This window comes from Arachis ipaensis, chromosome B1 (assembly GCF_059453495.1).
Source record: "Arachis ipaensis isolate K30076 ecotype BB chromosome B1, ASM5945349v1, whole genome shotgun sequence".
In the NCBI taxonomy this organism is placed as follows: Eukaryota; Viridiplantae; Streptophyta; class Magnoliopsida; order Fabales; family Fabaceae; genus Arachis; species Arachis ipaensis.
Window position 1 is genome coordinate 6,015,867 of NC_142436.1, and position 58,901 is coordinate 6,074,767.

General features: G+C 32.8%; 5 protein-coding genes and 1 long non-coding RNA gene across 6 annotated transcripts; 4 read left to right on the forward strand and 2 right to left on the reverse strand.

The window, feature by feature from the left end:
* The first annotated feature begins 5,960 nt into the window (after nt 1–5,960).
* LOC107616304 (uncharacterized) lies at nt 5,961–8,959 on the forward strand. Its single transcript, XM_016318282.3, has 3 exons — nt 5,961–6,479; nt 7,161–7,764; nt 8,424–8,959. The coding sequence occupies exons 1-3, from the start codon at nt 6,352–6,354 to the stop codon at nt 8,871–8,873; spliced, it is 1,182 nt and encodes a 393-aa protein (XP_016173768.2). The 5' UTR covers nt 5,961–6,351; the 3' UTR covers nt 8,874–8,959.
* A 789-nt stretch (nt 8,960–9,748) lies between these two features.
* Nucleotides 9,749–11,628, forward strand: LOC110269102 (uncharacterized). Its single transcript, XM_088500926.1, has 3 exons — nt 9,749–9,959; nt 10,220–10,321; nt 11,203–11,628. The coding sequence occupies exons 1-3, from the start codon at nt 9,777–9,779 to the stop codon at nt 11,347–11,349; spliced, it is 432 nt and encodes a 143-aa protein (XP_088357052.1). The 5' UTR covers nt 9,749–9,776; the 3' UTR covers nt 11,350–11,628.
* Nucleotides 11,629–26,966: 15,338 nt separating this feature from the next.
* On the forward strand, nt 26,967–27,938 carry LOC107645018 (uncharacterized). The gene is made up of 2 exons (XM_021122799.2): nt 26,967–27,095; nt 27,489–27,938. Exons 1-2 carry the CDS (start codon nt 26,982–26,984, stop codon nt 27,936–27,938), a joined length of 564 nt encoding a protein of 187 aa, XP_020978458.2. The 5' UTR covers nt 26,967–26,981.
* Nucleotides 27,939–31,157: 3,219 nt separating this feature from the next.
* On the forward strand, nt 31,158–33,453 carry LOC107633111 (serine/threonine-protein phosphatase 7 long form homolog). Its single transcript, XM_088502449.1, has 5 exons — nt 31,158–31,220; nt 31,336–32,048; nt 32,162–32,252; nt 32,345–33,374; nt 33,428–33,453. Exons 1-5 carry the CDS (start codon nt 31,158–31,160, stop codon nt 33,451–33,453), a joined length of 1,923 nt encoding a protein of 640 aa, XP_088358575.1.
* Nucleotides 33,454–37,614: 4,161 nt separating this feature from the next.
* On the reverse strand, nt 37,615–39,048 carry LOC110269107 (uncharacterized). The gene is made up of 2 exons (XR_002358201.2): nt 38,686–39,048; nt 37,615–38,198 (listed from the first exon to the last, which is right to left on the reverse strand). It is a non-coding gene; the product is annotated as an uncharacterized LOC110269107 (long non-coding RNA).
* A 1,766-nt stretch (nt 39,049–40,814) lies between these two features.
* Nucleotides 40,815–43,027, reverse strand: LOC107610137 (serpin-ZX-like). Its single transcript, XM_016312250.3, has 2 exons — nt 42,494–43,027; nt 40,815–41,921 (listed from the first exon to the last, which is right to left on the reverse strand). The coding sequence occupies exons 1-2, from the start codon at nt 42,881–42,883 to the stop codon at nt 41,139–41,141; spliced, it is 1,173 nt and encodes a 390-aa protein (XP_016167736.1). The 5' UTR covers nt 42,884–43,027; the 3' UTR covers nt 40,815–41,138.
* Between the last annotated feature and the right edge of the window lie 15,874 nt (nt 43,028–58,901).

The window sequence follows — 58,901 nt, forward strand, 5'->3', positions numbered from 1 at the left end:
ATCTGAGCAAGGTAACATATTATTCTTGAATGCTGTGGAAGCATCAAGTTTGCTATGGAGATGGCTTCATGCACTTAATGGTGGGTTTCGAACCCCTATCCTCAATGAAAAAGGTGCCATTCAGGCTATCATACTTCTTATTAATTTATTTGCAAATTATAATATATATATAGATATCTTTCATCAAATAATTTACTTCTATTTAATTTATTTTAATTTTAGTTATAAACTCACTTATTTTTAAATTAATTATATTTTTATTTAATAATAATTATAAACTCACTTATTTTTTTTATAATTATATAATATCTATTAATATTATTTTTTAATAAATATTTGTAGTATATAATAGTATAATAGATATAAATTAATTAATAAATTATTAAAATTTGAAAATAATAGTTATTTTAATATAAAAATAAAATAAAATATTTATGATAGAGTAAAATTAGCAAAATACTTATTGTTCCTGTTCCATATTATTTTAGAATAGCTAGATATTCTTAAAATGAATTTTAAATTTTTTACTATTTTTTATTTACATAGGACTGGGTTAACCGGTTCAACTGTGACCCACCAGTTGAACCAGTGACCCAGTAACCCAGTAGCCTGATCGGTTCGATCACCGGTTTAGTTCTGACAACTATGATCATGATTGAGCTATTGGTTAGTATATGGCTTTCATCGGCAATGAGTATACACATTAAGTAGGAAATATATAATTATACGATTTTTAGTTGAATCTAATCACTTTTTAATTGTTCACTATTTAGTTATTTTAGCATTTTTTTCTAGTTTATAGTCATGGATGCACTTAGGACAAATTACTATTATATATATTGTCTTTTGCATATATATTTTTGTTCTGCTTTTTTTAGTTTGATTGGTTGTTCTTTATTTTATTAAATTAAAGCAACACACTTGATGACAATGTAAAAGGAACTAAAGAATTGATGATGTATTAAAAATTTTGGCTTAAAAAAAACTGCAATGCGTCATTTGGCGGTGGTTACGAACCGCTGTTATAATAGAAATGTATTAGCTTGGCCATTGAGATTTTGTGACGGTTAATAACCACCACAAACAACAAGTAGGTCTGGTTTCGTTTTTGGCAGCGGTTAAAACTGACGTAAAATCAATTCGCGGCAAAATATTAATTAGCAATGGTTATTTCAGCGGTTACTAAAAACCGTCACTAATAGTTTTGCCGCTTCCTATTTTAAAGCGAATTGAAAACCGCTGCTATCCATTTTACGACGGTTAAAAACCATCGCTATCCAATTCTAAAACCGCTACTACCTGCTAGAAGTGGTGTAGTGGCATGGTTATATATGAAATCAATCAAGTTTGAATATCATAAATAATATAGGTGTTTATTTACTTGACACCAATAAAATTCAAGAACAAATAAGAAAATATTTCTATATATTTCCATGTCTGTGGATATATCTATTATGTATATATGTCGAAAACAATGTGCTACTATAGTCTATATATGTTAAAAGTCAACGATGTATCTCTTCACAAATACTTATTTTATTTCTTTATTTTGTAGATCCTTTAATATATTTTCATTTTCTTAATTTTGAAATTTATATATTTAAAATTTGTATTAATTGATTATTGAGTAATTTTATTCTTTCCCCTGATTTACCATTTCTCAAAAATCAAATTTGTGCAAGAACTAACGTGCTTCCAACAACTATCAATATTGACTTGATGAAATTCCTTGATTTCCTTAATTAGTATAGGAGTGTAAGGCGGAACAACATTTTTTCTCATTGTTTTATTATCTTTTATAGATTTCGTAAGTATAATATCAAAGAGAAATATTAAGTGATCAATATTTTAATTTTCTCTTGATTTGACTTGCATTTGAATGAGTACTTACCCATCCAACTCTCCAATTTTCATTCTAACTAGGGAATTGACTTTTGGTTGTGAGTTGTGAAGACGTTATTATTGAAGAATGAAGTTTTGAAAGAGGTCATGTTTATGAAGGGGCAGATAGGTAGGAAGAAAGGTGGAGGAAAAACAATAAGAGAGTGTAATATTGATTGAAAGAGAGGTGGTTGAGGAGGTTTTTTTTTTTTTAATTTATATAAAATCAACTTTTATACGGGCTATTTAGTCCATTTTTTAATTATAAAATGATTTTTTTAACCCTCACTCTTTGTAGGGTTTAAAGTTTAGTATGTGAGATTTAGGTTGACAATGAGAGGTGAAGTTGTGGTGTTGAGAGAAAAAAAATAAAAAGAAAAAGTGTGAACATAAAAATAAAAAGATACATTTAAAAAAAAATTGACAGAAATTAACAAAGTTAAATCTTTATACTACAGGAAATGTAATTAATACTGTTGAATTTATCGTTGGATTTAGCGATGGATATTACCGCCAATTTTTCTAACGGTTACGAGCTAAAATTTGTCCCTCAATTAAGTTATCGTCGGATTTAAAATTCCATAGCTAAATCCAACGGTAATAGAAGCATGAAAATTAATTTTATTAGCGTCAGATTTTTTGTCGAAATTTTTTAACGGTAACACGATTTAGTGAAATGCGACGTTTAGGCAACAATAGATACCTTACCGTCAGATTTTTCCACTTGTAAATCCAACGGTAAATTTGGAGTAAATTTCAAATGAAAAACCCTTCTCACGTCGTCGTCACTGCTGTTGGAGTCTTCGTTGAAAGCCTCTGCCGTCACTGTTGGTGTCCCCGTCGGAAGTCGTCATCGTGTCGCCGTCACTGCAACTGAGGTCCACCACGCCAAATGTAAGGTTGTTGTCTATTTTTCTTTTTAGTTGTTTATTATATTACTAAATCCTAACTCCACCACCATAAGTTTTATTGCAGCCTTCAATCACCACCACGCTTCCACCATTCTGCAGCTATCATTAAAGGTAATTTTTCTATAATTTTTGTATTTTTATAGATTTTTTTATTTGTTTAGGATTTTATTAAATTCTTGATTAAATTTTTTAATGAAGTGTGTGATTAGGGTTTATTTGTTGCATTAATTTAGTGTAATTAAAAATTAAATAATGTTAGGTTAGGTAAGGTGTAATTTAGGATTAGTTCTCGGTTGATGATTTTTTGGTTGATTGTTAATTTTTTGAGTTTATTGTTGTGTGAGTTAATTAGTGTTGATTGTTGTTAATTTTTTGAATTAATTTTAACTTGTTAATTTTTTGAAATAATTATTGACTTATTATTGATTGTTTTTAATTTTGTTATTTTATTGTTATTTGAGTTAATTATTTTCTGAGTTAATTAGTGTTGATTGTTGTTAATTCTTTAAGTTAATCTTAGTTTGTTAATTTTCTAAATTAATTATTGACTTATTGTTGATTGTTGTTAGTTTTCTAAGTTTATTATTTTCTAAGTTAATTAGTGTTGATTGTTATTAATTCCTTAAGTTAATCTTAGCTTATTAACTTTTTGAATAAATATCAACTTATTGTTGTTAATTTTTTAAGTTTATTGTTGTCTGAGTTAATTATTTTTAAAATTAATTTTTAAGTTAATTAGTGTTTATTGTTATTAATTTTTTGAGTTAAGTAGTGTTAATTGTTGTTAACTCTCTCGATTAATCTTAACTTGTTAATTTTCTAAATTAATTATTGAGTATTAATTTTCTAAGTTATTATTATCTGAGTTATATTTTTAGTTAATTAATGTTGATTATTGTTAATTTTTTGAATTAATCTTAGTTTATTAATTTTTTTGAGTTAATTATTGACTTATTATTAATTGTTGTTAATTATTAAATTTTGATTTTTTTTACACGAGTGATTTTTTTTTTCTTTGGTCATCATAAACTTTAATATTTGAATTTGATTGTGAACTTTTAACGAAAAATTATAAAAAAATTATTATAAAAAATTGTAAAATTTTAGTTTTTTTAGTTTAAAAATTATTAAATTTAAATATTTAAAATTATATATTAAATTTTTAAAATATTATTTTTAAAAAATTTATTATTAGATTTATTGTCGGCTAAATTTGTCAATAATTATTAAATTAATTATTAATAAATAATATATTATTGTCAGATTTATCGAAAAATGAATTCGATAATAATAAATTCTAAAATTTTGCTAACTAAAATTTTATATCTAACGCTAAATTTAACGACAAATAGATTATTATCAGCAGATTTTTTAGTAAATCTACTAATAAATTCGATGATTTTTTTTATAGTGTTCGTTAGAGTCTTTTGACAAAATTTTGTCTTAATTTTATGGTATTAGTTATACATATAAATACAGAAAAAAAAAAGAGATTATACATATAAATTCGCGCGTGAGGAAAAAATAGACTGCCGATAGTTATTATTATCTTTTATATATATATATATATATATATATATATAATGTTTTGTTTAGAATGGAAAAAAGAGAGGAACTCAAGTCAATTAATTTTCTCAACATTAAAATAAATAAAGAGATAGGATAGAATAGAATGGCTCATGAATCTATCATGATCGTATGAGTTCAATAAACTCACATAGGAATAGGATCATAGGAAAAGAAAAAATTAAGAAATAAATAAGGACTGAGAGTTTAGAGAGAAAAAGAAAAGATGGAAAAGAAATTAGGTGAATTGTATAAGAATTTTTTGTCTAAAATAAATTCTTAGCTTGTCCACTTATCTTTCAATTGTTTGCAGAAAAATAAATGAATAACAAAAAAGTAGTGCAAGAAAAATCCAAATAACATAAATATTTTAATTATTAAATCATTGATGTGAGGGTATAGTACAGCACGATCTTTATGTAGGAAAAAAAATCTAAACAAATAAAAAAAGAGATAAAAAGAATAGAGCTTTTTGGATGATTTGTCCTAGTTGGTAGAGTTAATATTAAAGAAAGGTTGAGTAGACTAGGAATTATTTTTAATAGTGATAATATATGTGTACTGTGTAAAAAGGAGGTAGAATTTGTACAACATTTATTTCTGGTTTGTGAGTATACATGGCAGGTCTGGTGTGCTTGGTTGAGGGCTTTGAATAGAGTTTGGACTATTCCTAGAACCATTAAAGAACTATTTGAGAGTTGGACTGGTATGCACAATCGAAAAGAAGAGCAGAAGACATGGCTGACAGGATTCTTTGCAGTGATTTGGAACATTTGGTTAGAACACAATGCCAGAATTTTCAATAATAAAGAAACAGGTGTTGATAACATATAGGGAAGGACGTTTTTGAGTTACAAAGAATGGACTGGTAGTGATCCTTTTGGTTGTTGATAGCAATGTCGGAGATGACAGAGGTTCATAACTTTTGTATGCAGGTTTAGTTCATGTCTGTGTGTATACGCTCCACTCTAATGTGTTGAGTTTTCTTTGCTTCAAAAAAAAAAAAAAAGGGTTAAATTCAAAGTCAAAATATTAGCCACCGGAATGAGTAGTCGAAGATTTATTTGAGAGTCCATTGTGTTGAGGCAAACATGATCCATTTAAATTACATGTGCCAGTTTCTTGAAAATTTGTTTCCTTAATATTGTTATTCATCTTATTTGCCAGATTCAGCTTCATGCATGGCGACACCTAAATTCAGCACAGACTTTGTTTTATGTTTATTCTTGTTATGTGTTCATGCAACATTAGTCTTTGCTTCAACCTCAAATGTATTATACTTTTCCCTATCTCTCTCCCATACTCTTTTTTCTTTTTTTTTTTTAATAAACTATTTTTATAACCCATTTTCTCTTTCAAGTTTAGTTTTATTTTAAAAGTTGTTGAAATAGAGTTTTTATTTTACAAATTGAAAAAGTATAGGAACCAATTTTTAAGTAGTTAATAATAGTAATTTTTTTAATTATTTTTTTAATTTTTATTTTTGGAGAATTTGTAGTTTAGTATTAGAATTTAGAGTATATAATTTAAGATTTAGGATTTAAAGGTTTAAAATTAAAAAAATAATTGGTATTGGTCGAAAAATATTGACTTCTTGACTCTTACAAATTAGAAAATAAAATTTCACATTAATTTTTCTTGATTTCAGTGGCAAAATTCACAAGATTGGTTGAACCATGGTGGAGATTTGTTCAACAGAAGATATGGCTACAAAGAGTTTAAGATCAGTCCCAAAACAGCACCAAAGCTAAGTTTGAAGTGGAAATTCTATGCAGGCAAAGACATAACTGCAACACCAGCAATATATGAGGATACCCTTTATTTTCCAAGTTGGAATGGTAACATATATGCAGTGAATGAAACAAATGGATCCCTTATTTGGAAGCAGAACTTGCAAGAATTAACAGGTCTAAATGCACCTAGATTAACAACCAATGTGAATTGGACAGTGTCAAGATCAACTCCTACAATAGTTGGTGATCACGATTCATTGATGGTTGGAATTTATGGCCCTGCTGTAGTTATTGCTCTAAACAGAACAAATGGTAAGCTTTTGTGGTTAACCTATTTGGATCATCATCCTCTAGCACTTATCACCATGTCTGGAACATACTACAAAGGGTTAGTACATGAATAATATATGTTTGCTGCTATTGTATTTTTGGATTCCATCAATGATATTGTTTTAATAAGATTTTGTTTAATTATTCTTGAAGTTTTATAATTTTCCCCAATTTTCAATCAAGACCTTTATAATTTAAACATCTCTAATTTAATTCTTATACTGAATAAAGAGTTCTCAATAAGGTCCTTTTTATTGTGATTAAGTCCCCATCTTTGTACAATTTATTGTCTAATATAGAAATTTAATTACAAAAATTTTAAATTAAAAGTCTTGTTGAAATAAAATTGTTTATATCCTATAAGAATTATATTAGAAATATTTTAATTACAATAACCTAATTAAAAAAATTCTATTATAACATAAAAACCTAATCATAAAGTAAAGAGACATTAGAAATTGAACAAAACTACAAAGACATCAATAATAATTTGGCCTAAATTTTTTCTCCAAAGCCAACTTGTTCAGTTGTTGATAATATATATTGCATCAAGAGGTATACTCTATGATTGTTCAAAGAATATGATGAGCTACAAGCTTGGTCTAAGTTTAAAACTCAACATTATGCAAGTTCTTACCCAATCTAAGTTGCAAACCAGAATTGAACAAATGTGGCAATATTTTTATCTTACACTTTCAATTGAATTCTGAATTACTTATGGTGCATTGGTATCCATTAGAGGTTACTATGTTGGAACATCATCACTAGAAGAAGCTGAAACCATTGAACGATGCTGCATATTTCGAGGCAGCATGGCGAAACTTGATGCCTTATCCGGCGCCATCATATGGCAAACCTACACGTTACCGGATAACAATGGCACGGTTGGAGGGTATGCAGGAGCAGCCATATGGGGTAGCAGCCCCTCCATTGATGCTCAAAGAAACCATGTCTACATTGCCACTGGGAACCTCTACTCTGCGCCGCGACGAATACTTGAGTGTCAAGAAAGGCAGAGCAACAGAACAGTGCCTACTGAACCTGATGACTGTGTTGAGCCTGAAAACCACTCCAATTCAATCTTGGCCCTTGATTTGGACACCGGAAAGATTGAATGGTACCGGCAACTAGGAGGGTATGATGTTTGGTTTTATCAATGCAACAATGCTTCAATTCCCGGTTGTCCTCCTTCTGGTCCTACCCCTGATGCTGATTTTGGTGAGGCACCAATGATGTTGAGTGTATATGTCAATGGAACTAAGAAAGATATTGTTGCTGCTGTTCAGAAAAGTGGCTATGCATGGGCTTTGGATCGCAACAATGGCAACATTACTTGGTTCACGGTAAGACCTGAAAACGTTTTGAATCAAAGACTGGCTGAAGCTGAACTCAAGTGCGAGTCACACTAAAATGTTTTATGTCATAGATAAAGCAATTAGAATCATAAATGAAATCAATTATAACAGTAACTCATTACCTAATGAAGTCATAAATGAAAACCTCAATCACATTTCAAGATTACACAAAGTCAAATCCTATCATAAAAAATTTATTTATCATGTATCAATAACTGTGTTGTATCATAACAAATTCATGCTTTTCATAATTCTAACCGTAGATAAAAAATGTTAGGAAAAGTCTAGGGGACCAGCAATTTTTGTGTTTTCTGGCCAGCACTTAACCATCAAAACAAAAGTGAGTGATCTCCTACCATTAGATGTAATCTCAGACCATTAAAAACACTATTGATGGCCAATTGATGGTTACAAAACACCAAAATTACTGACCCCCTAGCATTCCTCAAAATGTTATATGCACACAAAAAATCAGTCACTGAATCAATCATTATATATTTGTATATAAAATATATTTAACTTGTTTTCAATATACACTGATGTGATGACTGATTTTTTGTTAGGTGGTATGGTTGAAGCTTACATGTAGAGCAGTAACTAATCAATGAATAAAACATTCACACTTTTGAGCTTTGCCCCTTTTGCAGGAAGCTGGACCAGGCGGAATAGTAGGAGGAGGAACATGGGGTGCGGCGACGGACGAAAGGAGAGTTTACACAAACATTGTAAATTCCGGGGCCAAAAACTTCACTCTTGCACCATCAAACAGAACCACAACTAGTGGTGGTTGGGTGGCAATGGATGCAAGTAATGGGAAAATTGTATGGTCCACTGCTAATCCTAGTAACAGCACTTCTAATGGACCTGTTAGTGTTGCAAATGATGTTGTCTTTGCTGGATCAATAGACCTATTGGGGTCAATATATGCAATGAATGCAAAAAATGGGAAGATTTTGTGGTCCTACAAAACTGGAGCAAGTGTCTATGGAGGCATGTCAATTAGCAACGGTTGCATATATGTTGGCAGTGGTTATAATGTTAGTTTGGGGTTTCCTGACTTGTCGGGTGGAACCTCGTTATCTGCATTTTGTGTCTAAGAACTTTACATCATATATTGTTAAGTACTCCACTCACTGTGAGTAATGTAAACTTTTTTCAATAAAATTATCAAGAAAAGTAAATTATACCATAGAATGTGAAGCTATATTGAATGATATTATCTTTAGAAATTTGTTCTATCAATTTTAATGGTGTTGGTTTTATCTAGCCGATGTCATCACTGTTAGAATTTGATGCATGGATTCAATAGTTTCTGGCTAAACAGTAAACACTTAATCCAAGAAATTGGATATTATCCATATCGGTTGAAACTCTGAATGCTTAAACAACTTGGGCTGATCTAATGATTAGTTCACTAGTTCGCTTAAGCAAGTATCAGAGTTCAAATCCCACATTGTAGATGTAGTAACCTATTTTCGATTTGCGACAGATTAGTCCTAGGCTTGCCGGACGGAGGGATATCGTGAATGCTTAACTTGGATCTATTCTTGTTATTGATCCTATTTTTCCCCCATTCACTCTGTTGTTGGTCTGCTGTTGCTTACTAATTGAACAACCTGCATTATTCTATGAGTAAGCATCTTTATGAATGTTTGTTGTATGTTGAAAGGAACTACTCATTGAAATTTTATGTTCACTTTATAGTATGCTGCATTTGATCATTTGTTATATGATAATAAATTAAAAGGAATATAGCTGAAGTTATTGACCTTCTGTTATATGTCACTTTCTGATAATAGATTACTTAAACAAGCCCCTGCATCTAGTTTGGCAACTCTATGTTTCCAGTACTATTTATAGGAGCCAGGAATTGAAGTCTTCTTTGTAGGCGTCTATTCTTTTTCCTTTGTTTATCTGTAATTATATAGAAGAAAATTAGAATACATTATTTCCTAATAAGTTTGTAGGCGAGCTTCCACTTTGAGGAGGATAGTGAAGGCATGATCAAGCAGATGATTCTAAAGAGAATAGGCAAAATTTGGAAGGATACAAGAGGAAAGTTGTTTCACCAATTTTATGATGGAACAAAGACTTTGGAACAGAATATTGCCCAATGCCCAGAAGGAATAGATCCAAGTAATTGGAAATGGTCCCTTGAATACCGCATGAGGGCTGATACACAGGTAAAAGTTATTGAATTGGTATCTAAGTAGATTTATCTATGGCATATTGAGTTGGATTAAATTGTTTTCTTAGTATACTTATATATGATGGCACAATTGGAGAAGTGCAGAAAAAATGCACTCACACAGGCGGTTCAAAAAGCTTAGCAAGGTGAAGAGAAGAAGAAGAGATAATCAGTCTCAAAGTTGTTTTAGGCTATTTCATTGTTTTCTTATTTTTCATTTGTTGGGTTTATAATTGTCTCAATGTCAATATACAGGAACGATTACAGGGGAGACGCATTAGTCGAGGAGAGATTTGGAATAAGGTGCATAAGAGAAAGGATGTCTCTTATATCCATAATAATGTGCAAACCACGCGTGTAAGTATTTTGTTAAAGCTATGTTTTCCTTTAGAATTTAAAATTTGCTACTGCTATATATTCTGCTTCTGCTGTAGAGAGAGTAACTACTAGTTGTTTCTTTAAAGACCAAGAAATTGCACCAGAACCAAGATGAAATACAAATTCTGAAGTACTTTTTTTTGTTTCTATATCTCCAGCCCAATCACTGTCAGTGTAACCGATAAGGTTTACTTCATTAGTATTTTCATAATAAATACCATCATTTAAAGTATCTTTGATATATCGAAGAATCCTTTTTGCCGCTTGCAAATGGTTGGTACAAGGTTCCTCCATGAATCTGCTAAACAAACCAACTCCAAACACAATATCTGGTCTAGTCACAGTCAAGTACCTTAGACTTCCAATCAAGCTTTTGTAATATGTAGGATTTACTGCTCTTCCTTTATCTTTTAGTAACTTGAACTTCTCTTCGACTGGAGTAGGAACTGGCTTTGAATGTTTCATTTGAAATTTCTTCAAAATATCATTTGCATATTTCTTTTGAGAAATGAAAATACCATCATCTCTTTAAACCACTTCAATGCCAAGAAAGTAAGACATCAAGCACATATATGTCATTTCAAAGTGCTTTATCATAGCCTCCCCGAATTCTGCAATTATCTTCAAATTGTTCCCAGTAAAGATCAAATTATCAACATAAAAACACACGATCAAGATATCTCTAGGTTCAACGAACTTGATATAAAGCTGATGAGCGGATATTTTATACGCTTTTTGGGGATAATTTCATATAGTTTTGAGTATGTTTTAGTTAGTTTTTAGTCTATTTCTATTAGTTTTTAGGAAAAATTCATATTTCTAGACTTTACTATGAGTTGTGTGTTTTTCTATAATTTCAGGTATTTTTCTGGCTGAAATTGAAGGAGCTGAACAAAAATCTGATTCAGGCTGAAAAAGGACTGCTGATGTTGTTGGATTCTGACCTCCCTGCACTCAAAGTGGATTTTCGGGAGCTACAGAACTCGAAATGGCGTGCTTCCAATTGAGTTGGAAAGTAGACATCCAGGGATTTCCAGCAATATATAATAGTCCATACTTTGCACAAGAATAGATGACGTAAACTGGCGTTCAACGCCAGTCCTCTGCCCAATTCTGGCGTCCAGCGCCAGAAAAGGATCAAAAACTGGAGTTGAACGCCCAAACTGGCACAAAAACTGGCGTTCAACTCCACAAATGGCCTCTGCACGTGGATTGCTTAAGTCTCAGCCCCAGCACACACCAAGTGGGCCCCAGCACACAGAAGTGGGCCCCAGAAGTGAATTTCTGCATCATCCATCATAGTTTATCCAATTTCTGTAAACTTAGGCTACTAGTTTAGTATTTAAACAACTTTTAGAGACTTATTTTGTATCTCATGACATTTCAGATCTAAACTTTGTATTCTCTGACGGCATGAGTCTCTAAACCCCATTGTTGGGGGTGAGGAGCTCTGCTGTGTCTCGATGAATTAATGCAAGTATTTCTGTTTTCCATTCAAACACGCTTGTTCCTATCTAAGATGTTCATTCGCGCTTAACTGTGATGAAGGTGATGATCCGTGACATTCATCACCTTCCTCAAACCATGAACGTGTGCCTGACAACCACCTCTGTTCTATATTCGATTGAATGAGTATCTCCGAGATCTCTTAATCAGAATCTCTGTGGTATAAGCTAGAACTGATGGCGGCATTCATGAGAATCCGGAAAGCCTAAACCTTGTCTGTGGTATTCCGAGTAGGATTCAAGGATTGAATGACTGTGACGAGCTTCAAACTCCTGAAGGCTGGGCGTTAGTGACAGATGCAAAAGGATAGTAAATCCTATTCCAACCGGATCGAGAACCAACCGGTGATTAGCCGTGCTGTGACAGAGCGCGTGAGCGTAGTTTTCACTGGAAGGATGGATGGTAGCCATTGACAACGGTGATCCACCAACACACAGCTTGCCATAGGAGGACGTGCGTGCGTGAACAAGAAGACAGAGGAAAGCAGAGATTCAGAAGACAAAGCATCTCCAAAACTCCAACATATTCTCCATTACTGCACAACAAGTAACCTTTAATTTATGCTCTCTTGGTTATTCACAATTCAACTGATAAACATAATTGATTTCCTGACTAAGATTTACAAGATAACCATAGATTGCTTCAAACCAACAATCTCCGTGGGATTCGACCCTTACTCACGTGAGGTATTACTTGGACGACCCAGTGCACTTGCTGGTCAGTAGTACGAGTTGTGAGAAGTGTGATTCACAATTCGTGCACCAAAAGCGTATATTCAAATGGACATCTTTTGAAACCATTCTGAGTAAAATAAGAATCAATCTTCTTGTACCATGCTCTTGGTGCTTGTTTTAACCCGTACAAGGCTTTCTTCAACTTGTAAACTTTATCTTCTTTTCCAAGAACTTCATATCTTGCAGGTTGCTCAACACACACTTCTTCTAAAGTGCCATTTAGAAATACAGACTTAACATCCATTTAATGTATCTTCCACTTATTTTGAGCCGAGAGTGAAATAATCATACGAATAGTGTCTAATCTTGCAACAGGAGAAAATACTTCAAAATAATCGATACCTGGCTTTTGTTTGTATCCCTTAGCAACTAATCTTGCTTTGAAACGATCAACTTCACCACTGGGTTTGTACTTAGTCTTGTAAACCCACTTTACTCCAATCGGCTTCTTATCTGCTGGTAAATCTGTCAGCTCCCATGTGTCATTCTTTTCAATGGCATGAATCTCCTCGTCCATTGCTTTCTTACAATTGTTGTTTTTAGAGGCTTCTTTAAAGTTCAATAGCTCACAATCTGAAAATAGAGCAAAGTTTATGATTTCTTCATCGGACGGATCGTTGTCATTGCCAATTTCATAATCTGCTAATCTAGCAGGTAGTCTCCGCTCTCTTTGTGATCTTCTAGATGATTCTGATTGTTTGGTTGTGTCTGGTTGCCTTTCTTCTACCTCATCACATGTATTTGGAATTATAGTCAGCTGCTTTTCTGTCTTTGTGTTCCAGTCCCACATGTCTTTCTAGTCGAACGTCACGTCTCTGCTGATGATTACTTTCTTTGTTTCTGGATTGTACAACTTGTATTCTTTTGAGTCTGTGCTATAGCCAATAAAGATACACTTCTCACCTTTGTCATCTAACTTCTTCCTTAATTGATCTAGTACGTGGGCATAAGCAATACACCCAAAGACTCTGAAATGATGGATGGAAGCCACTTTCCACTCCAAGCTTCCCCTGGAATTTTATCACGAACACTCTTTGTTGGACACCTATTTAAAATATGAACTGCTGTTGCGACTCCTTCTGCCCAAAACTCTTTAGGCATTTGTTTTTACTTGAGCATGCATCTGACCATATCCATGATGGTTCTGTTCTTTCTTTCAGCAACTCCATTTTGTTGAGGAGTATATCTAGTTGTTAGTTGGTGTTGAATTTCGTGTTGCTTCAAGTATTCTGAACACGCAAGATATTCTGTTCCTCTGTCTGTTCTGAGAATTTTGATTTTATAGCCACTTTGTTTTTCGACAAACGCCTTGAATGTCTTAAAGACATCACATGCTTCTGATTTATGCTTCAGAAAGTATACCCATATATATCTACTAAAATCATCAATAAAAGTGATAAAGTAACTGCTACCACCATTACTTGGAACTTCTACAGAACAGAGATCTGAATGCACAATTTCAAGTAATCTTCTAGCTCTCCATGACTTTCCTATAGGGAATGGATCTCTGTGTTTCTTTCCCAGTTGACAAATCTCACAAACACAATTGGGAATATGAATACATGGTAGACCAGAAACAAGTCCTTTTCTTGACAGGTAGTTTAGGCCAGAAAAATGAAAATGCCCAAACCGCATGTGCCACAACCAGTTATCATCAAGTATCACAGAACTCATGCAAGAGGGATTAACATGTTGAATTTTAACGGAAACATTATGTTTGAAGTCATCTTTGCTTTATCTATGAACCTTCCGTTGTTGTTAAACACAGTACAATATCTACGATAAGTTATCATCTTATATTCCTTCTCATATAATTGCCCCATACTCAGTAAATTGTAATCAAGTTCAGGAGCATAGAAAACATCAGAAATATAACTCAGAGAACCATCCTTCAATCTAATTGGTATGTGTCCTTTTCCTTCAATAGGGATCTTTGTATTATTACCAAACTTCAATAATAATTTAACTGAATCATCTAGAGAAGAAAATAACTCCTTTCTACCAGACATATGATTATTACAGGCATTATCCAAGTACCATATATTTTCATCTTCAGCACATGAATTACTTGTAAAAAATAAAGTTTGAGTACCCGAATTATCATCAATATTTTGATGCTGATTTTCTGCAATGTGTGCTTGGTTGTTATTCATAATTTTGAATCTGTAATCTGCTACTTTGTGTCCATACTTTTCACAATGAAAGCAGTTGAAATTGGTTCTTTCTTGATGAAAATTGCCTCGACCTCTTCCTCGGTTGACAGGCCTAAAATTCGTTCCACCTCTTCCTTGGTTCGGTGGTGTAAAGTTATTGTAACTTCCTTGGTTGTAATTGCCACGACCTCTTCCTCTAAAACTTTCTCTACCTCTACTTTGAAAATTAAAACCACGACCTCGTCCTTCTTGTGTACGGCTTGATTATGCAATATTGTTTAAATTCACTCGGCTTTTTAGAGCTTCCTCGGTTGATTTTTCTGACTTTTCTAGTATTCTACTGATGTGGCTTTCCATGGTTCCTTGCAACTCTGCAATCGTCATAGTATTCATATCGTGGGAGTCTAGTATCGTAGTCACCACATGGTCATACTTCATTGGCATGGTGCGAAGAATTTTCTCCACCACTTTGCTATCGGGCATATCTTCTCCATAGATTCTCATCTTATTGACAAGATCTGTAACACGAGTAAAATATTGCTCAACAGTTTCTGAGCTAGACATCTCGTATCTTTCATATTCTCTTCTCAAAGACTGTAGCTTTGCTTTCTAAGCTTTATCTACGCCTTTGTATGATAGCTTCAACGTGTTTCATGCTTCTTTTGTACTTTTGGCATTTGCTATTTTGCCAAACACAGTATAATCTACATCTTGATGAATTTGAGATAGCGCTAATTGATCTCTCCTCTGTTGAGCAGCATCTGCTCCTCCTTGCAAACCCGATTCAATGAAATTCCATAGGTTCTGCACCTTCAAATAGGTAGACATGAAAGTCTCCCAATAACTATAATCGAGTTTTCCATCTAACTTGGGACCGGACCACACAATATTAAAAGTGTTTGCCATACTAACTCTATGAATAAACAACTATGTGAGAACTCTCTCACACCTCACAAACTCTCAAACACCAGGCGCTGGATTAACCAGCTCTGATACCAAATATAAGTATAATACCCACACTTAATTGGCCCTAGGATCACTCACTCATATAAATGACGCTATCATATTTTTCATCTCTCAAACTCACTAACATTCATAATAATAAGGAGAAAATTTTTTGAAACAAACACTAAGTATTTTGGTTCATGGAGAGATGGATAACAACATACATATGAAGCCTTTATATAGGAAAACCTTCATAATAAAATAATTCTTATAACTAAGCACTAGTTGTAATAATTCATGAAACATGTAGAAATTTTGACTAATCAATTCCTTATTCAATTTTGCTTCAAATTCTTAATCATCAATCTTGCAACTTCCAATTCATGATTCTTCATTCTTCTAATATGATGATGTATTCAATTTCAATTCAATTTGATTTTGAACTTCTTCAATATTTTAGTATATTGTAGTTGTACTACTTTCTTGAATATTTTTTATTTAATTTTTTAACAAAAAGTGCTACAATTGAACTCTTATATGTGACAGGAAACGATTATGAATATTGCGTGTTTAGATGATTCTTCTAGGGAACTACCACAAAATGATCCAATTATTCAAGCTCTTAAAAAAAAGAACACCCAGGTCAAGTTCATGGTGTGGGTTTCGAGCCATGTTCTACTCAACGCTCTGCTGGTCAAACTGCACAACAGTTGAGTCATGGAGCTCAAATAGAGCTGAATTAGAGTGTACTTGTTGAACTACAGGCAACGATGGCAGCAGAGAAGTTGAAACGGCAGGCCATGGAAAATATTTTGATAGCTGAGAGCTGTTAAATGATTTGAATGATTTGACTAAATTTTTATCTAACTACTCTCAGATATCAACTTCACGTAAAATTGACTATACCTAAGTTTTCACCGTTTTGAGATACCTTATTCAAGCAAGGAGATGAATTACCATTTGTTGTTGCCGCATGGTTGAAGTCCTTGGTATGCATCCTGAGTTTAAGAAATGTGCTTAGATTTCGTCTACAATTAATTTATTAATGTGTTGAATCAAATAGATATATGATTTATCATCAAAGCATGAATATATCTGTATCTATTTTTCAGACATCGGACAAGCGGAATGCACCGATTTCGTCACCTGTAAAGCCATCTTCTTCTGGTAGTTAAAGGAGTAGCGACAATTTTAGAATTGCTGCAATGAAACAAGACATACAATTCAAATTTGCAGCGGCTAAAGGAAAGTCACAAGTATGTGGCTATTGAAAGCGCCACTAAAGATATGCGTTGCAAGTGCCAATAAAGTGACCCTTGCTAATTGTTTGTCAAGTTAATTTACACGTAATTTTAATTTAACTTAATTTAGGCACATGCCCACAAAACGTGGTTGAAATTAGTTTCTGAAACTCTATATTTTTACATATTTTATTACTTATTTAATTGTATAATTTATTAATTTTATAGAATTGATCTTTATTTTTATGGGTTAATACTCAAAATCGTCCCTGAAAGATCACGCATTCTTCATTTTCGTCCCCGAATAATTTTTTTAATCAAATTAATCCTTGAAAGATTTAAAATCAATCGCGTTTGTCCTTCCGTCAATTAGTTAACGGTTTCCGTTAACGTTTTCCACATGTATCGTTAAATGACAAATCAACAATGATAAAACGACGTTGTCTTTTGGTATTAGAGCATATTGTGTCAAAACGGCGCCGTTTCTCTTTTCCTCTCTCTCAAAACGCATGAAACATCACAATAGTTAGAGAGAATGCAATGGAGCTCGGATCATTGGAAGGGATGAGGAAGCCATAATCGGTGATGCTATGCAGAATGTGACTGGGCTCATTCTTCGCAGTTTAGGATACCAATGCTAAGCCATAGTTGGAGTTGTGACCACTAAGGCACTAACCAATGACATTAACGACATGGCAAAATGGAGCAACAGTGACGCCAATTAGACAGAGAGACACAGAGACTCACTCAGTGATGCGACACAGAAACCCGACAGCCCAACCACATCACCAATCCATCAGCGACACCCACAAACAGCATGCCACACAAACAAACGGCAGTAATTTTGGTCGAATTTCAGAGTTCAGAGGTAGAGAAAAGTGAGATTAAGAGAAGTGAAAATGGAGTCATGGAGCTTGGAGATGGAGGTAACGTTGTGGATTGTAAATCGTAAAAGTGAGAAAGATTGAGAGGTTGGTGATTTATTGCTAGGGTTTTCATATATTCAACTCAAATTGGGCTTTGATTAGATCAAAATGCATTCTAGGTTAAGAAGATAACTTTTAAATTGGGTTCTTTCTAAAATGCAACCTCGCACCACAGACGCCATTTCGGCAATTTAGCGACTTTCTCCGGCAATTCTACTCAAAGCAGCTTCCTCCAACTCGAAGTGTAGAACCGCAACAGAAAGGAGAGGTAGAATTGTAAAATCATACCTTTTGATTAAAGCACTGTGTTCTTCTCTTTGATTAGCACTCTGTCGTCTTTTCTCTCTCTGTGTGTTTGATATTTTGTGTTTTGTGTGAAGAAGGAAGGAAGAGCGTCTGGATAATGACTGGAGAAAGCTTCAAATGGGGAGAGATGAGAGAAACGGTGTCGTTTTGATATGTGCTGTGTCACTTAACAATTTATGCAGAAAACGTTAACGGAAACTGTTAACTAATTGACGGAAGGACAAACGCGATTAATTTTAAATCTTTTAAGGACTAATTTGATTAAAAAAATCATTCGGGACGAAAATGAAGAATGCGTGATCTTTCAGGGACGATTTTGAGTATTAACCCTTATTTTTATATTGTATATACTTGTGTCCGTAAACTTCATTCATATAACAAAATGTTTTCGTCTTGTCTTATAAAAAAAAGCAGCTTAATGTGCAAGGCTCCCTTTGGTTGGGTCTGGGAAATGTACATATCTTGGGAAGTTCTGTGGTGCTTACACAAAAAGAATGCATGCGATGCTGTGCTTGGGTGTCGTAATGAGATGAAGACGCGTGTATGGGCCGAAGTAGTGGATTTGAACTCAACCAAAAAAGGGAGGGAGGAAATTGCATCGGACAAAATGAAAGCTAACCCAAAAGAAAAAAGAAAAGTGGTTCAAAAAATTGAGAGGAATAACAAGGACTTAAATCTCAATTTGGCCCTGAAATTTAGCCCGATACTTAGAATGACCCCCACAATTTCGTTGGCTCCAATTAGAATTTCTAAATTTGTAATTGTGGTTCTAACTTGCCTCTGCGATCATCTCCGTCACCAGAATGTTGATTTGATGCAATTGCATGACACGATGGACATTACTTAAACGACGGCGCATTAGTTTCGCGCCCAAACCCTTTGGAAACCACGTCGTTTCAGTTTTTTGTGGGTTAAAACTCTCTTTCTTTTTACTACGATAATCATAAATTGCCAAACAACAAGAAAACCCTTACACTATGTGGTTTCCAAATGGTTTGCGCGCGAAACCAATTCATCGTCATTTAAGTAGTGTCCATCATGTCATGCAATTGCGCTAGATCAGCATTTCGGTGACGGAAATGATAGGGGCAAATTGGAGCCACAATTATAAATTTAGGGATTCTAATTGGGGCCAACAAAATTGTGAGGGTCATTTTAAGTATCAGGTCAAATTTCAGGAGCCAAATTGAGATTTAACTCGAATAAAAGTTACAAGCTCCATCTCCTCTCTCAAAAAATCTTGAATATTCATGTTTGTGTTTTATTTCAAACAATTTTTAAAATAATATCCATTACCAAACTAGTTCAAAATTAGGGTCTAAAATCAATACATGTTTCGCCCTCAGATATCAAAATATAGATATAGAGAAAGATTTTTGAATTTACTTTAGAATATATATGTTCCGTACCAAAAATTCACTACTATAATTCGAACCACATGAGTACATGAATGTTTTAATTGAATAGTTTTAAAATATTTTATTTTCGTATAAAATTTGTTGTTGATTTTAAATTTAAATTATATCTTCTTATTTTAAATTATTTTTTACTTTTTGTTAAATATTTTTAATGATTGTATTATTATAATCTTAATGTTAACAAAAAATATAATAATATTTTATTTAAATTAATATAATTATTTTGTTAATTAAATTAAAATAATAATTAAATAATTCTTTAAAAAAATTAGAATTTAGAACATTCATTAGTATGTGTTTATAAATGCTACTCAAAATTATTCATAAATTACAACACAATTTAATCCCACCTATGATAATAAATTAAGGTATAAATGGAACTCAAATTGTTCATAATCTACACAATCATTCTTTGTTTTTTATCGGGACAATCATTCTATTTTAGTATTTTTTGTTGATCCAAGATAGATGTATCATAACGTGAAACTCATGCCAACAACAGCTCCATGCCTGTCAAAAATTTTTATTGACGGACTCAGCACCATAAACTTGATTCTTTGCGTATCTTATTCGCCCAAAAACAAGTCCAACCTCTCTTGCCCCACTTGAATACTATTCTTATCAGTCCAACCACCTCCAATAGGGGTGGCAAGCGGGGAAGCCCGCCCCGCCCCGCCCCGCCCCGCCAGAAGCCCGCCATTTGGCGGGCTGGCCCGCCATTTGGCGGGCTGGCCCGCCATTTGGCGGGCTGGCCCGCCCCGCCCCGCCTAGTGAGGCGGTCCCAGAATCCTAGCCCGCCCCGCCTAACGGCGGGCTGGCGGGCTAAGCCCGCCAAATATCCTCTTTTTTTTTTTTTACTTTTAACTATTAAATAATATATATAAAGATATAAAAAAATCTCTTTTGTTTTTTACTTTTAACTATTATAATTTCTAAAAGTATAAACAAATTATAATTTTTGTATTCACAAACATTAAAGTCTTTGTAATTATAAATATTGTTTCCAAAGCAAAATAAACATAATCCAAAACATAATTAACAATATTGTCTCTAAAACAAAACAAACATAATTTAAAACACCCAATTTTCATCTTCATTCTCTTGTAAGTTGGGTTGGGGATGTTGGGTTTTGGTAAAAAAATTATAAAAATAACCCTTGCTAAAAAAAGACTAAGCCCGGCGGGGAAGCCCGCCCCGCCCCGCCAAAGCCCGCCAAAACCAGCGGTTTAAGCGGTGCGGGTTAAGCGGGCTTTTGCTATTTGGCGGTCCCAATTTTCCAGCCCGGCCCGCCTTTTTGGCGGGTTACGCGGGCCGGTCCGGCGGGTTTAGGCCCGTTTGCCACCCCTAACCTCCAAACATGCCCCATAAAGTTATTCTTAATAGTTAATAGAAATGTGAGAAATGTTGATCCAATAAAATATTACAAAATAGAACAAAATAATACATGCCTCTTTTAAATTAAACTCTTTTTCCACAAATTTTTTTTGGGTTAGTGGATTGGACAACCTTCAATTTTAAGTACTCCAATAGATTGGACAACTCTCAATTTTAGGTACACAACACACTCATACAGTGAATTGGATAACCCCCAATCTTAGGTACTCCAATAGATTGAACAACCCCCAATCTTAGGTACACAACACACCTACACACTCTTCACACATTTATCATATTTTTTCCCTCAAATGCATCCTCTAGAGTTTGAACTCTAGACCTTAGTGGTGGGGAGAGGGTGCCACATTAGCTAAGGCTCTTTTTCCACAACTTTAAATGAACATTGAATTTGCATGGGACAAACAACAACCACCACAACAATAATAATAAGGAGAATGCTAGGTAAATAATGACCATTTTGAACAATATGAACAACCACCAATTAAATAAAAATACACTATATTTCCAAATTAACTATCTAAATCTTAATATTAAAATAACTATCTGTACTGGATGCCTCCGGTACGGGTTGAGAGATGAATCGGAAACTTGCGGGTCGGGCGGATGTCGAATTGTTTGACTGGAGCAATGGGGACGCTCAAGTCAGAATGGATCTGAGATGTATAAGGTGTGAGGAGTGAATGACATACCTGAGGGGGCCAGGGGCTCCCCTTTATATATGTGATGGTGATTATCTTATCTTATCTTATTCGGTTAAGATAAGGGAAGTATTTGAATTTGATTGTCGGTTAGAAGTTCTAGTGGGCCGGTTGTGGACTTTCCAAAAGGGTGAAGCAGGTCGGACCTGGGTAACCGAGTTCGGAGACCGTTTCATGTGTGAGATCCGTGGGCCGGATCCGTAACACCATCCGTACACCTAGTGAAATGAATATCTGATATATTTATTGTTCACATTATTTAATATTTTCATTGTCTACCTATATTTTTTCTAATAATAAACTTGGAAACCGATAATAATTCTTTTATAATTTGCTTTAATGGCGTAGGAGAAGCCAGAAGGTCAAATTAAAATATATAAAATACTAAATGCCCCAATTCACTAATTAATATAATTTATTAAACAAAATTACTCTATTTTGAGTATTTTCACTCACCAATTAATTTACCCCACTAATTTCACTAATTAATCGAAAATAAGATAAAATTATATTAATAATATTGTTAGTACTTTCAATTAATAAATTATTTCAAAACCTAAAAATATACCTATTATAAAGAGAATTGTGTGGGTTAAAAAATTATTATTTGGCCATTCTAAAAAATGACTTTAGGAATTAGATTTTAATATAATTTTTTGCAAGTATTATTGGTAAAATAAGATCCTTTTGTCTTTAAAATTTAGTAATTTTATATCAATTGATTTATTTTAAAAAAAAAATTATTAAATGACTAATTTTTTAAAAACAAAAACAAAAAAAAATCTAGATATCAAATTTTGTTTCAATTTTTTTATATTTTTTAAATATTTATTTAAATATAATTACAAAATTCAAATTAAATAAATAATTTATGTGCTAAATATAAATTTTTTTGTTATATTTTCAAACCATTCTAAAACTATTTTGTCGAGTACTAAATTGACATTTAATTCTTTATCAAATTTTTTAATGCTTCTAACCCTATATTCATGTCACTTTGCATCACAATAGAAAAAAAAAGCAATCATGGATCCAAATCCACTATAATCAAAGGGTATTTTAGTCTTTTAAATATTAAATTAAAATTTTATTTTTTAATATATTTAAACAACATTAATCACAAAATTAGTATTGTCCATGAGCTGTAACTCATGGTATTTGTCTTTCTTCTTGGTATAGAGGCCTTAAATTTAAACTTCTTCTAGTATAACAAAAAGAAAAAGTGACAAAAGGATATTTTTGTTTTTTTAATTAATATTTAAATGAATATTATAGAATTTAGAAGTAGCCTTCTAAAAAGGTAATTTTTTGTATTTTTTAAAATTAAATTCAAAATTTTTAATATTTAAAACAATTAAATAGCTCTAATTTTAAAAGGATATTTTTATCTTTTAAAATTAGTTGAAAAAATATTTTAGTTCTTTTAAAATTAAACTAAATTTTTAATTCAAACTAAATACCCTTAATCTTAAAAGGTATTTTAGTCTTTTATTTATATGATTACTTCTAATTTTAAAAGAGTTATCTAATGAGATATTTCATATTATTTTTAGTAAATAATTACACAAGTATAAAAGTATGTATTGAAATTTCTTAAATAAATATTTATTTTAGATCAAATTAAATTTAAAAGGGACATTAATTTTTTTTAAAACTATATTTCACTTTATAAGTTTATTTTTATCAAAAGTGGGAATGACCCAATTATAATTTGTCTTTTAAATTTGGTCTATATTATCTCTTCACATTTAATATTTTATAGAATTTATATACAAACTAATTATTTTACTAAAAAATTATTGGAATATCAAATGCTCCAAACTAGTCATAGAACATTTTAGATGTGTCCATAAAATAATTCATCCCTTAGGTTAATTTGAATAGTTTAAACATACAATTTTCAATTAGAATACCAATTCCATATTTTCTAACAACAGTGAACACGTGCAGTAGTTATTTGCAACATGCCCCAAGAAACTAAAAAGTACAAACCCTATTTAATTAACTTGTGTTCCAAGCAACTATACAAAACATAAACCCTTCGCTTCAGTTCATAGGGTTTTTCCCTTCTTAATCAACAATCCTCCGCTATGATTGCATTCTATTAACTACCATATTTTTTGTTCCAAAGTCTTTAACTTTTGTTCCTGCGAATTCTTATTCTACAATGCCCACTAAATCTTCAGATACTGCCAGCAAAAGGGTACCCCAAAAAAGAGTTTTTTCCTCTTCAACATTATTCAGCCATGTTCATCTATTCAACAACAACAGCAACAACGGTAACAGCAATGTTCTTGTTTCTCGTGCCAACAAGAGAGCTAAGGTAGAAAAGAGTGAAGAAGGTTCAAGGATGAAGAAGGCTGCAAAAATAATTGATTTTGAGGAGAAGAAACGAAGTTCTTCTGGTATGGATCGATTCAAGAAGATGCAATGTTCAGTAACGCTGAGAAGGTTATTGGTTCATCCAGATGGAGTGTATTTCAAGAAAGGAAAGGCTTCGCGGATTTGTGATGATTCAAAGCCTTCGATGGATTTGGAGAGTATTCAATCGAAGCTACGGAACGATTTGTACAAGAAAACTGATCAATTTGCTTCTGATATCAGAACGGTGTTTCGCAATGCCATGTCCTGGTACCCTTCGAGGCATGAAGTTCATCGAACCGCCGCGAAGTTAAGCGATCTTTTCGAGACAAAGTGGAAGGATTTGAAGGGAAGATGGCTAGCTGAGAAGGAAAACAAGTTAGAGAATGAAGAAAAAAAGCCAAATTCAAAGCCTTTAAAATTGAATGCAGGGGAGAAAAGGAAACAACTTTCTGATTCAGATTTGTCAACTGCTGTTGCCGAAGCTAAATTAATATTGGAGAAGAAGAAAACCGATGAAGCTACACAACAAAACAGAGTTTTTTTGCAAAGGAAGAAACAGAGGGAGATGATGCAGAAAATGGAGAGAACAGTTTTCTTTGATGATGCTTTCAAGTCCTTTCAGGATTTGGAAAACTTGTGTGGCCATTCACTGACACATTATTGCACAAAGGAAAATCCACTGTTGAAGAACCTCACAGGTTTGGTTCTTAAGGAAAAAGATCTTTAAGAGAACAACTTTCTTAGTGAGGATTTGGAAGAAAGACAAGTTTTTTGATATTGTTCAATTTCGAGTAGAATTTGATTGTAGTTAATTTTGAAGTAACTTGAAACAATTGTAAGTATTATGTTAGCATCAATGACATTGTTTATATGTTTATATTCATTAATGTTTTTTTGGTATTGTTATATTCATTAATCTTACTCTTATCAGTGCTGATTTCATAGGTCAAAAATTTGTTCATTTATGTCCAATTCTATATGCTAGTTGGGCATGTTCAATATTTTTGCATGTGTTGGACTCACCAAAAATAAAACCTGTCACATATAATCATTATAGAGCAGGTCCATAAAAAGAAAAAGAAAAAGAAATCATTATATTATAGAGATAATATTTACATGAATCAACATTTCAGTTGTGCAGAGTCTATTACAGGATTGCTATATTGTAGTATTGCATGATATTTAGGGTGTTGTTACCATTAGTATTAAGTTACATTAACTTATGGTTCTGTCAAAATTATATAGCATGTACTCCACATAAAAAAAAAAAACCATATTGCTTGTTAATTAGATGTTTTGATTCTGTTTTATTAGGTAAATTAGTTATAGTTTTGTTACTATCAGAAAAAACGCATCTTAGTAATGGAAAGATACCCACAGTCTCAGGTGATAAGAATCGGATTGGACCAGTCAATTCAACCAAAAAATCAGTGAATTGGACCCTCAATCGGTCCGGTCCAATAATATGACCGTTTAAGGATTAGAACTGTTGAGAACTGGTCAAAACCAGTAGAAAACCGATTCAATTATTTGGAAGCAGAACTTGCAAGAATTAACAGGTCTAAATGCACCTAGATTAGCAACCAATGTGAATTGGACAGTGTCAAGATCAACTCCTACAATAGTTGGTGATCACGATTCATTGATGGTTGGAATTTATGGCCCTGCTGTAGTTATTGGTCTAAACAGAACAAATGGTAAGCTTTTGTGGTTAACCTATTTGGATCATCATCCTCTAGCACTTATCACCATGTCTGGAACATACTACAAAGGGTTAGTACATGAATAATATATGTTTGCTGCTATCGTATTTTTGGATTCCATCAATGATATTGTTTTAATAAGATTTTGTTTAATTATTCTTGAAGTTTTATAATTTTCCCCAATTTTCAATCAAGACCTTTATAATTTAAACATCTCTGGTTTAATTTTTATACTGAATAAAGAGTTTTCAACAAGGTCCTTTTTATTGTGATTAAGTCCCCATCTTTGTACAATTTATTGTCTAATATAGGAATTTAATTACAAAAATTTTAAATTAAAAGTCTAGTTGAAATAAAATTTTTATATCCTATAAGAATTAGATTAAAAATATTTTAATTACAATAACCTAATTAAAAAAATTTTATTATAACATAAAAACCTAATCATAACATTTTAAAGTAAAGAGACATTAGAAATTGAACAAAACTACAGAGACATCTATAATAATTTAGCCTAAACTTTTTCTCCAAAGCCAACTTGTTCAGTTGTTGATAATATATATTGCATCAAGAGTTATACTCCATGATTGTTCAAAGAATTAGATGAACTACAAGTTTGGTCTAAGTTTAAAACTCAATATTATGCAAGTTCTTAATCTAAGTTGGAAATCAGAAATGAACAAATGTGAGAACTATTTTTATCTTACACTTTCAAATGAATTCTGAATTACTTATGGTGCGTTCATATCCATTAGAGGTTACTATGTTGGAACAGCATCAGAAGAAGAACGTGAAACCATTGAAAGATGCTGCATATTTCGAGGTAGCATGGCGAAACTTGATGCTGTATCCGGCGCCATCATATGGCAAACCTACATGTTACCAGATAACAACGGCATGGTAGGAGGGTATGCAGGAGCAGCCATATGGGGTAGCAGCCCCTCCATTGATGCTCAAAGAAAACATGTCTACATTGCCACCGGGAACCTCTACTCTGCGCCGCGACGAATACTTGAGTGTCAAGAAAGGCAGAGCAACAGAACAGTGCCTACTGAACCTGATGAGTGTGTTGAGCCTGAAAACCACTCCGATTCAATCTTGGCCCTTGATTTGGACACTGGAAAGATCGAATGGTACCGGCAACTAGGAGGGGAGGGTATGATGTGTGGTTTTATCAATGCAACAATGCTTCAATTCCTGGTTGTCCTCCTTCTGGTCCTACTCCTGATGCTGATTTTGGTGAAGCACCAATGATGTTGAGTGTATGTGTCAATGGAACTAAGAAAGATCTTGTTGCTGCTGTTCAGAAAAGTGGCTATGCATGGGCTTTGGATCGCAACAATGGCAACATTACTTGGTTTACGGTAAGACCTGAAAACGTTTTGAATCAAACACTGGCTGAAACTAAAATGTTTATGACATAGATAAAGCAATTAGAATCATAAATGAAATCAATTATAACAGTAACTCATTACCTAAAATGTTCATGCTTTTCATAATTCTAACCGTAGATAAAAAATGTTATATAAACAAAATAATCAGTCACTAAATCAATCATTATATATTTGTGTATAAAATACATTTAACTTGTTTTCAATGTACATTTTATATTTCAAACTTATATTTTATACAGACACTGATGTGATGACTGATCTTTTGTTTATACGCAGTATAGTTGAAGCTTACGTATAGAACAGTAACTAATCAATGCATAAAACATTCACACTTTTGAGTTTTGAGCTTTGCCCCTTTTGCAGGAAGCTGGACCAGGGGGAGTAGCAGGAGGAGGAACATGGGGTGCGGCGACGGACGAAAGGAGAGTTTACACAAACATTGCAAATTCCGGGGCCAAAAACTTCACTCTTGCACCATCAAACAGAACCACAACTAGTGGTGGTTGGGTGGCAATGGATGCAAGTAATGGGAAAATTGTATGGTCCACTGCTAATCCTAGCAACAGCACTTCTAATGGACCTGTTAGTGTTGCAAATGATGTTGTCTTTGCTGGATCAGTAGACCTATTGGGATCAATATATGCAATGAATGCAAAAAATGGGAAGATTTTGTGGTCCTACGAAACTGGAGCAAGTGTCTATGGAGGCATGTCAATTAGCAACGGTTGCATATATGTTGGCAGTGGTTATAATGTTAGTTTGTACTTGCCTAGCCTCTCGGGTGGAACCTCGCTATTTGCATTCTGCGTCTAAGAACTTTGCATCATATATTATTAGATAGATATTAAAGACTAAAAAGTCATCAGATTAGTAATTAATATTTAGAAGTGTAGACTAAATATATTATTGAATTACTAGAATAAAAGCCTAAGTTGGTAGTTAAAATTGTTGGCCAAAAATAATAAATTCTGTTTGTTCTTAAACTTTTTTTCATATTATTATGTAATTCATTCACCGTGAGTAATGTAAAGCTCTATTAATAAATTTATCAAGAAAAATAAATTATACCATAGAATGTGAAGCTATATTGAATAATATTATCTTTTGAAATTTGTTCTATCAATTTTAATTGTGTTGGTTTTATTTGGACAATGTCACTTAATCCAAGAAGTTGGATATTATTCATATCAATAGAACTTCTGAATCCTTAACTTGGCAGGGCTAGAACCTTTATCAGAAGTAGGGGAGAATGGATCCTCTTAATTGTTGAAAAAAATTGAAGAAGTAAAGTGTGGGATTTTTTATTTCATTATTGATGGAGAGAGTGAGATTTACGAGAATATTAGAGAAAATGGTGTTTAACAAGGGTCTGGGGGCGCGTTATTTGGGAAACACAATACGCAAAGTGCGTATTCCCCTACAATACGCAAAACCCGTATTGCGTGTATGGTCGACACGCGTCAAAGAACTGCAAGCCCGTGAATAAGGTGATGTTTGACTGTCTCTCTCTCGTCAATGTACACAAGCTTCCCCAATTCGCAAACATTTTAAGAGACAACCACAGTTTCAAACGTTCCTTTCCTTCTACTCTTTAATACTTCTTCAGCTCTATCTGTCCATGCTTCCTCCTGCAGAGATTTGGTCTTCATTTGCCAAATTTATTGTTTCTTCAAGTTTTAACAAGTAAGTTATTTAAATATTATTAATATAATTAGTAGATTAACTGTGTGTTTTTTTTATTTGAAATAGAGATAATGTGATAATAATATATATAGTTATTATTTAAATTAAATAGTATTTATTTATTAGTAGTTAAAAAAATATATAAATAAAAATTATACCTTTATTATATATTTAGATGAATGATGATGATGTTAATTAGTAATTAATACTAATTAAATATATTTTAAATTTAAATATAATATTTTAGTTAGTCTATTTAAATCAAAAAATAAAATATAATTGTGAATTTAATTTATATGTTAGAAAGTTTAAATTTAAATAAATATTTAAATATGTTTCAGTTTTAATTTTATATTAATATTTGAATTTAAATATATTTTGAATTTATGTATATAAGTAAATCTGACGTTACTATATTTTAGCTTTGTTTATAAAATTAAATTTAAATTTAAACATATGTAAATATATATTTATAATTTAAATTTAAATATATTTTAAATTTAAATATGTATTTAAATTTGACTTTAAGTTTACGTTGGTTTTGATTATAAATTTAAATTTGAATTTGAATATATTTAAAATTTAAATCTATATTTAAATCTACCTTAAAATCTGACTTTAAATATATTTTGGTTTTAATTAAATATTTAAATTTAAATTTGAATAAAATTTAAAAGTATGAAAATACATATTTATAATTTAAAATTATATATTTTTTGAAATAAAATACAGTCCAAAAAATGTCGTTAATTACATTTTGGTTGGTTTTCGGCATTTATTTAAAATTGAGTAAATATATATTAATAATTTAAATTTAGATATAAATTAAACATGTTTCGAATTTAACTATATATCTAACTTTGAATTTGAATATATTTATAGTCATAATATATATTTAAAATTAAAAATATTTTTAATTGTTAATTTAATATGTATTTAAATATATATTTAAGTTTGATTTAAAATATTTTTTAATTTAAATATATTTTAAATATGTTACAGATATTTGATATTTTTTATAAGAGGTAACTACCAAATCGGTACCCGAAAGATTCTGACGCTGACAAAATGGTACCTGACTTTTACTATTGACAAAATAGTCCCTAAAAAATTTTAAAATTTGACAAGCGTGTCCTCGAACTCGCCGGAGCAAATCTCCGGCAAGCACAATGCTAATGTGGCCGCCGTGACTTGGCAAACCACCCCAAACCCTAATCCCTCCTCCCCATTGCAGCCCCCTTCCGTCTCCCTCCTCAATGCACACTTCCCCCTCCCTCTCCATCGCAACCCCTTACCCAATGCATACTCCCTCCCCATCGCAGCCCCCTTCCCTCTCCCTCCCATTACAGCTCCCCTCTCCAACGCACACTACCTTCTTCCCTCTCCCTCCCCAATTGCAGCAGCAGAAGCCTCAATAACAGCAGAAACACACCATCAGAACCCAAAACAGAACCAATAGAAGAACCTGCACATTCAAAACCTAACCTTGCTTGTTCCTCCTTCTCTCTTTTCCCTCATTCCTTCCTTCTCTTATCGGAGAACCATAACAATAACAATATCCATTCACACACACAGACATTTACACAAACACATAACCTACATATATAAATATAAAGAGAGAAAGAGAGAAAGAGAGAAAGGCTGAGGGGTTGAGGAGATGCAGCTATTCCAGGCCTTGTTGTCGCTCCGATGGTGGTGGCAATGGTCCTTGATAGTGCTCTTGCCGTTGAAGTTGTTATTGCTATTGAGGTTGTTGCTGCGATAGGAAGGAGAGAAAAGTGTGCGTTGGGGTTGCTGCTGTTGTTGTTGCTTGTTGTTGTTGTTGCTGTTGATGTTGAGGTGGTTGTTGCTGCGAGTGGTAGTGGAGGGAGGGAGGGGGGAATGTGCATTGGGGAGGGGGTGCGATGGGGAGGGAGAGGGAAGGGGGCTGCGATGGGAAGGAGTGTGCATTGGGTAGGGGGAGGGTTGCGATGGAGAGGGAGAGGGAGGGGGAGTGTGCGTTGGGGAGGGAGAGGGGAGGGGGGTTGCGATGGGGAGGGAGAGGGAGGAATTAGAGTTTGGGGGTGGTTTGCCAGGTTACGGTGGCCACTTTAGCATTGTGCTTGACGGAGATTTGTTCCGGCGAGCTCGTGGACATGCTTGTCAAATTTTAAAATTTTTTAGATACTATTTTGTCAATAGTAAAAATTAGGTACCATTTTGTCAGCGTCAGAATCTTTCGGGTACTGATTTGGTAGTTAAATAAGAGTTAATTTTTTAAATTCAAATTTAATTTAAATATGAATATTTAAATTCAGACTAATAAAGTTTATATAATATATTTTTTTCAGGAAAAAATAAACATAGAATATGGTTCGTGACATTACGCGTCCTGAAGATCATATTGTTGAATATCTGGATCGTCCACCATATGTAATTATTTTTTATCTTTGTTCATTTATTATTATTATTGTTATTATTATTGTTCTTATTGTTGTTGTTGTTGTTTTTGTTTTTGATACTCATTATATTTCTTATTTTGTTTCGGAATTCAAGAGATTTGGGATCAAGATATCTCCACCAAGATGTGTATGATCCCCGAGTTGAAATCGAGTTACGGGATAGTGAATTTTATCACATATCTCATATACTAGGAAAACTGACTTTGCACAATGCACTTATCAATGCCTTGATTGAAAGATGGCGCCCGGAAACTCACACATTCCACCTTCCATACGGTGAATGCACGATTACCTTGGAAGATGTTGCAATGATTTTTGGACTCCCCACGGATGGTTTACCAGTGTCAGGATTCACAGATAGCAGTAGTAGTAGCCTCGAAAATGAATTCATGATACAATTTGCGACAGTACCTACTGCAGCTGATCACAAAGGAAGCGGTGTCAAACTTGCATGGCTCCGCACCCTAAAGCGGCGCATGCAGTTGGATACCGCCTTGGGCAGGCAAATGTACGTTAAGATTCATATATTATTGTTGTTCGGCACAAATTTATTTTGTGACAAGTCCGGAATGACAATCCACTGGAAGTTCTTGCCTCTGCTCCGTAATTTTGCTGAGATTAGGGACTTTAGTTGGGGTTCAGCTTGCCTGGCACATTTATATAGGACACTATGTCGGGCATCACGTTATAATTGTAAAGATGTGGATGGTCCATTGGCGCTGCTTTGTGTATGGGCTTGGGAACGGTTACCGTTCCTAGCACCTGTGAGATCGCAACCAAGCTTTCCGCTTGCGTGCAGGTAAGGTTACTAATGTTAATATAACATGTTACTATGAATTATTTAGTATGCATTGTTCAAATATATGATTTAAATGTATGGGTTTAGTATAATATAGTTTCATTTTATTTTAGCTGGATTGCTTGGAGCTCGCAATTTCATGGCTATAAAAAGTGGACCATCTCGCATATTAGGCAGTTAATAGATGATATTCCTGCAGATGGGGTAAGTTTTTTTTATTACATTTGTTAGTTTTATTATTATTGTGCATTGTTTTGTAGTTATGTTTATACGTTTGTTTTGTTATGCGATTGCAGTTTGTGTGGAACCCGTACAGCCATGAACGTATGGGAAACATTGTAGTTCCTAATGAAATCTTGCAACATCGCTTAATGTGGAGTGCAACTGTGCCACTGATATCATTTGAGTGCATTGAATGGCATGCATCAGATAGGGTCAAAAGACAATTTGGTTTACAGCAGGAAGTTCCTAGTCAACCGATGATGCTTGCAGAAGCTCACAACATGGTCCTGACTGGACCAAAGAACAAAGATTGGAGAGATGAGCATTATGCATACATTATGATGTGGACAAACCGTTTGACCTCTGTTCTGGTTGGTGATCCCGTAGTGCACTATGAAGCATCTGAAGCGTATATGCAATGGTATAATGACGAATATGGAGCTCACCTGCGTTTAACTGGTTATGTTCCACAGCCACAGCCACACCCACAGCCACAGCCAGAGCCACAGCCTCAGCCACAGCCAGAGCCACAACCACAGCCACAGCCACAACCTATGATGCACCCATACCAGTACCCGTACACACAACCGTACACTGAGCCTGGAGTCTCATTCTTTAGTCAGTTATTCGAAGACTCACATTCATTACAGATGCCGCCATATCAAGCATATTATCGACCCGCCATGTCACAGCAGAGGGACACAGCTGAGCAATCTTCAAATCGTCAATTGTATCGGTGGGCACCTAAAACAGACACGTCGCAATGGGTAAATGAGTTGTTGGACCCTCAACTGCAAGTGCAACAATTTCAGCCGCAACCTCCTGAAATTAACGAGCAGGCTCCGCAGTGTAGTAGACAATCGCCTCAAATTGTTTGTGGTCGGTCATCTGTTGATTCGCAAGTACGACGTCGTAGCCCCTCTCCACGCTCTGGAGCTAGAAGGTCTATTGACTCGATTCAGAGTGATTCGATCCAGAGTGTCGCCAGAGGGATTGGGTTTAGTAATGCTGTTGATTTTCCTCAGGTGCAGGCACCCATGGCTGAGGATGATAATGTTGGCGAGGATGATAGTGATAGTGACAGCGATGGTGATGACGATGCAGGTAATAATATACTATTGTATTCATTACTATGGACTAAATGCTCCTAAATGCAGCTGTACGATTGGCTTGCAGCTCCTAAATGCTCTGATGCAAGGATAAAAGCTCCAAAATACCCGCGTCAGTATCCTTACATCATGGACTACCTCATCCCCTTGGTATGCTGGTGCAGTTTCAATCTCGACTGCTGCTGATGGATCTTTTTGTACCATTGCTTCAAACCACGACGGCAAAGCTTCATAAGAAGCTTCCCAACCACCAAAAAGGTTTGCAATTGCCTTTTGCTTCGCGAGCCATGCTTTGCGGTAACTCGTCGTATAATTGAATTTTGACTGCACTTCAGCAATTATTGATTTCACTTTCAAAGATGGATCAGCTTCAACCAATGGCTTTATCACCTCTGCAATCATGTCTGAATTTAGCTTGGCATGATCTTGAGAAATTCTAGTTCTAGTGCATGTGTGACTACCATTGTATCGCCTTATAACCCAACAAAACTTTCTCTTAATAAGACTAGCTCTAATAAGCCAATCGCAACTTGTTCCGTATTGTACACACTTAGCATAAAAAGTCGTTGGCTCAGATTCACACACCCGGTAATCCACTCCCCTGCGAATGGTATAATCTTTAATTGCTGCAATAACAGTCTCTCTAGAGCTGAATTCCATGCCAACAACAAATTCACCGTCCGAAACAACAACAGGATCTACAGCAATAACAACAACAAATAATTCTAACTATTGCTTTACAATTCAATAATAATAATAATAATAATAATAATAATAATAATAATAATAATAATAATAATAATAATAATAATAATAATAACTGCTTACTTGAATTGATATATTCAGGAAATTATGGTGCATTCATAGCGTCTACATCCAAGGCATGCATGAAAGAAGGCTCTCTAGATGGATATTGGCTCGCCAGTGCATTTGCCACATCTGCTACGTTAGACTCAACTATTATATCATCTTCACCCACTTCTTCAGTTGGACCAACAATTTGGTAAGTGCCCTCAAATTCCTCTTCGCTTTCACTGTTATAAACAGTCCAGTCGATGTTAGCCTCCGGTAAATCAACCTCAACTAATTCTTCAAACTCAACATACAATTCGAGAATAGACACTTGTGCCCGTGTTTGTTGGTAGATCGAAAACATTCCTTGCATACTTCCTTCGTCAACCACATTCATCATTTGAAACTGAACGAAACCACCGAACACTAAAACAGGCTGTCTATAAAAAATATTAACGACTCTCTTTAATACTTGATTATCACCACATTGACAAAGTATACTCTTAAATTCCTCGTATGTTATTGCAAAAGGAATAACAATATCACGTGGATTCTCACAAAAAAAACTCACACCCTCATATGTTTGGGGAAAGATTTGACCATTATAATACATTTTCAAACTAATACCTCTCTCCATTTTTATACTCTTACATTCTCAAAAAATAAAACACTCTCACACTCAATCAACCTAATACCGTTCCTCCTTTTATAGTACTTCAATTATAATTTTTTATTTACGAAAATACAATACGCAATTTGCGGATTAACAATACGCAATTTGTGTTTTTGCAATTCGCAGTCTGTGGATTGACAATACGCAGACTGTGTATTGTCCCTTTAATATTAAAAAACACAATACACAGACTGTGTATTGTCCCTTAAATATTATAAAATTACAATCCGCTCTTTGCGTATTGTCCTCATGGCTGTGGCAGGCAGATTCTGCTCCTGACAATTCGCAGAGTGCGAATTGTCCCGCCGCCAATAATTTTGCAAAACACCCTCACTTCCAATATTGAGGCATTACACCAGGTTTTTTACAATAACTAAAAAAATGAGCCTAAAGTGTGATCTATAATTTTTCAATATACTCTTTCATATTTTTTTTTGGTCCCACTTATAACAATTAATGGTGGGAGATCACACTTTATTCCCTCAATTGTTAAAAAAATTGAGAGGATCCATTTCCGAAGTAGGGGTGGCAATATGTACCCTACCCGCGGGTACCCAATCCGATCCCATCCGATCGGGTAGGCTTGCCAACCCGATCCGCAGTGGGTAGGGTAGGGTAGGGTGCGGGTAGGGTTCTCGTGCGGGACGGGTAGGGTGCGAGTTGAGCCTCAACCCTACCCGACCAACCTGCACTCTATATATGTTTATGTTATATACTTATATAAAAATATGTTTTAAGTAGATGTTGAATCAAAGACCTCTCACTAAATGTAAAAGATCTTTAACCACTAAAAAAAATCATTAATTGATAATTTAATTTTTTTTTACATAAAAATAAGTTCTATTTAAATTATCATCAAGTTATATAATAATATTGTATATTTTTTGTAACCCGCGGATAAGATCGGGTATCCGCGGGTTAAGAGCGGATATGGTTAGGATTGGAATATTCTCAACCCGCGGGTAAGGTTAAGGTTGGATCCAAACCCTACTCTACCCTAGCCATTGTCACCCCTAATCATAAGCCTAAATTTTATATTAAAACCATGTTTTCACTAAAATTATTTGTGAAATAAAAAATATTACATAAGTAAATAATTTTGAATAACTATATACGTACAAACTATACAGGAGCCAGGAATTGAAGTCTTCTTTGTATACTTTTTTTTTTTTTGGTGACTCTTCTTTGTATACTGCTATTATATTCTTTCTCCTTTGTTTATCCGCAATTATCTAGCAAAAAATCAGAATGCATTATTTTCTAATAAGCTCGGCCTCTGATGAGTGGCACTGTTCTTAATTTTATCTTTCAGTTATGAATTAATATTCTAATTGTTTATATAATTTAAAAAAGGGTAAAGTATATTTTTGTTCCTGAAATTTGACAAAAGTTTTAAAAATAACCCTAAGTTTTATTTTGTTTCAATTTTGTCCCTAAAATTTTCGATTTGCATCAAATATATTTTTTATGGCTAAATTTTTAAAAAATTTAAAACCAATCTAACAATAATACATGAAAATTATGCTTAATTTGCTTGTGGTGAGGGTTATTCCTATAAAATTGTTATTGAATCGGTCTTAAATTTTTTAAAAAATTGACCGTTAGGAATGTATTTGATACAAATTGAAAACTTTTAGAATAAAATTAAAATAAATTAAAATTTAAGAATATTTTTAAAATTTTTGTCAAATTTTAGAACAAAAAGTATACTTTATCTTTAAAAAAATTATTTGTTTTGATTCTCAGTTATGATCATGGCTGAGTATTCTATGTACAATACATCCTAAGTGTACGAAATGTGCTTATGTTTCTTCTACAATTTATTAGTGTGTTGACTCAAGTAAGTATATGATTTATCATCAAAGCATGAATGTATCTATCCATATATTTATAATATATTAAAGGTGAATGTTATGGTGTCTAAAATATTGTGCCTAATTTACTAAAAAAGATAAAAAAATAATATTTAATAAACTTTAAATATTTTATTTTATTTTATACATTTTATTTTTTACTTATAAAAGTAAGTTAGGCAATTTAAGCACCATAATAAAAGACACCATAGAATCTACATGTTTTAAAATAGAGTTTGAAAAAAGTGTTCCAATATATTTTTAGTCTTCTAATTTTTTAATATTATGTCATGTCACTATAAATGGCTAATTGATACAATTTATTTATTAGTTATCTAATTAATTTATTTTTTAATTTTTTGTGTGTGTCTAATTAAATTATTTTGAAATTTTTTATTTCTAGTTCTCATGTGCTTCATTAATTATTATTAGGTTTAATTACTCTATTGGTCCCTATAGTTTCACGAAATTTTCAATTAGGTCCCTATACTTTTTTTCCTTTTAATTTGGTCCCTATACGTTAATTTTTTTTCAATTTAGTCCCTATTAACGTTAAACGTCAAAAAAATGTTAATGAATTGTGAAATTACTTTTATACCCTTAGGGACCTAATTGAAAAGAAAAAATATATAGGGACTTAATTAAAAATTTCGGTGAAACTATAAATATTCAATGAAAGATATTCCTATAATCCCTATTCAATGATTCTAAGACATGAAAAATATTCTTATAATCTATTTTATTTTGTCACTATCATTCTTTTGCTTATTTATATATAAATTGTACCAAAAATACTTTCTCTTTTTTTTTATGACTTTAAAAATACCTTATCTTAAGAACCTAAAAAAAAGAATGGATAAAATAAAACAGAAATAGTAGTAATAAGTATATATAAAATTCAGTTTCCATCATTCAAGTATTCATTATGATCATGTAACATTTTATATTTGTGTGGATTCATAGAATATAGCTTGTGTCTTTATCATATCATGGTACACTATAGAACACACTCTAGCTCTCTTTTCTTTCCTTTCCTTTCCAAAAGCAGTAAAAGAATACTCATTCTGATCCAAAAGATCAATGAGAATACATCAACATCTAGAGTCATAATGAATTAACAAATACAGAAAGACAATTTAGTAAACTATATCGTAGAATTCGACAACCATAAAGAATTGTTGTGAAAAAAGGAGTGAGGGATCAGCAACTATGATTTGATGTTATTGGCTATCTACTAAGAAACTAAGCTTTGACATGAGCTGTAACATATATTTTAGCACTATACAATGTTCTTTTTCCTCTTCTTGGAAGAGCAAAATGACATTTCAAGAGGATCAACAATCATCTTTGGCATTGAAAATAGGTTCAGTTCTTTGGTCCACTTGGATCATAGAAAGAATGATGACCCGTAGATTAAGGTCTCTTCTATACTATACGATGACAACAATGCTGTTTAGAGTTAATGATTAATGATGGAAAAGGATGACCAACATAAACATATCTGCAAGAGAGAAAACATTTGGAAAAAATAATTCAGGTATAACTGAATATCAAATAAACTATAGATAGAGCTTCTGAAAAAGATGGTGTGACACAAACTGACAAACGTGAAAGAAGTGTCATACAACATACTAATACAAAGAAGAGACAACATGTATATTCTAATTTTAATTCAACAAACATAGAAACAGATTCTTATTGAATACTAAGAGTTGCCTGAAGGAAAAGGAATAGGGACCTAACTTTTCTATCTTGTCACCATATTTCCTGTCATGATACACTTGCCAAACACAAACTTAATGTTCTTTGAGTTCAAAATTAACCAAGAAAACAGGGAGTTGTTTCTTCCAATTGGAAAGTATATCGACTTGGGGTCCTCTAAAGATATGCACAAGGTCACATTGCACCATCAATCAAAGCAGAAAACATCAAACCAAAACAAAACCAAATTACATATATACGAATAAATAAAGTGATAGAATCATTACAGCAGGTCCATGAACAGAATCCAAAGCAATGAACTGATCAACATCAGAATCAGTCCAAGGATGGAGTGGCTTATCACGTTGGATAGCATTGGAATAGTTGCTAAGGAAGGAGAACCTCTCCGACCAAAATTCCTTGTAGCTATCCCAGAAAGATGTCATATAACACCATCAGCGCTGAGCAGAGCAGACGGACGATCAGCGCATAGCAGTGCAGCGTAGACCAAGGACGATGGACAATGACGACGACCGACACTCACGCCACCAAGGACGACGACGACAACACCAACAAAGGGAGGAAAAACGCCACTGACTTCAGAGAACAATCGCCACTAGGGTTTTTACTTTTGGGACAAAATGTCAAGGGTGATTTTGGTATTTTAAAAAAATGGATGTGGTTTAATTAGCTGTTCTAATTTAATTAAGAGAATATTCTATTTTTGAACATAATATTCCGTTGTATCAAACGATTTTGTCACGGCAGAGATTAAATTAAAAAAAAAATTAACGTATAGGGACCCAATTAAAAGGAAAAAAAGTATACGGACCTAATTGAAAATTTTGTGAAACTATAGAGACCAACAGAGTAATTAAACCTTATTATTATAGCTTAAGATTTTTTTTTTCACTCTCATGATATTTATTTTTTTTAGGTTATTCTATAATTTTAATATTTTCTTACTCTTTACTCTATATAAAATAATATATACCTTTAATATTAATATTATTTCTCTTTATCAATAAACTATAATTCAAATGGCATAATCTCCCCTCCTCACCTAAAAATTTCGAATCTGAGTCTCACTTCTAACTTTGAAAAAAAAATTTATTTCTCTTTATTAGTTATAAACATAATTCATTTTCTTTTATACTCACTCTTTCTTATAATTACATAGAATTGCAACATATAATTCATTCTCTTTTATACTCACTCTTTCATATGATTATTATATAGAATTGTAACTTAGGATTCTTCTTCATTTTCTTTCTCACTCTTATGTCATTTATTTTTCTTTAAGTTACTCTATATTTTTTATATTCTCTTACTCTTTATTTTTATATAAGATACTATATAATTTTAATGTTAATATTATTTTTCTTTAATAGGTATAATAAATTGAGTAATAAAACATAATTTATCCTTTTTTTTTTCATACTTACCCTTTCTTATATTTTTTATATAAACCAACATTCGCTTCACACTTTTTCTTTATCTCCTCTTTTCACATAATATCATACCTCTTATTATTTTTCTTCCATTCTTACTAATATTTTGTACAAATATTTAAAGAATTTAGTTAATGCCCACAACTCTTTCTTTAGTTTGCTAAACATATGTATCACATAATAAAATTCTAACACTAGACCTTTATAATATTTTAACTTTTTTTTTTAATTTTTGATAGAATTTTATTCATTTGTTATATCATCTACTATATATCATTTTTTTTCAACAATTTATATTTTTTAATATCATTTAGTTGTAATATGTTAAAAATGTATGGTACTAACTATTATCCTAAGTCATAAAAAATAAAATTAAAAAATTAAATATTAATTTCAATTAATATCATATCCTTTACAATATTTTTTTTGTTTTTTTAGTCTAATTATATTCATTAATTATATTATTCAACTTTTTTTTCTTTCAACTATTTATATTTTTTAATATTATTTAGTTGTAATATTATTAAAAATACATAGTATTATCATGAGTCATGAAGAATAAAATTAAAAAATTGAATGTTAATTTCGATTATTAAAACATTATCTTTAAAATTGTATTTCATCTAATAGTTTTATATTTGTACTATAATATTTAAATATATTCTAAAAAAATAAATAAATAAAAATGACTACTTAAAAGAATAAAAATAAAAATAAAAATACAAAATCAAACAAATAAATTTGAATTGAGTATTTTCATAATTTTACTTAAAATTAAATTTATATATAAAATTTTAATTATAAAATTATTAAATTTTAAATTAATTTATATATTTTATACAATATATATCTATTTTATTTTCGCACAATGTACAACTCTAAATCTAGCGTATATTATTCTTTTAAACACACTTTAACGGCACTCAAGTATTAGAGGTCAAACATAAAATCTGAAACAATTATACCACGGAAAAGTCTAGGGGCCAGCAGTTTTATTGAATTTTAGCCAGCATGTAACCAGCAGAGAAAGGTGAGTCATTGGATGAAATCTCACACTAATCTCACACCATTAGATCATCATTGATAGCTATTTGATGGCTACCAATCACAAAAGTTGCTGGCCCCCTAGCATTGCTCTTATACCACCCGTTTGTATATCTAATTACTAATACATTTCAAAGAGTCACAAATCTTGGATCATAATAGAAACAGGAGAGCAGAACAAGGGCGAAACACCCTCTAATCACTAGTAGGTAGTAATATCTTTGTCTCACGTGAGACTACTAACATCAGTTCGCAAGAGGATTGAGCACCTGCCCAATAAAGAGGACAGTTCCACTCAGATCTTCTCTGATGAGGAACAAGAATGGGTGATCAGCTACAAAGTCTATCTTGGTTGTAAATCGGACACTACCAGTCAATTTCATGGTCACGGCACTGGCTGCTGCAGCTTCAGTTCCTTCCTCATTTACTTCAACAAATGACTTGTGATATATGCTGGAAACATACAGATCCTGACTCACAAAAGAATCCACCATTTCTGTCAAATCTCCACCTTTGAAAGGCAACACCACTCCTAGCTCCTTCAATACATTCGAAGCTTCTAACCCAAAAGAAATCTTGAATTTTGGGATCCTGAAGTCACCTACTGAAACTTGTTGATAAGGAAGCTTGTGTTCCAAGAAACCGCGTTCAGAACTCACCTTCTCAAGCAAAGCCGACACCCCATCTATTGCATCAGGAAGGACCACGTACATGGAGAAAAGGCGCTTATCTTCTCCCTTCTTGTAAGGAAGGCGAAGCACTTTGAAACCATCAAAAGCACTAATTACCTGTTTCTTCTTGCTGACCATGAAGGGGGCTTTAACCGAGCTTCCATCAAGAAGGTGAAAGTCGTGGTCCTTTGACATTTGTGCATCAAACTTCTCAGCCCATGCACCTTTGAAGTATATTGCATTTGCAAAGATGAGCCTGGTTGAGCCGTCAACTGAGTCAGCTGGAAGGACCTCCTTAATGAGGCCATTTGTCTCCTTTTCAGCCCAAGAATTAACTTCCTTGCTCACTTCAACAGCCTTTAAACCCACAATCAAACTTGAGATCAATTCATCAAATGCCAACAGAGCAAGTTAAAGCTTTTCGCTAATCTTAATATGTTTAGGAAAAGTCTAGGGGGATAGCAACTCTGTTAAATTCTGGCCGACAAAGAAAAGTGAGTCATTGGATGAAATCTCACACCATTAAAACCATCGTTGATGGCGTTAATGGCTATTTGATGGCTACAAATTACAAAAGTTGATGCCCCTTAGCATTCCTCGTATGTTTATATAGAGAATGATCAAATATGTTTATACTAGACAATAATTGATCCTCTTGCTGCTCAAAAAGCAAGATTTAAACCTTGAGTCAATTCCTAATGTCCTATGTTCAAAAGCTATAAATTTCAGAATAACAGTACAAAATAGTGAGTTAGAGATTACCGATTAACTTAGTCAGTTATGTATATTATATTATTCGGGTGGAAAAACATTTGTGCTAAATTAGGTCATGAACTCGTTCGGGGGAAAAATGCGCAAGTCTGTGAAGCTAAAATGCTAAATTAAAGCAGTAATTATTACAGTGAAGTATGAAAGATGGAGATTTGAACCTTTGTCTGGAAATCAACGGAAGCCAAAACAGCCTTATAATGGTTGTTGACGAGTTGTTTGAAGGAAGGGTTGAGAGAAAGGGAGTGATCAACCCAAGCACCATTGGCGAATGAGAGGCGAGGGCCGCCGGCGGGAGTGGCGTCGGCGAGGACGATGGTGACAAGCTGAGAGCAGGAGGAGTTGAGATTGTCAGTGGACTTCGATCGGAGAAAGGAGAGAATCTGATCGCGTGTGGGACCCTTGGAACCAGCAGCGATGATGCTGAGCACGACGTGGAGCGATAAGGGCGAAAACACTATGTTGTTGTTGCCGGAGTGGTTGGATAGTAAGTGGTTGGCGATGCTAAACGCGACGTCGTTTTGGTTGGTGATGGATTCGCGAAGGTCCATTGTTGTGTTGTCGAGACTGTGAGAGTGAGATGTGGGAAGAAGATGAAAAAGAATGTTCTTGTATGCTAACCGCCCCCAAATAAAGAATCGAGCTTGTCTCTTTATTTCTAGGGGAGGTATATTTCGACAAAGAAAAAGGATTAGAAAGGTGAATCTGCAAAACGTATTCTAACGTTTAAATAGAGAAAGTTTAGGCATCACTTTTATTACAATTTATTTAGCATTTAGAATTTATTTAGATACCATTTTTAAAAAGATTTTTTTTTAATAATTTTTTAAAAGATCTTTTATAAAAATAAAGATGATTTTATATTTGAATATTTTATATAAAAAAATATTTTTATTTATAGACTTGTTTGAGCACTATTTTTTTTAAAAAAAAATTTTTTAAAAAAAAATTTTTTTAAATAATATATTTTTAAAAGATCTTCTACAAAAATAAAAGTGATTTTATGTTTAAATATTTCATATAAAAAAATTTTTTATTTATCAATTATGTTTGGGTAAAATAAAATAAAAGTATTTTTTATTTATTTATTATGTGAAAAATATCTTTTAAAAAATGTAAATTGTAACTTTTTAAAAAAAAAATTTTTTTTAGTGTTTTTATTTTTACTATTAGAATTTTGCTAAACATACTAAAAAATAAAAAAAAATATTTTTTCGTTGAAAAATATTTTTTTATCGATTTAATGGCACCTAAACAAGCACTATATTTGAGTAAAATAAGATAAATTTTTTTTCATTTATTATATAAAAAAATATCTTTTTTTAAGAAAAAAAAGAATCTTTTAAAAAATTATAAATTGTAGCTTCTAAAAAAAAATATGTTTTTGATATTTCTAGTGATTTTATTTTTATTATTAGAAATTTATTAAATATACTAAAAAAATATCTTTTTTTATTAATTTAGTGGCGCCCAAACAAGCACTTAATCAACAAAAAAAATGAATAATCTCATACTATTAAATATAATCTCACACAATTAAAAATATTAATAATAATTAATTAATTATTATAAATCACAAAACATACTAACTCCATAGCACTTCTTGTTTAAATAAGTACAAAAAGTATATCAGTACAATAAATTAAAACTTTTTTGTTTAAAAATAAAGGATAATTTATATAAAATTAAATTATAAATTATATTGATGTTACGACGATTTGATAATTAAGTTGATTATGATAATTATTAAATTTGTCAGTTATAAATTTAGAATTAGAGTAAATAAAATTAAATTATTATTCATTATGTACATAAAGACTAAATTATTTTTAAGATGCAAGATCAAGCTGAGTTATAGTTTAAGACTTTAAGTAATGGATCATGAAAAATGATATTCCTTTAGAGAATTAGAAATGACTTTGACATTTTATAACTATTTACGGTCTTTCTATCTACTTACTTGGCTACAGGAATACATCTTTTCAATTTTTTTTTAATTCTATCTACTTACTTGGCTACAGGAATATATTTTTAGAGAATAAAATGTAATTTTTAATTCTTTAATGTTTATATTTTTACCTATAAAATATATGATAAAAAATCATACTTTATTTCCTTAAGTAAAATTAAAAATGAAGAAGATTCATTTTCACGTAGCTGCCTGTTATGGAAATGTAGTTGTACAATGCTTAAGAATTAAGCAAAATTACAAAAGCTAAACCTGTCAATGAATCCGTTAAATGACTAATTCAACAGTTTAATTATTCAACTAAAGTTAAATTATAGTTGAATCGGTTTGATTAAAAATAAAATAAAATTATGAGCTAATAGTCAAATTAATTTTTAAAAGATGAATCAATTGTCATTTTTATCTCTGAATAATTTTTTTAATCAAATTAGTCCAAAAAAATTTAAAATCAATCACATTTATCCCTTGCTCAATGAGTTAACAATCTCCGTCAATAATTATATACGTGAAGTGAAACGTTACATGACAAATCATTGGATCAAAACGATGTCGTTTGACTCATCTCCTTGACTCCTTCCATTTACGTTTGTTCTTCTTTTACACTCTCTTTCACACTCAAGACGACGCCTTACACAAAACCAGAAGCCAGAACTCATTCAACATTATACCATAAACATATGCTAAATAAACAATACAAGATCAACAAAAAGACGAAGAGAAAATATGTTCTATACTTCTATAGGAGAAACATTTTAAAGAATCAATCAATCAGAATTAACAAGTCATCTATCTATTCTTTGTATGAACAAAAATATGTCATGAGCATAGTTATCACAATAATAGCAAGCAAGTTAAACAAAATGAATCAAAAGAAATTACTCAACAGTGCAGAAAAATATTTCTCAATAAAAAAGCAAAATAGTCAAAAGCAATATTATTGATTACAAAAAAGGAATATGACTACATGCAAAATTGAAATCCACCCCCGTCATTCTCAAAAATAGGTATAATGGTCAAACAACAAAGAGTTCAAAAAACATATCATACTCATTTTTATCAACTTGTAACAAATTAACCCAACAACAAAGAGAATCAATTAAAACTCTAACATTAGCACCGATACAAAAACCCTTTCCCGAATCCACCATGATTCAATATTGAAACTGAGGATACCAACTAATGTCATAAATTTTTTTTTTTGGAAGAAAATGGTGATTATCTCTTGTGTGTGTGTCGGTGACAATACGTTCCCATGGGGGTGCAATGGTGACCTCTCAGGCTCTCACTCTCACTCACAAAAAATGCAATCGCACTACTCACAATGTCGTTGATGATAGCACCATTTTCTTTCTTTTTTTTTTTTACCAGAGCTCTGTCGCTTTCTTCGTGCTTTAAGAGGCATCATTTTGACTGAAAGAAGAATAAATGAAAGTTGCAAATCAATGAAGATGATCCAAAAGATGTCATTTTGAGCCAATACCTCCTAACAATTAAAGTGGGAGTAAATAGCCAAAATCGTTCTTGAAAGATACTCCGATCTCTATTTTGGTCCTCAAAAGATAAAGTTAATCGAAATCGTTCCTGAAAGATACACAATTAGTCACTTTAGTCCTTCCGTCAGTTGGATGATGACGTGGAGACTAGTGCCACGTGTCACAAGATGATTGGTTGACGTATCAGCTCAATGACACCTGGCATCCCACGTGTCAGGTCAATGACACGTGTAAGACCCATAATTTTCAAAAAAATATTATCATAAGTTAATTTCAATTTATTTATTCATTAAAGACTTTATTTTCAGAAAATATTTTATTAAAAGTAATTAAATCAAATTTTGACAATTAAATTAAAAATTTTACTTAATATTATAATTATTGAATAATTTTCTATATTTAAATTAGGCAGCTTAATAGTTGTAAAAGAATAAGGATTTTATACCATTTAGTTAAATAATAGAGATTCTATAATTTAATACTTTAATTTTATAAACAAAGAAAATTAATTATATTAAATTTAATTTTAAATTAAAATATTTAATTAAAAATTAATTAATAAATTAATAATTAAATAACATTTTCAAATAATTTTAAAGGATTAAATTAGATTTTTAATTAATATTCTATACCCCTAATTTTATTAAAATTACCTAAACTACCCTAATCCTAACTTTAATTAAATCAAATCCAAATCCTCCTAACTTAACCCTACCGTCATTCACTTTCTTATTTTTTAACCTAACCTACGGAAGAAAGGGAAATAAGGAAAGAAAGGGAAAATAAGGAAAACGGAAGGAGGGGGAAAGAAAGGGGAAATAAGGAAAGAAAGGGAAAATAAGGAAGGTAGGGGGGAGCTTGAGAAGTGGGGAACTGAGAAAGGAAGAAAGGGAAAGCGAGTGACGAGAGAAAGAGAAGCGGAGAGGGAGAAGAAGAAGAAGAAAAGTGAGTTGAGAGGAAGAAGCCGCCGCCACTGTGGTCCGCGTTCACGTCGTCGTCGTAGCGCCGCCATCCTTGCGCCAGTCGTTGCCGCTGTCGATGATGAAGCCCGTCGCCGCCATTCGCGCCTCTATCGCCGCCAGAACTACACGCCATCGCTGGAGCCTGAACGCCGCTGCAACCACCGCGTGTTATCATCTTCAGATCCGCCGCCGTTTGAGTCCCGAACAGGGGAACACGCGCGAAGGAAACTGTCGCGGAGCTGTTGTTGCCGCCGCGTTGATGGGCTCGCCATCGTTCTGCTCGCGTGGTTGCTGCGTTGCCGGAGCTCCTCGTCGCTGCTGCTAGCGCCAGAAACCGCCTTTCAAGCCTGTATCTGTTGGTAAGCCCTAACCCTGCTTTAGCTTCTTCATCCGTTAAGTTTACCTTTATCGTGAGAGTTGTTGCTGCTGTTGGGTTCGCCGCAGGGAGGAGTCCGAGCAAGAAAAGGAAGAAGGTGGCGATGGATACCTCCGATGCTGCTGCTGTTACTATCGGTGTTCCGGAGCTTGCAGTTACTGTCATTTTTGGGTGATGAACCTGGTTGTGTCCTGGCTGCTGATTGATTGTAGTGAGAGACGTTGTAGCCACTACTTTTCATCTTGGTAAGTTCATGGGTAAGATCGCTTTGATTCTTCTTTGTGCCATTTTATTTACACAGCTAGTTCTGATCTGTTTAATTTACCAGAGTCACTATTGTCATATCTCAGCGCTGTCGTCCTTGTTTGGAACTACTGAATGTTGTTGTCTCCGGTAGCACTATTCTTCCCATTTTAATTTCAACTCCTTTAATTCTAAAATTTATAATGTTTCTGCCTTTATCCTACTGCTATTTGGTTTCCTTGTCCCACCCTTACTCTAATTACAGAAATATGTTTCCATTCTAGCCACTGTCGATTTATCTATTATAAAGTCATAATTGATAATGGAGCTGCTAAGATCGCTGCTGCTGCCATGAACTGGGGATAAATGGGTTTATTGAGTTAAATTGTGCGATTGAGACATCGAGGTAGGGATTTTCTTAAAATTTATTTTATCTTACAGAGTTGTTATAAATAGATATTAATGTGAGAAACATATGTCTGTGATTATGATTGTCTTATAAATGTGGTTGTTTACTGAACTGAATGGCTGATTGCTTGATTGCTTGGGTAGTTTGTGATTGCTGAAAGAAAATTAGTTTAAAAGGTTATTTATTTGATTATTATGAAAAGTGGCTTTCTTGGTTTTGAAGCTGTGTTTGAGAATATAAACGAATCGGCTTTGGAAATGATTTGAAATGAAAATGAATTAATTTTGGAAATGGTTTAATTTTGAGTTAGTCTGAATTTATAAATGATTTAGTATTTGAGCTAGTTTGATTTTAAAAAGAGATTCATTATTGCCATTGATTCGCTTTGAAAATAATTTGATATTGGAATTGGTTGAATTTTGGAAGATGATTGAGATTTGGAAATGGTTGAGAAAAGGTTTGAGAAATATTTGGATGAGACCCGAAAAGGTGGCAGAATCTAAGTTTTAGAGGAGATGCTGCCGAAATTTTATAAAATTAGAAGTTTCATTTGAAGTAGTTATTTTAAAAGGTTTAATTTTAAGCATTATATGATTTAAGATTACTTCAATTATCAAAGGAGGAGTTATGTTTTGGATTGGGAATTGTTAGTGAACTGAATGGAAAGAAGGACGATGAGGATTTTCTTTAAAACATGATTTTGAATGAATTTGGAAATGAGATATGGATTGATGAATGATGATGATGTTGAGAATGACTTAAACATTGATGAATGTTGAATGAATTATTTATATGGCTTATGAAATTGAATTATCTGAGATACGAGGTTCCCTGGATAAAGTACCATGGCTTGCCACCACGTGTACCAGGTTGAAAACTCGATGCTCTGTTGACCCTACGACGTAAGTGTGACCGGGCACTATATCAATTCCCGGGAATGTTACCCCCATTGAGCAATATTGATTATTTGAGAAAAAGCTATGCATAGACTCTTGAGGATGCACGTCGGGGGACAGTTTAAGGACAATTCAGACTTGTCGGGTTGGCTGGATAACCGACAGATGAGCCTCATCAACCATAGGACAGACATGCATCATATGCATTTGTATGCTTTGCTTGGGTTTGAACTTGTTTTAGTTTGCTTAATTTCTAAACTGTCCTTAACTGCTATTTGAACTATTTGCTGTAACTACTACCTACTTGTGTTTTTCTTGTCTGTCTTGCCTGTGTTTGTCCTGGCGTGCTACATTTGAGAATGAATTTTGGTACTAAATTAATGATTGTGTTGTTTGATTGCGTGGTTGGTTTTTGATTGAGATTTTCTTATAAGAAAGGAAAGGTTTCGAATTTATGAAAGATTAAACATTGTTTCTTAAAGTTTTGAATGATCACCTATTGGCTTTTTAAAATATTCATAAAGCAATGATAATCACTGAGCTTGAAAACAGTTTTCTTATTAAATATCTTCTTGTGACAACTTTGAAACTCTGTGGTGAGACCATGTGGTTAAGTTCTCACCCCCTACAGCTGTACCTTTTCAGGAACCGGATGAAGCATTATGAAGAGTTATACTGCGTTTGGTTTATATGTTGTATTAATTAGATTATTTTCTTTTCTCGTCTTTGTTATTACATGTTTGTAAGAGGGATAGGTGTTGTATGTTTTATATGTATATTATATTATGAATTGTTATGTAAGGAGTCTTGTATATGATTCTATGCCTGCTTGTATTTTTCTTAAGATAAAGTATTTATTTCCGGTTTTCAAAGAAATCAGCGATACAGTGTCGAGTCACAGGCTCCTATTTTAGTATTTAGTATGTAAAGTAGTCGTAATACTTCTTGCTATTAGAGTAGTGTAGCCGGAAGCGTGACTTCTGATAGTGAGGGTGTTACAACACGTGACATGCCACGTGGCACTTGACATGTAAAAAAGTTATTTATAATCAAAATAGTCCTTAAAAGTTCAGACGTAAGTCATTTTCATCCCTGAAATTTTAAAAATTAATCAAATTAGTCCTTATATAATTTTTTTTATTTTTTCTTGATAATATTAAATTTAAAATATTTTTTGATACTACTAATTTTAATAAAAGTATAATTGACAATAAAAAATTAGTAATTGTATCTTTTTACTGAGCTGACACGGCAACCAATCATCTTGTGACGTGTGGCATTAGCCCTTACGTCATCATATGCCACGTGGCACTTAACGTGACACATCATCATCCAACTGACGGAAGGACTAACGTGACCAATCGTGTATCTTTCGGGGACGATTTCGATTAACTTTATCTTTCAAGGACTAAAATGGAGATCGGCGTCGTTTTAAGGTGTGATGATTCGTCACTTAACATTCTATGTTGTTAAACGTTAACGAAAACTGTTAGTATATCTACAGAAAGACAAACATGATTGATTTTAAAATTTTTAAGGACTAATTTGATTAAAAAAATCATTCGGAGATGAATTTGAGGAACGACCCATCTTTCAGGGACTCAACTCCGAAACTTAACAACAAAATAATAATTAACTCAACAAAAACAACATCAACAATTCTCCCTTGTTAACAACAATCAACAGTAAAAAAAGGAGATGCTCCCGTAAAGACGCATAAAATGTCTTTTTATAAAGACGCTTCTGTGTCGCATTATTATTGAACGTATTAATGAACTGATTATTTTTGAATTTCTTAACAAATTAGAATAAAACCGATTTTTTTTATAATAATAACAACAAATCTAATTTTTTTTAGGAATTTAATTGTATTTTTAAATTTTTAGAGATTTAAATGTTCGCAAAATAAAAAGTTATGGATATATTTGTCTTTTTATAAAAAAATTTAAAGATATTCGGTTTAGATTGTGTAATTCGATCAGATCAAATTGGATCTAATAATTATAATGCAGACAATTAGATTTATTATTGTTGCTATAATAAACCGATTTTGTTCTGGTTTATTAAAAAATAAATTATTAACCGATTTAATAAAAAATGTCTAATAATAACATGACACATGTAAATGTCTTTAAAAAAAATATTTTTAGTATCTTTATTAAAGTGGTCTCCTTAAAAAATTAATTCAAAAAATAACAATTAACTTAAAAAACAAAAATAACTAAAAATACGTTCTAGAGTATATAGCGCATAGGTGAGGTTGAGAGAGCACGACGGACACGCGAGACAAAGCACGGTAGAATAAGAGCAGAGGAGACACTACAACAATTCCTTAAGATAGCGACGGTTAGAGGTAGGGGCTGCAATCAGGCCGACATTTAGCGGCGGTTTGAAATTTTTTTCAAACCGCCGCTATATGTCCGCCGGGTGATTTATTGTTTTACATTTTACGGCTGTTTTGTTTAAATCGCCGCAAAATGTGTATTACTACATATTGCATTGTTCTCTTTAGAATAACCATCTGGGTATAATCTAGTAGAGTAAAGACTACTATCTGAAGCCACATATGTTTAAATCATTGTTACTTAAACTCAACACTTTTTCTACATTCATTTTACGTAAAAAAATTCACAAGTTATTTGTAAGCTATATATGTTAACTTATGTGAACAAAGTTACCAATAAGATTTTCTTGATTACGTTATTGGTATTTAAAATTGCATTCAATCATGGATGTAAAAGAAGAAAATATAATCAAACTCTGAATTTATAAAGTTAAAATAAAGTTCTACAGAGCATAAATCAAAGTAGTTACTCCTCTTTGAAGTTAATGACACACTAAACCTAAATCAAGAAACTCTAAAAGTAACTAAACATGTACAACTGCGACCCAAATCATTAAACTAAGGAAATCAGCGTAACTGTTATAATAAAAGATCAAAATTTCTCTCCAACGTCGTATTGACCTGGCAAAAAATACTCTGCTATGAATCTATGGGCTTCACATTTTAGAGGATCTGATATTTCATCTCCATACCATGGCATTTTATTCAGATCAAAGCACCTTTTCTTAACATGTATATCATCTTGTTTATCTTTTCGGTCATCTACAGTTTCATCCTCTTCATCCAGAACCTTATTCAGATCAAACTGCATGGATCTATCGATTGCGACAGAGGATACATCATCTAAATTGTCTTCTAAATAAGACTCTTCTCCATCTAGACTGTCAGGAACTATTTCTCCAGAATATTCAGGTAAGACTGAAAATATCAACATGCACACAACAGAATGAGTATATATAGAAGAAATTGAAAACTTTGGAGTCTTTAAATACTGACTTAGAAAAAAAACCAATCTACAAGATGCTAAGACAATTTTAAAACTAAACACAAATTTTCGACACTTACCATCACCCTTGTTAGTAGTTTGGAGAATTTTCTTATACAGAAGCTCTGTAGCAATTGTTGTGCTTGCAGAGGATGACGAAAAGTCCTCATTTTTCATCGATCATGTTCCACTGTCATGTTATTTTCACTATTGTTTTCAAAACGTAACACTAGTGAAATTATATTGCGTAATACATAGCAAGATTATAAAAAATGCATCCCTAAGAAAAACAACAACTGTAGAAGGAATAAATATTTAACGTAGACTAACTTTTCCGTATTAAAATCATTGAAAGAACAAAAAAGTCTGCTTTTACTCATGAGAATTCCCAATAACATAAATATTTAACTGCAAAAAAAAACTACACAAGTAAAAGGTAACCAAAGAAAACAACGTACAACGCTGAGTTTATTTAACTTAGTTTATGACAAAAAGATCACATTTAAATTACATTAAAATGCTTCATACAATGCATTACGCGACATCATCGAAATTCTCTGAGGCGTTTTCTATGAGGTCTTCTATATCTTCCTCCCTTGTCAACAGTAAATCTCTAATGTCACCTTCCGCTGACATGTTCAACCCTGGCTGTGGAGAAAAACCAACTTCAGCTTCTTCATTCTCTTCTCCCATGTCATACAAATCCCTTGGTTTCACATGAACCACAACACTCCATTCTTTAGCTACTTCATCATCCACATAGTATACAAGCTGAGCTTCTGATTCCAATATGTACGGTTCATCTTCTTCACGATTTCCAGTGTGTATTGGATGAGAGAAATTAACGCTGGTTAGCCCCAAATGGTCTTGTTTGATGCCTCTACTGGTAGTGGTATCAGTCCAAACACATTTGAATAATACCACTGTGAAGGAACAACTGTAATTCAATTCAATTATGTCTACAATTTTTCCGTAATACGGAACACCACCAACAACCACTCTATTATCACGCATGCTTGCATAACTTCTTGTATTAGATGATACATATACTCCACTATTTTGTGTTTTCATCCCGTTTTCCTTTGTGATAGTTCGAAACTTGTACCCGTTAACATTGTGCGCCCCAAAATGTCTGGCCTGAATCATGGGACCGCACGCAAGCAACTTCAGGTCTTTCGATTGAAGCGTACTTTCCATAAGAACCTGGAACCACATAACATTCATGCTTTATATTAAAATCGGTTTTCATATAGTACTAATTCCAGGCTAAAAAAATATTGGTCAGGTTAGTATTCTGTCAACCTCATGCTTAAACTACCGAGAAAATTCTGCATGGACGACACTATCTATCTTAGCTTGCGACCTTGTCTGATGATGCAACCTTCGCTTTGTCTTTTCCCTAAATGTACTTTATTGGAGAGAAGAAAATTAGTCCAACTAGTCACTAGGAGAAAATAGTTATATTGGTGTTTTAGAAATAAATGCGTATACTTACTCAAAGAACGGAACCACGGCATCGCAGTTAACTAGCACATGACGATGAGCTTGATGTTTTTCCATTGGAGTGAGTTCGAAATACGAAACTGCCCCTAATGCCTTGCCAATAGCTGGGAACATACTCTCCCCTAAATTATGAAGAACGTCAACATGCTCATCATCAACTCGCCCTGGTCGGTTGATTCTAGTCTCAATATTATCCAAATACCTAGAACAAAAAGTCAGGATTTCCTCAGATAAATAGCCTTCTGCAATTGAGCCTTCTGGTTGTGCCCTATTACGAACATATTGCTTCAGACGTCCTAAATACCTTTTATATAAATACAATAAAACGCTCAGTATATACATAATTAATTGAACTGAATGTACTAAAGGGGTTTATCAGCAAGCTAACCTTTCTATTGGATACATCCACCTATAATGTACTGGTCCACCAAGAGTAACCTCATCTACGAGATGCACGGTGAGATGAACCATGACGGTGAAGAAGGATGGAGGAAAAATCATTTCCATCTGACACAAGATTTGCACAACATGATTCTCCCTAAATTTTCAATCACATTGGACACCGGACTCGGAAGTGCATTCTTCACTAAAATTGGGAGTAATTATTCCATCAGAATATGACAGTCATGACTTTTCAACCCAAATAACTTGCGTTGTCGCAAATCAACACAACGAGTAACATTGCTAGAGTAACCATCTGGAAAGACCACATTTTGCAAAGTCTTCAGGAATACATCCCTATGTGAATTCGACATCGCAAATATCACAGAAGAATATTTACCACCTTCCCCCGGCCATAATTCAGGCCTTATTCCCATGCATTGTAAATTTCTGCGAGCTTTAAGATTGTCTTTTGATTTGCCGCTATCGTTTAAGATAGTGAAGACTACATTGTCACACACGTTTTTTTCTATATGCATCACATCGAGGTTATGACACAACATTTGATCCTCCCAGTACGGGAGGTCAAAGAAAACACTCTTCTTCTTCCAATGCGAGTCATCTTCATCCGTATCCTGGCCATTGCGTCTTTTTTTGGATGTCACACTTGAACTCTTCCTAAATGAAATGTGCACATTAGACTGTTGCCTCAATACATCTGTTCCGGATAACTTTTTTGGCGGATCTCTACCTTCGACCTGCCCGTCAAATCTATTTTGGTCTAGTCTGTATTTGTGTCCCTGATTCAAAAAGCGTCGATGGCCCATGAAACACCATTTTTTACTGTCTTTCAGCCGATGTGGACTAGCATCCAAGTTACACGTAGGATAGGCTAACCCACTGTGCATATTCCAGCCGGATAGGTTTCCCAATCCTGGAAAGTCACTGATAGTCCACATCAGTGCCACACACATCTTGAAAGTGTTTCCCTCTTTGGCATCATAGGTTTCAACGCCATCCCATAATTACTTTAACTCATCTATTAAAGGCTGTAAATAAACATCTATGTTGTTACCTGGTATTTTTGGCCCAAGAATAAGCGTGGATAGAATGAAAGATGTCTGCTTCATGCAAAACCAGGGTGGTAGATTATACGGAATAAGAATAACAGGCCAGATGGAGTACTTTGTGTGGATCCGCCGAAAAATTAGTATACTTTGCATCAAACTTTTTCTATGCTTCAGCATCCCTTGGATGCCTAAGGAAACCATCGTTATTAGACACCTGTTTATGCCATAACATATCACTCGATGTCTTGCTGCACATGAATAACCACTGCAGTCGTGGTATGAGGGGAAAGTAACGAAGGGTCTTGGCTGCTATAGGTTTTCCATTTCTCTTCACTAGTACGTTGAGCCTAAGAATAGAGCCCTTTTTAGTCTTCTGCTTCCATCTTGAACACCCACATTTCTTGCACCTAGTCAGGTTCGCATCATCACCTCGGTACAGCATACAATCATTTGGACAAGCATCTATCTTGGCGTATTCAATACCCAGCTTTCTTTTTGTCTTCCTGACTTCATACACTGTCTTTGGAAGTTTTGCTTGTTCGAATGCGTCCCGTAGTAAGTCAAGAATCATTGTCATTGCCTTGTCACTCACACTGCACATACACTTGATATAATAAAGCTTCACTAAAAACGATAATTTGGAGTACTTTGAGCATCCGGGATATAACTCCTGTTCTCCATCTGACAGTAGATCGTTAAAATCCCGCGTGACTTGGACCTTCATACAGGCTCGGTAACACGTCTTTATCATCTTCTGCATGTTCGATTGTTGTGATGTCCTCACTCCCATGTTGTATCGTGAAATTGAATGTCTCGTTGACCATTTAATGCATTTGATTTACTTGGGATATCAGATTGTCATCTACTCGTCCCAATCCAGGCCTCTCTTCAACCGACTTCTCACCATGACGCACCCAAATAGTATATCCAGAGGAAAATAGTCGTAACAACAGATAGTCGTATGCATCCCCTCTTGTTTGTATAAATTGAAACCCGCATTTAGGACATGGACACTTTATCATGCCATCGGAGGATGCATTCGCAAACGCAAAGTCTAAAAAATGGTTCAGTCCTTGCCTATATTCCACACTACTCCGTGATTTTGAAATCCAGGTTTTATCAATATCTAGTATAGTATCAAAATATATCGAACCAATTAATAGTGACGTAAGAAAACATGAGAAAACAAACTGGTAAAATTTTGCATCCATCAGAATTATAACCATATAGTTTTAGCTAGCAACTTAGGTTTAGCGAATTACAGTTGATATAAAATTTAAAATGGTTTCCAAAATATAAAAAATATGTTTCCTTCGCTTACTGTCATACGGAAAATTGTGACGAATAATACTCTCATAAAATAGCACCACATATAGTTTTATTAACATTTTTATGGTTTTGGTATTGTTATTATTTAAAGTTTGTCAATGTACTTTAAAGTGAACAATGTGTAACTAATGTCTTTATTAAATATGTTATTACTTCTACTTGTTTTAACTAAATTATTGTTTAGGTGTCATGCAACTTGGTTAAAATTGTTTTGGTTTTATGTTAACTACTATTGAAAAAATTAAATATTAAAATCCAAAAATAATGATTTCAATTTTTACCTTAAAAGAAATTATAAATTCAAATAAGTAAATTATTTTCTATTCTCAGCCACTTTTTAATTTGGAATAAAAGGTCCTTACAGTTTTATTTTGGATTTATCGATCATTAGTTGATTATCAACCATTATATATTTTCTTGTTAAATACCATTTTTAATTATACTTTAACATATGATAAATTTTTGTGATTTCCTCCTTTTGAACTAATTAATAAAATGAAGCGTTATACAAATAATAGAGTTTTTATTTATATTTTTAAACTACAAATCTAAATTAAAGAGTTAAAATTAAATTATAAAAAAATAAATCAATTTATGTTACCTAACATGTAAATGAAAAAGGAGAGCACTACATGTATTCCGTAGAACAAAAAAAACCGATAACAGTATAAGTAATGGACAAATAAAAAATATTGTAAAAAATGATAATTACATTTTGTACCAAAATTTAAGATAATAGTTATAGTTAACATTGTTTAGTAATGGGAATAAGATAAAAAAGTGCTATAATTTTTCAGGTATTTTATTAATTTTTATGATATTTTTATTATTTTTTGTTCATGTAAATTCTTTTTGTTCTATTTTTTATTACATTGTATTTATGTTGTGTATTAAATTTTTTTATTTATTTTATTCATATGAATTTTATGTAATTTTTATTGTATTTTTTTTTTTGTTTATATGATATATGTTGTTGGTTTTATAAAATTTTTATTATTTTATATCTGTATGATATTTTTCTATTCTTTGATGTACTCCATTTTTATTTTATATTAATTTTTTATTTGTTATTTTGACTTTATAAAATTTGTAATTGTAATTATTATATACTACGTTTATTATAAAAAATTTGTATAATATAAACTATGATCTTATAAAAAAGAATAAAATAAATAAAAAAAAAATTATAAGTAACAATAGAGCCATAAATAACGAAAATTTATAGTCCAAAATAATTCTAAATTAAAGAGTACGGGTAATACTAGAAAAATTTTAAAATATTTTTTTGTTTAACATTATAAAATTTATAGTACACTCTTTCATATTTTTTTAATGTATTTATTTATTTATATAATGAATATTTTTTATATTAATAAAGATACTAATAGTTATAATATTTATAATAAACATTATAAAATAAATTATGATAAAAATAATATTATGTTCAGTAACAAAGATATTATTTATAAATATTTCTACGGATATTAATATATAAATATCTATAGCTATTATAAATTATGGCTATTATACGCAATTATGATTTTAATATATGTATAAGTATTATAAGTATAATAATAGCGATTTATAGTATATTAAATATCAGTAATTTATAATTATTACTTATTTAAGGGCATAACATAATAACGATTGCTAATTATGTACATTACTTTTTTTTTTCCAAAGATAATAGGTTATATTTCATTAATTATTAAAAAATAAAATACAAAGATGTCCAAAAGTAGAACAGCATAATAAAAGGTAGGGATTTCCCAAAAACACTACACTGAAGGTATTCATCCAACGGTGTGTGATCGAAAAACGAAGAAAAATCTTAAAGAAGAAATAATGATAAATCAAATTGAATGCAACTAAGAGCTTGTCTCATGGAGATGACGACCTAAACTGGGAGTTTTTTGGATTTCACGAAGCAACTTGACAGAACTTGCTAGAATGGCAGATGGCATAGAAGTAGAACCTTCAAAAATCAACTGGTTGCGAGCTTTCCAGTAGTTCCAGCAAATGATGGCAAGCAATTGAGGATTACGGTCAGCATTCTTCAACGGGTTAAGTATCTCTGTTGATGCAGTCCACCATGTCCAAAAGTCGTTAGAACTCTGAGGGGAAAGACAGTCACGAAGATAACTCTGAGACCATACGTCTTTAATTCTAGAGCAATCGATCAAACAATGAGTGACTGTTTCATTTGCTTCATGACAGCAAGGGCATATTGGTGATATAGATGGGATGCGGTGATGAATCTGAGCAAGCACCGGAAGTCGGCCATGGAGAGCATTCCAGATAAATAGCTTAATTTTGTGAGACAAGTTCAACTTCCATAGATCAATCCACAACTTTTTCTGCTGCATATAATTAGGGCAAAGCTCCAGAGGCGGATGGTAAAATAAATAGCCAATTCTGTAACCTGAAGCTGTATCATATTGCTTGGATTTGTTCAAATCCCATTGCAATTTGTCCCTACTCTGCTGCATTTTAACTGACAAAATCCTGTTTACAACGTCTTGGAGAAATAATTCTTGAATGAGATTCTGATTCCAATTTCTATCTTCAGTAATTAGATCTTTAACTCTTGGAACCAACTCAGAAATAGC

Coding starts and splice junctions, on each gene's coding strand:
- LOC107616304 (XM_016318282.3), top strand. CDS start 6,352: ATGGTTGGAATTTATGGCCCTGCTGTAGTTATTGCTCTAAACAGAACA. Junction 6,480..7,160: donor TCTGGAACATACTACAAAGG/GTTAGTACATGA, acceptor GGTATCCATTAG/AGGTTACTATGTTGGAACAT. Junction 7,765..8,423: donor GCAACATTACTTGGTTCACG/GTAAGACCTGAA, acceptor CCCCTTTTGCAG/GAAGCTGGACCAGGCGGAAT.
- LOC110269102 (XM_088500926.1), top strand. CDS start 9,777: ATGATCAAGCAGATGATTCTAAAGAGAATAGGCAAAATTTGGAAGGAT. Junction 9,960..10,219: donor GCATGAGGGCTGATACACAG/GTAAAAGTTATT, acceptor GTCAATATACAG/GAACGATTACAGGGGAGACG. Junction 10,322..11,202: donor ATAATGTGCAAACCACGCGT/GTAAGTATTTTG, acceptor CTATAATTTCAG/GTATTTTTCTGGCTGAAATT.
- LOC107645018 (XM_021122799.2), top strand. CDS start 26,982: ATGATGTTGAGTGTATGTGTCAATGGAACTAAGAAAGATCTTGTTGCT. Junction 27,096..27,488: donor GCAACATTACTTGGTTTACG/GTAAGACCTGAA, acceptor CCCCTTTTGCAG/GAAGCTGGACCAGGGGGAGT.
- LOC107633111 (XM_088502449.1), top strand. CDS start 31,158: ATGGTTCGTGACATTACGCGTCCTGAAGATCATATTGTTGAATATCTG. Junction 32,253..32,344: donor ATGATATTCCTGCAGATGGG/GTAAGTTTTTTT, acceptor ATGCGATTGCAG/TTTGTGTGGAACCCGTACAG. Junction 33,375..33,427: donor CGATGGTGATGACGATGCAG/GTAATAATATAC, acceptor TCCTAAATGCAG/CTGTACGATTGGCTTGCAGC.
- LOC107610137 (XM_016312250.3), bottom strand. CDS start 42,883: ATGGACCTTCGCGAATCCATCACCAACCAAAACGACGTCGCGTTTAGC. Junction 41,922..42,493: donor CCGTTGATTTCCAGACAAAG/GTTCAAATCTCC, acceptor GTGGGTTTAAAG/GCTGTTGAAGTGAGCAAGGA.